The sequence below is a fragment of the Mobula hypostoma genome, chromosome 29, assembly GCF_963921235.1.
Source record: "Mobula hypostoma chromosome 29, sMobHyp1.1, whole genome shotgun sequence".
Classification (NCBI taxonomy): domain Eukaryota; kingdom Metazoa; phylum Chordata; class Chondrichthyes; order Myliobatiformes; family Myliobatidae; genus Mobula; species Mobula hypostoma.
In genome coordinates this window covers 23,222,239-23,294,327 of record NC_086125.1, presented here as the reverse complement: position 1 = coordinate 23,294,327, position 72,089 = coordinate 23,222,239, and the positions used below count along the sequence as shown (strand labels likewise).

At 45.8% G+C, this 72,089-nt stretch overlaps 1 protein-coding gene across 1 annotated transcript; it reads left to right on the top strand.

Annotated features, from left to right (window-relative positions):
* Window positions 1-20,616: 20,616 nt before the first annotated feature.
* LOC134339347 (keratin, type I cytoskeletal 50 kDa-like) lies at window positions 20,617-44,615 on the top strand. Its single transcript, XM_063035763.1, has 10 exons — window positions 20,617-21,131; window positions 22,122-22,204; window positions 29,870-30,026; window positions 31,166-31,327; window positions 33,620-33,745; window positions 35,255-35,475; window positions 40,983-41,028; window positions 41,925-41,952; window positions 42,978-42,994; window positions 43,792-44,615. Exons 1-10 carry the CDS (start codon window positions 20,700-20,702, stop codon window positions 43,798-43,800), a joined length of 1,281 nt encoding a protein of 426 aa, XP_062891833.1. The 5' UTR covers window positions 20,617-20,699; the 3' UTR covers window positions 43,801-44,615.
* Window positions 44,616-72,089: the final 27,474 nt, after the last annotated feature.

The window sequence follows — 72,089 nt, the reverse complement described above, 5'->3', positions numbered from 1 at the left end:
TAGCATTACCAAACATTCCCGGCAGGATATTTGTCCCCCTCAGATTCAAGAGCAACCCGTCGTTTTTGTACAGGTCACACCTATCCCAGAAGAGATCCCAATGATCCAGAAAAATGAATCCCTGCCTCCTGCTCCAATCCTTCAGCCATGCATTTATTCTCCTCATTCTATTCCTATGCTCACTGTCCCATGGCACAGGAAGCAACCCCAAGATTACAACCTTGAAGGTTCTCCTTCTCAGCTTCCTTCCTAACTCTCTGTATTCTGCTTTCAGGACCTCCTCCCTTTTTCTACCTATGTCGTTGGTACCAATATGTATATAACCTCTGGCTGCTCACCCTCCCATTTCAGGATATTGTGGAAGAGGCGCAGTCGACGTTTCAGGCCGAGACCCTTCGTCAGGACTAACTGAAGGAAGAGTGAGTAAGGGATATGAAAGAGTAAGAGAAGGGGCTTCCCTTCCTCCACTATCAACTCTGCTCTTAAACGCATCTCCTCCATTTCACGTACATCTGCTCTCACTCCATCCTCCCACCACCCCACTAGGAATAGGGTTCCCCTGGTCCTCACCTACCACCCCACCAGCCTCCGGGTCCAACATATTATTCTCCGTAACTTCCGCCACCTCCAACGGGATCCCACCACTAAGCACATCTTTCCCTCCCCCCCTCTCTCTGCATTCCGCAGGGATCGCTCCCTACACAACTCCCTTGTCCATTCGTCCCCCCCATCCCTCCCCACTGATCTCCCTCCTGGCACTTATCCGTGTAAGCGGAACAAGTGCTACACATGCCCTTACACTTCCTCCCTTGCCACCATTCAGGGCCCCAAACAGTCCTTCCAGGTGAGGCATCACTTCACCTGTGAGTCGACTGGGGTGATATACTGCGTCCGGTGCTCCCGATGTGGCCTTTTATATATTGGTGAGACCCGACGCAGACTGGGAGACCGCTTTGCTGAACATCTACGCTCTGTCCGCCAGAGAAAGCAGGATCTCCCAGTGGCCACACATTTTAATTCCACATCCCATTCCCATTCTGACATGTCTATCCACGGCCTCCTCTACTGTAAAGATGAGGCCACACTCAGGTTGGAGGAACAACACCTTATATTCCGTCTGGGTAGCCTCCAACCTGATGGCATGAACATTGACTTCTCTAACTTCCGCTAGGCCCCACCTCCCCCTCGTACCCCAGCTGTTACTCATTTTTATGCACACATTCTTTCTCTCACTCTCCTTTTTCTCCCTCTGTCCCTCTGAATATACCTCTTGCCCATCCTCTGGGTCACCCCCCCCCCGTCTTTCTCCCTAGGCCTCCTGTCCCATGATCCTCTCGTATCCCCTTTTGCCTATCACCTGTCCAGCTCTCGGCTCTATCCCTCCCCCTCCTGTCTTCTCCTATCATTTTGCATCTCCCCCTCCCCCTCCAGCTTTCAAATCCCTTACTCACTCTTCCTTCAGTTAGTCTTGACGAAGGGTCTCGGCCTGAAACGTCGACTGCGCCTCTTCCTATAGATGCTGATTGGCCTGCTGTGTTCACCAGCAACTTTGATGTATGTTGCTTGAATTTCCAGCATCTGCAGAATTCCTGTTGTTCAGGATATTGTGGATGCTTTCAGAAATATCACGAACCCTGGCACCTGGGAGACAAACTCCCATCTGTGCTTCCTTTTCGCGTCCACAGAATTGCCTATCTGTCCCGCTAACTATAGAGTTCCCGATTACTGCAGCCATCCTCTTTCGTTCCCTACCTTTCTGAGTCACGGGGCCAGATTCAGTGCCAGAGGCATGGCCACTGTTGTTTCCCCCAGGTAGGTCCCCTCTCCCCGACCAACAGCACTCAAAATGGAGTACTTATTACTAAGCGGGATGGCCACAGGGGTGCTCTCTACTACCTGACATTCTTCCTTCCCTCTCCGGGTCGTCACCCACCGATCATTCTCCCGTGGCCCTGGTATGCCTACCCGCCTATAGCTCCTATCTATCATTTCCTCACTTTCCTTAACAAGCTGAAAGCCATCGAGCTGCGGTCCAGTTCCCTTAAGAGCTGCAGCTCAAAGCACCTGGCGTAGATGTGGCCATCAGGGAGGCTGGAATTCTCCCAGATATCCCACATCTAACACCCAGAGCAGAAAACTGGTCTCCTGGTCATATCCACTATTCTTAAGCTAGAGGCAAAAAGAGAAATGAAAGTAACTTATCTTCTTACCTCACCTAGGCCCGTCCTTGCCAAAGCCCCGATGAGCCAAAGCCCTGATGTTACTCCGACAACTGCTCTTTCGATGATCGCTCTGCTAAGCAGTGTCTCTCTTTTATCTCGGAACCTCCTCAGCGGCCTTGCACAATGATGATCTACTGCATCTGCACACTTCTCCCAATCGAATCTCCCGCTGAAAGATACTCCTCGCTTTTTAAATCTTCTCAACAGCCTTGCGCGATGATGAGCTACCGCGTCCGCGTATTTCTCCCAATCGAATCTCCCGCAGGGACTAACCATTTATCTAAGTTCTGGTAATTTGTCCCTCCTTTCCCTTCTCGCTTTTTCCATTCCCCATTCTGTCCTCCCCCCCCTTACCCCTTCTCTTCTCCACACCTGCACATCATCTTCTCTGTCTTCTCTATCTCCCGTGGTGCCCTCCTATCAGATTCAGACTTCTTCAACACTTTACCGATTTCACTTATTACGTCCCAGCTTCTCAGCTTATACCCCCCCTTCCCCACCCTCCTTCCTTACCCTCCTTCCTTCTCCCTCACCTGGCTTCACCCATCTCCTGCCAGCTTGTGCTCGTGTCCCTCCCCCCAGCATTTTATTCTGGCTTCTGTTCCCTTCCTTCCCTGCCCTGATGAAGGGTTTTAGCCCAAAGCGACAACTGTTTATTCCACACCCCCCCATAGATGCTGCCTAACCTGCTGAGTTCCTCCAGCATTTTGTCTGTCTTGCTAGAGATGGGCAATAAATGCTCCCTTTCTCTACAATATATCACTGGTCACCTCCATTGTCACTCAAACTCCCAGATCATCCAAACGCAGATCATGAAAATAAAGAATGAGTAAAGAAATTAGTCCTTTATGAAAGGCCTTTTAATAATCAAATGGGATTCAGATGTGGGATGGCCCCCTGAGTAAACTGTCAAAGCCATTGCATTTCCAGATCTCATCAACAAGCACCAAGACGTTACTTGGCTGGTAGTGAGAGGGCTACTCCCCATCAGACCCTTCCTGTACGGCCAGAGTCCCACTCACTACACACACTGCCCGTGGGACAACCGTGACCAGGGTGAGACAGTCACCCACCACTTTGTAGACCGTGTATTTGCAGAGGTCTGGAAAAGGTTGCAAGTGTCCTTAAAACATAGAACAGTACAGCATAGGACAGGCCCTTTGGCTCTCAATGGTGTGCTGACTCTTTAATCTATTCTGAGATCAATCTAACCCTTCCCTCCTACATAGCCCTTCATTTCGCCATCATCCATTTGCCTCTGAGAGTATCTTAAATGCCCCTAATATATCTGCTGCTACCACTACCCCTGGCAGGGGGTTGAGGTCCTTTATTAAAAAATCAAATAGAGATAAAACATGGTAACAGGTCCTTACGGCCCACTGAGCCTGTGATGTCCAGTTACACCCATGTGACCAATTAACCTACTGATCCATGCTCCTTCAGACTATAGGAGGAAAACGGAGAATCCGGAGGAAACCCATGTGGTCACAGGGAAAACATACAAACTCTTTACAGGTCGTGGCAGTGTAGTAGTGTTACAATAACTTCTATGCTACCATGCTGCCCAAAAGGTTTTCGACTCTGCCGAGACTCAAACCCAAACCCTTTGAATCACCCTAGCCGCCAGACATCCAATGAACTGTCCATTGTGCCACGGAGCCAGCTTGCTGAGGGTCATTCTGAGCACTTGCTTAACAGAGTCTGTGGGCGGTTGCCAGGGATTCGGACCCAGAGGGACAGCAGATGCTGCTGGAAGATCACTAGTTCAGTGACATCAAGACAGCAGTGTACGTAGCTGTCGAAAGAAGACTCTCGAGTCGGGGGAACTTGAATAAGCATCACTGCAGATTGCAACATCTGAACAGTGAGCTGTTGGTCTGTTGCAGGAGTGATACCTCTCTCTCCCTTGTTCATGAGAGAAAGAGCCTGCTTGAGGTGTCAAAGTATTAGGATGGACAGTAATTTCTGATGGACTCTACATGGTCTCTGAGGGCTTTGGTATTGCTTCCATGATGGGTGGTGGGTGGGGTTGATACTTTTGCTGGAGCAAGAGGAGGGAGGGGGGAAGGTTGATGATTTTGCTATTGCTTGTGCATAGGAAGGGGGGTCTTTCTGGTTCTAATGTTTTCAGTCATTCATTCTTTGGGTTTTTTTCTTCTGTTTTGTGGATGTCTGTGAAGAGTAAGAATTTCAGATTGTATACTGTATACATTCTCTGATATTAAATTGAACATAGAGCCATTGAACACTTGAAGGATGTTGGCTCAAAAAGGTCACAGGAGGGGCACAGGTACTTTGTGCACAGAACATAGTAACTAGATGACATAATTAATGTATAAACTTGGCATCATGAATGTAAAGAAAACCCTGTAGCATTTTGTATTTCTTTCATATATATTGTATGCATAAAGTTTATTTCTGAAATATATCAAAAATGATAAGGCTGCTACCACTCCCTTTGGGATCAAAGGTATTAAATGTAGACAAAAAGGGTGTCCTCCCCAGTAACATTCAACATTGCTAATTATCAGCACCTTGCTCTGTCTGGGAGCTGGTGTCACTTCACAGAACCTGGAGAACCAGAAAAACCATTGGGGTGAGAAGAGAGACTTCTTGGTTCCACCTCTGACTGAGCGAGTGTTTAAAGAGTGGGGCCACTGCTTTGCATTTGGAATTCGCAGCCGCTCTCTGTTGTGTGATTCTGTCCCCCAGGATAAGGGTGTGAGGTGTCGGTGAGCACTAGAAGGAACTTAACCACAATGTGGTACTGAGTGCAGCAAAGTCCTGGGAAGATCTTCCATTGGATCAGTTTATAATGAGCTCAGATTACAGTGTGTCTGACTCAACCTGTGCCCTACACCCACCATTTATGCAATAACTTTAACAATTCAACGTATGGTGACAGAACAGCGTTGGAATGGGGTGTAAAATTGTTATTTTTCTTGTAGTTTAACTTTCCTCTGCTTGCTAGTATTTTTATACCATCATGTAATTGTTCAGTGAATTTTCCAGTAATTAAGGTAGAGTTGTTTCTGACCCCACTAAGGAGCACCAGGCCATTGTCTCCCAGACCATCACCAACATTATTAACTCTGGGGATCTTCCATCCACCGCCACCAACCTCATAGTTCCTGCAGCCCACACCTCCTGTTTCTACCTTCTACCCAAGGTCCACAAACCTGCTTGTCCAGGTAGACCCATTGTTTCAGTTTGTTCCTGCCCCACTGAACTCATATCTGCATACCTTGACTCTTTTTTACACCCCCCCCGCCCCGCCCAGTTCAGTCCCTTTCTACTTATATCCATGACACTTCACATGCTCTAGGTCCTTCCAAGAACTTCAAGTTTCCTGGCCCCCATCATCATCTCCTTTTTTACTATGGACTTATATACCTCCTTCCGCCATCAGGAAGACATCAAAGCTCTCTGTTTCACTCTGGACACCAAACCCAGCCAGTTCCCTTCCACCTCCACTCTCCTCCGTCTCGCGGATCTTGTCCTCACTCTTTATAATTTCTCCTTTGGCTCCTTCCTCTTCCTTCAAACAAAAGGAGTAGCCGTGGGCACTCACTTGGGTCCGAGCTATTCCTGACTGCTTGTCAGCCACATGGAAGAGTCTATGTTCCAAGCCTACACTGGTGGCTGTCCCACACTTTTCCTGAGCTGCATTGGTGACTGCATTGGTGCCTGCTTCCTGCACCCATGAGAAACTCGTCAACTTCATCCACTACCTCCTCCTAAACTGTTACTTGCAAAAATGCCATCTGTTTCTCTCAATTCTTCTGTCTCTGTTGCATCTGTTCTCAGGATGAAGCTTTCCATTCCAGAACGAAAGAGATGTGCTCCTTCTTCAAAGAAAGGGGCTTCCCTTACTCCATCATCAATACTGTTTTCAACCGCATCTCTTCCACTTCACACACGTCTGCTCTTACCCCATCCTCCCGCCACCCTACCAGGGATAGGGTTCCCCTTGTCCTCACCTACCACCTCACTAGCCTCTGCGTCCAGCATAGAATTCTCTGCAACATCCATCTCCAATAGGATCCCACCAACAAGCACATCTTTCCCTACTTCCCACTTTCTGCTTTCCGCAGGGATCGCTGCTTACATGACTCCCTTGTCCATTCATCCCTCCCCACTCACCTCCCTCCTGGCACTTATCCTTGCAAGCGGAACAAGCGCTACATTTGCTGCTACACCTCTTCCCTCACCACCATTCAAGGCCCTAAGCAGTCCTTCCAGGTGAGGCGATGCTTCACCTGTGAGTCTTTTGGGGGTCATGTACTGTATCCAGTGCTCCCGGTCTGGCCTCCTGTATATCAGTGAGACCTGACGTAGATTGGAAGACCGCTTCACCGAGCACCTATGCTCTGTCTGCCAAAAAAAGTGATATCTCCCAGTGGCCAGCCATTTTAATTCCACTTCCCATTCCCATTCTGATACCTCTACTGTCATGATGAGGACACACTCAGGTTGGAGGAACAACACCTTATATTCCCGTCTGGGTGGCTTCCAACCTGTTGGCATTAACATCGCTTTTTCGAACTTCCAGTAATAGCAACCCCCCTCCCCATCCCCTCCACCATTCCCCATCCTCTTTTCCCACTCTCACCTTATCTCATTGCCTGCCCATCACCTCCTTCTGGTGCTCCCCCCCCCTTTTCTTTCTTCCACAGTCTTCTGTCCTCTCCTGTCTGACTCCCCCTTCCCAGCTCTTTACTTCATCCCTTCCCCCTCTCTTCCCGATTTCACCTATCATCCTGTGTTTCTCCCTCGCCTTTTAACTCATACCCTCATCCTTTTCTTTTCTCCAGCCCTGCTGAAGGGTCTTGGGCCGAAACGCCAACTGTACTCTTTTCCATAGATGCTGCCTGGCCTGCTGAGTTCCTCCAGCATTTTTTGTGTGTGTTGCTTAGATTTCCTATATCTGCAGATTTTCTCCTGTTTGTGACAGCTGTTTCTGTGTTTTTTTTTTTAGAAACTTCTTGGTTTTCAGTAGCAAGTATTCCACCACATGAATCTGACTATTTTAAGACCATAAGACCATTAGGCAAAGAAGCAGAATTCGGCCACTTGGCTGATCCAGTCTGCTCCACCATTCGTTCTTGGCTGATTTATCAATGCTGTCAACCCCACTCTCCTGCCTTCTGCCTTTTGTGGGTAGATTGTTATCACTGAAATTTTGCTGTGTCTAGTCTCAGTGTAGAAGACCATAGCTGCCTCTTAGTCTGGTCTTCCCTTGACACTTCTTATTTTTCTTTGCTCTTGTGACCCTTAATCAAATGATCGTAAGCAAGTTTTACGCCTCATTCTGGAGATCCCAAGAACCTTTGGATTGCAAAAGCATCAGTATCCAACAACAGTCACCAGAGTGAACAACTTGTGTGGAATATAATGCCCAGGCACCTCCCAGGGCCGGCAGCTCTTTCCCTTAGTCCAGATCTTGGTGCAAGTTATTCAAATTCCCTGAATTAAAAATCGACAGATTGGTGGCAAACCTTCCCATGTTTAAGCAAATAGACTGCTGGAGGGAATCAATGGGTCGAGCAGCATTTATGGGGGGAAAGGGATTGCCAACACTTTGGTGGGAAACCCAGCATCGTTTCTTAGACCTGACGCAGGATTTCAACCCGATATGTTGACCATTTCTTCCTTTCACAGATGCTACACAGTTTGCTGAGCTCCTTCAGCAGCTTGTGTGTTGCTGCAGATTCCAGCATCTGCAGTCTCCTGTGTCATCACCCTCAAACAGGTAACCTCTGGGCCTGTGTTCTGAGCCTGTTGCTATGGACACTGCTCACAGACAATCGCACGGCAATGACACAGTAGTGGTGGGGCCCATCACCAACAAGGATGACACAATAGTGGGGGTGCTCGTCTCCAACAAGGATGAGACAGCCTACAGAGAGGAGGGGGAAGAGTTTAGGGTCTAGTGCCAGACAAATAGCCACTTCCTTAATATCAACAACTCAAAAGGAATACTTACCGACTTCAGGAAAACTTGCACCATTCACACGCCCCCTTCAGGTTGGTGGCATGGCAGTGGAAACTGCGAGTGGTTTCAGCTTCTGGGGGTGCACATCACACACAACCTCTCGTGGTCCCAGAACACCTCATACACAGTTAAGAAAGCTTGACTGTCTCTAGTTTCTTTTCCTCTACTTTCTGAGGAGGCTAAAGAGAGAGCTGGACTTTGCACATCCACAATATCGTCATAATAATTCTACAGACGTGCAGTGGAGAGCATCTTGACAAGTTGCATCACTGCTTGGTGCAGAAACTGCACTGCAGCAGGCAGGAATGCTCGGCAACGGGTAATAGAAACTGCCCAGTGCATCTCTGGCACCAGCCTACCCACCACCAAGGGCATAGATACAGAAAGGTGCAGGAAAAGGGCCAGTGACACCATGAATAACATCACCCACCCTGATCATGGCCTGTTGGTCCGACTCACACCGCTGAGGAGGCTACGTAGTATCTACAGTTGTGTATTTAATATATCATTAATATTGTAGTGATACTGTAAACACATTGTTTGATTAAGCATTCCTTGTTGTTTAAATAATTATGGTTACGTGTACAAAGTACGTGAATGGTGTACATTATCATACCATAACGTCATATGTATGTGCCTTACTTAAAGTAAAAATAAAACTAAGACATGTTCTCCTGGGATCCTGTCTTTTTCCCTGCAATTAGGTTTATGTTTTTGGGAGTTACAAAACATAACATGCATGCCAGGGTCACCAGGCACAGAGTTACTTTCTCCAAGCAGTGAGACTGATCAACACCTCCGCCCACTAACTTTATATTCCACCAACTTTATTGTTCCCCATCAGTCACCTTATGTACAACCTAATGTCACTTTGTGAACATACAATCAATGTATATCAGCTATCTTATGCGTTTATATTTATTTGTGTATTATTATTATTATTATTGTGTTCTTTATCTTCTGTGATTTTTTGTGCTATATTGGATCCAGAGTCACTATGATTTCATTCTCCTTACATTTGTGTACAGGAAATGCATTTAAACAATCTTGAATCTTGAATCTTCTTCCATGGCTAACTCACCATCCACTCTATGTAACCGACTCACCCTCCCCTCCCTCCACAAACCTGGCCAGCCCTTGCACCCATTCCTTTCTTATTGCTGGGTGGAAATGCTACAACTTGCCGAGACAGCAGTTCTAAAGGGTAGCTCTCTCTCTCTCTCTCTCTCACACACACACACACACACACACACACACACACACCCACAAGCCCCTTCCCTGAGGCAACCAGGGATGGGCAATAAATGCTACTCTCAATAATGATACATCCTGAAAAATGAATGAAAGAATAATTAAATTTCTATTTATGTATACATGTGTATTTATCTTTAATAAATAATCCTGAATCAGTCCTGAAGCAGTTACCATAACCATATAACAGTTACAGCACGGAAACAGGCCATCTCGGCCCTTCTAGTCCGTGCTGAACGTTACTCTCACCTAGTCCCACCGACCTGCACTCAGCCCATAACCCTCCATTCCTTTCCTGTCTATATACCTATCCAATTTTTCTTTATATGATAATATCGAACCTGCCTCTACCACTTCTACTGGAAGTTCGTTCAACATTTACTTCAAGCTCCCCTGTCTTCCCCTGATAATTGACTTATCACTATATTCATGCGAGGAAAATATGCGCTGTGTGTTTAATATTAAATTCGTTAGATAAACCCTTTTAGAAACAAAATTGAGTGTATTAGCCACTTATCACCTATATTCCGGTCGAGATTAACACCTCCCCCCCAACAGAATCGCCAGAAACGATTCGTAGAAAAAAATCGGCACGTACACACATGCCCAAATCACGTATGCGCACACAGGTGCCCATGCAAGGCTTCACGGTCATGGTAATCTTTCTCGGGGTAAACACAACGTATTTGACTGCTCCTCTTGTCCGTTGGCAACCCTACCCGCCCCCCCCGCCCAACCGGGTCGGCCGTTCCACAAGAATATTGTCAATAATAAACCGGTCTGTGGTGCAAAAAAAGTTGGGGACCCCTGCTGTAGTAGTATTGGTAGTGTTTAATTTGTTCTGTATTTCATTTACATAAATAATTTGTTACTCAGTTAAATGGCAGTTTGTGTTTTTTATGCCTTTTTTAACCATTTCTATGAAACACTGGCTAACTGGGCCAGCTGCTTAATTGTGCTGAAATGAACTGTTCCCAACGTGTCCCAATTAACCAGAATTCACTGTATCCGATATTACTGTCAATGAAATTTTACTCCTTTGTAGGACTAGTCAAGCTGCATGGAACAATTGAGTTCCTACTCTAAAATAATCCAAGAAATACGACCTTGCTTAAAATGAGGTTTTGATTAGTTGCTCATTAAATACTAGGTGGGAGTTAAGGAAGATTAAAAGATGAATTTCACTTATCTTTATAAAAACAAAATGCCCTGATTGGATCCAGATTAAAGTGAAGCTTCAGACCCAAAGTCGAACCAATTACCGGCAACTGTAGTGCCAAATACATTGTCCTGGACCTTAGACTGCTCTGAATAAGTACTAGAACAGGTGGTGACTCAGCCTGACCCTCCCCTAGCCATAGTTTTCAGTCAAAGGGGCACATTTTCACTATCTGATCCAGACTCAATTCCTGAGAATAATCAGGCTGCACCTCTCTTTACTCCCCTTCTCAGTCTCTTGCTCTCGCCCATTCTGTTTCACAAGTTTCACTTTTTCGAAACTCATTTGCCCATTACCATCTCATGAGTGCTACTCAACTTTAAGTAGTATGGAATTTGACATAATTCTCATTATGTCCAATAGTTATGCATTCTCTGCACAGAAATATCACAACGTAACCATGGCAAAGCAGACTCAGCTTCTAGGAGTATAAAGAGAGAAAAGTTCTGTGTCACCATATCATATTTCATGTGGGTAATGGAACACGGTATCGGAATGAATACTCAGAACTGATGTGTCATCACAGAGGTTTCAATCCTTGTGGAGTGCAATTCTCAAACTATTCTTCTCAGTGACCGGCCAGGAACCAAATGCCAGTGACAGTTCAGCCTTACTGTTGGTGGCACTGTGTCACAACAGTTCACATTACTGCCTCACAAAGCCAGAGTCCTGGATTCAGTCCCGACCTCAGGCGTAGTATGTGCGGGATTCCTCTGCTCTCAATGTGACAGCATCAGTTTCTGCTGATGCTTCAGCCCACCTCCTCTACCCAAAGACAGGGCGGAGGGTTCATTCGCTACTGTCGGATCTTGGTAATTTTCAATCTCCAGCTTCTTCCAGGAGTTCAAGCATGAGTGAGAAACTTTGATTCTTCATGATTTTCAAGTTTAAGCAAAGGAAAGGTACGAAGCAAACAGAAGAACGGTGATAAAAAAGCAGGTGAAACACACGATGGTGTTTTTGGAAAAATCTATGACCTTTACAGTTCAGATAACAGAAATTCCTTAGGTAAGAAAATCCAATCAAAAAGTTACACAATTTTAACACATGATAATTTGCTAACACTTAGCATAATAAAAATGAAAAGGTGATATTCAAGAATTTTATCTGAAACAGTGACAGTTCCTTTCTCCTGCACAAATGCTTCCTGACCCAATTTTTCCAGCTGGTTGTTTATTGCTCCAGATTCCAGGATCTGATGTCTTGTATTTTGCTTTCTCTGTAACCACTTCCAGCCTCTACACTGCTCCCTTTTTATAACCCCTTTCAGCTCCCATATCCTTCCTTTTGCTGTAACTGCTTCCAGTCCCTTCATTCACCATCTTACTGTAATTTCCTCCAACCCCTAGAGACTCATTCTCTCTGCAGGCTCTTCTACCCTGACACTTCTCAATCTCTGCAATTTTTCCAGCCTCTGCACAGCTGTCTCATTTCAATCTCTTCCACTCCCTCTACCCGTCTTTCTCTCTAATCTATCCTATTCCTTATACTCTCTCTCTTTTCAGTCTTTCCTACTCCCTACATTTATCTCTCTGCAAGTCGTTCCAGTCCTCACACCCTTCCGTACTCACCTGAAACTCTTCCAGCCCTTGCACCCCTCCCTCTCTCTATAATCACTTCCACCCCCAACACCCCCTCCCTCTCTCTATAATCACTTCCACCCCCAACACCCCCTCCCTCTCTCTATAATCACTTCCACCCCCAACACCCCCTCCCTCTCTCTATAATCACTTCCACCCCCAACACCCCCTCCCTCTCTCTATAATCACTTCGACCCCCAACACCCCCTCCCTCTCTCTATAATCACTTCCACCCCCAACACCCCCTCCCTCTCTCTATAATCACTTCCACCCCCAACACCCCCTCCCTCTCTCTATAATCACTTCCACCCCCAACACCCCCTCCCTCTCTCTATAATCACTTCCACCCCCAACACCCCCTCCCTCTCTCTATAATCACTTCCACCCCCAACACCCCCTCCCTCTCTCTATAATCACTTCTATCCCCAACACCCCCTCCCTCTCTCTATAATCACTTCTACCCCCAACACCCCCTCCCTCTCTCTATAATCACTTCCACCCCCAACACCCCCTCCCTCTCTCTATAATCACTTCCACCCCCAACACCCCCTCCCTCTCTCTATAATCAATCACTTCCACCCCCAACACCCCCTCCCTCTCTCTATAATCACTTCCACCCCCAACACCCCCTCCCTCTCTCTATAATCACTTCCACCCCCAACACCCCCTCCCTCTCTCTATAATCACTTCCACCCCCAACACCCCCTCCCTCTCTCTATAATCACTTCCACCCCCAACACCCCCTCCCTCTCTCTATAATCACTTCCACCCCCAACACCCCCTCCCTCTCTCTCTATAATCACTTCCACCCCCAACACCCCCTCCCTCTCTCTATAATCACTTCCACCCCCAACACCCCCTCCCTCTCCTCTCTATAATCACTTCCACCCCCAACACCCCCTCCCTCTCTCTATAATCACTTCCACCCCCAACACCCCCTCCCTCTCTCTATAATCACTTCCACCCCCAACACCCCCTCCCTCTCTCTATAATCACTTCCACCCCCAACACCCCCTCCCTCTCTCTATAATCACTTCCACCCCCAACACCCCCTCCCTCTCTCTATAATCACTTCCACCCCCAACACCCCCTCCCTCTCTCTATAATCACTTCCACCCCCAACACCCCCTCCCTCTCTCTATAATCACTTCCACCCCCAACACCCCCTCCCTCTCTCTATAATCACTTCCACCCCCAACACCCCCTCCCTCTCTCTATAATCACTTCCACCCCCAACACCCCCTCCCTCTCTCTATAATCACTTCCACCCCCAACACCCCCTCCCTCTCTCTATAATCACTTCCACCCCCAACACCCCCTCCCTCTCTCTATAATCACTTCCACCCCCAACACCCCCTCCCTCTCTCTATAATCACTTCCACCCCCAACACCCCCTCCCTCTCTCTATAATCACTTCCACCCCCAACACCCCCTCCCTCTCTCTATAATCACTTCCACCCCCAACACCCCCTCCCTCTCTCTATAATCACTTCCACCCCCAACACCCCCTCCATCTCTCTCTATAATCACTTCTATCCCCAACACCCCCTCCCTCTCTCTATAATCACTTCCACCCCCAACACCCCCTCCCTCTCTCTATAATCACTTCTTTCCCCAACACCCCCTCCATCTCTCTCTATAATCACTTCTACCCCCAACACCCCCTCCCTCTCTCTATAATCACTTCTATCCCCCAACACCCCCTCCCTCTCTCTCTATAATCGCTTCTACCCCCAACACCCCCTCCCTCTCTCTATAATCACTTCTACCCCAACACCCCCTCCCTCTCTCTATAATCACTTCCACCCCCAACACCCCCTCCCTCTCTCTCTATAATCACTTCTACCCCCAACACCCCCTCCCTCTCTCTCTATAATCACTTCTTTCCCCAACACCCCCTCCATCTCTCTCTATAATCACTTCTTTCCCCAACACCCCCTCCCTCTCTCTCTATAATCGCTTCTAACCCCAACACCCCCTCCCTCTCTCTCTATAATCACTTCTATCCCCAACACTCCTTCCCTCTCTCTCTATAATCACTTCTAACCCCAACACCCCCTCCCTCTCTCTCTATAATCACTTCTATCCCCAACACTCCTTCCCTCTCTCTCTATAATCACTTCTTTCCCCAACACCCCCTCCCTCTCTCTCTATAATCGCTTCTAACCCCAACACCCCCTCCCTCTCTCTCTATAATCACTTCTATCCCCAACACCCCCTCCCTCTCTCTATAATCACTTCTTTCCCCAACACCCCCTCCCTCTCTCTATAATCACTTCTACCCCCAACACCCCCTCCCTCTCTCTCTATAATCACTTCTTTCCCCAACACCCCCTCCCTCTCTCTATAATCACTTCTTTCCCCAACACCCCCTCCCTCTCTCTCTATAATCACTTCTTTCCCCAACACCCCCTCCCTCTCTCTCGATAATCACTTCTTTCCCCAACACCCCCTCCCTCTCTCTATAATCACTTCTACCCGCAACACCCCCTCCCTCTCTCTCTATAATCACTTCTACCCCCAACACCCCCTCCCTCTATCTCTATAATCACTTCAATACCCAACACCGCCACCCTCTCTCTATAATCACTTCTATCCCCAACACCCCCTCCCTCTCTCTATAATCACTTCTACCCCCAACACCCCCCCTCTATAATCACTTCCACCCCCACCACCCCCTCCCTCTCTCTATAGTCACATCTATCCCCAACACCCCCTCCATCTCTCTCTATAATCACTTCTACCCCCAACAAACCCTTCTCTCTCAATAATCACTTCTACCCCCAAAACCCCCTCCCTCTCTCTATAATCACTTCTACCCCAACACCCCTCCCTCTCTCTATAATCACTTCTACCCCAACACCCCTCCCTCTATCTCTATAATCACTTCTATCCCCAATACCCCCTCCCTCTCTCTATAATCACTTCTATTCCCAACACCCCCTCCCTCTCTCTATAATCACTTCCACCCCCAACACCCCCTCCCTCTCTCTCTATAATCACTTCTACCCCCAACACCCCTCTCTCTCTCTCTATAATCACTTCTACCCCCAACACCCCCTCCCTCTCTCTATAATCACTTCTACCCCCAACACACCCTCCCTCTATCTCTATAATCACTTCTTTCCCCAACACCCCCTCCCTCTCTCTATAATCACTTCTACCCCCAACACCCTCCCTCTCTCTCTATAATCACTTGTACACCCAACACCCCCTCCCTCTCTATAATCACTTCTATCCTCAACACCCCCTCCCTCTCTCTATAATCACTTCTACCTCCAACACCCCCTCCCTCTCTCTCTATAATCGCTTCTACCCCCAAAACTCGGTCCCTCTCTCTCTATAATAACTTCTAACCCCAACACCCCCTCCCTCTCTCTCTATAATCACTTCTATCCCCAACACCCCCTCAATCTCTGTATAATCACTTCTACCAACAACACCCCCCTCTCTCTATAATCACTTCAATACCAACACCATCTCCCTCTCTCTCTATAATCACCGCTACCCCAACACCCCCTCCCTCTCTCTATAATCACTTCTACCCCCAACACCCCCTCCCTCTCTCTCTATAATCACTCTTACCCCCAACACACCTCCCTCTCTCTATAATCACTTCTACCCCCAACACCCCCTCCCTCTATCTCTATAATCACTTCTATCCCCAATACCCCCTCCCTCTCTCTATAATCACTTCTTCCCCAACACCCCCTCCCTCTCGCTCTATAATCACTTCTATCCCCAACACCCCCTCCCTCTCTCTATAATCACTTCTATTCCCAACAACCCCCCTTTCTCTATAATCACTTCCACCCCCAACACCCCCTCCCTCTCTCTCTATAATCACTTCTACCCCCAACACCCTCCCTCTCTCTCTATAATCACTTCTACACCCAACACCCCCTCCCTCTCTCTCTATAATCACTTCTACACCCAACACCCCCTCCCTCTCTATAATCACTTCTATCCTCAACACCGCCTCCCTCTCTCTATAATCACTTCTACCTCCAACACTCCCTCCCTCTCTCTCTATAATCACTTCTACCTCCAACACCCCCTCCCTCTCTCTCTATAATCGCTTCTACCCCCAAAACTCGGTCCCTCTCTCTCTATAATAACTTCTAACCCCAACACCCCCTCCCTCTCTCTCTATAATCACTTCTATCCCCAACACCCCTCCTTCTCTCTCTATAATCACTTCTACCAACAACACCCCCCCCTCTCTCTATAATCACTTCAATACCAACACCATCTCCCTCTCTCTCTATAATCACCGCTACCCCCAACACCCCCTCCCTCTCTCTATAATCACTTCTACCCCCAACACCCCCTCCCTCTCTCTCTATAATCACTTCTACCCACAACACCCCCTCGCTCTCTCTCTATAATCACTTCTACCCCCAACACCCCCTCCCTCTCTCTATAATCATTTCTATCCCCAACACCCCCTCCCTCTCTCTCTATAATCACTTCTACCCACAACACCCCCTCCCTCTCTCTCTATAATCACTTCTACCCCCAACACCCCCTCCCTCTCTCTATAATCATTTCTATCCCCAACACCCCCTCCCTCTCTCTATAATCACTTCTACCCCCAACACCCCCTCCCTCTCTCTCTATAATCACTTCTACCCACAACACCCCCTCGCTCTCTCTCTATAATCACTTCTACCCCCAACACCCCCTCCCTCTCTCTATAATCATTTCTATCCCCAACACCCCCTCCCTCTCTCTCTATAATCACTTCTATCCCCAATACCCCTCCCTCTCTCTCTATAATCACTTCTATCCCCAATACCCCTCCCTCTCTCTCTATAATCACTTCTATCCGCAACAACCCCTCCCTCTCTCTATAATCACTTCTACCCCCAACTCCCCCTCCCTCTCTCTCTATAATCACTTCAATACCAACACCCCCTCCCTCTCTCTATAATCACTTATACCCCCAACACCCCCTCCCGCTCTCTATAATCACCTCTACCCCCAACACCCCCTCCCTCTCTCTATAATCACTTCTACCCCCAACACCCCCTCCCTCTCTGTATAATCACTTCTATCCCCAACACCCCCTCCCTCTCTCTCTATAATCACTTCTATCCCCAACACCCCCTCCCTCTCTCTCTATAATCACTTCTATCCCCAACACCCCCTCCCTCTCTCTCTATAATCACTTCTATCCCCAACACCCCCTCCCTCTCTCTCTATAATCACTTCTACCCCCAACACCCCCTCCCTCTCTCTATAATCACTTCTATCCCCAACACCCCCTCCCTCGCTCTCTATAATCACTTCTACCCCCAACACCCCCTCCCTCTCTATAATCACTTCTATCCCCAACACCCCTCCTTTATAATCACTTCTATCCCCAACAACCCCTCTCTGTCTATGATCACTTCTACCCCCAACTCCCCCTCCCTCTCTCTCTATAATCACTTCAATACCAACACCCCTCCCTCTCTCTATAATCACTTATACCCCCAACACCCCCTCCCTCTCTCTATAATCACTTCTACCCCCAACACCCCCTCCCTCTCTGTATAATCACTTCTATCCCCAACACCCCCTCCCTCTCTCTCTATAATCACTTCTATCCCCAACACCCCCTCCCTCTCTCTATAATCACTTCTATCCCCAACACCCCCCTCACTCGATAATCACTTCTACCTCCAACACACCCTCCCTCTCTCTGTATAATCACTTCTATCCCCAACACCCCCCCCTCTCTATAATCACTTCTCCCTCCAACACCCCCTCCCCCCCTCTCTATAATCACTTCTCCCTCCAACACCCCCTCCCTCTTTCTCTATAATCACTTGTATACCCAACACCCCCTCCCTCTCTCTATAATCACTTCTACCCCCAACACCCCCTCCCTCTCTCTATAATCACTTTTACCCCCAACACCCCCTCCCTCTCTCTATAATCACTTCTACCCCCAACACCCCCTCCCTCTCTCTATAATCACTTCTATCCCCAACAACCCCTCTCTGTCTATGATCACTTCTACCCCCAACTCCCCCCCACTATAATCACTTCCACCCCCAACAACCCCTCCCTCTCTCTCTATAATCACTTCCACCCCCAACAACCCCTCCCTCTCTCTCTATAATCACTTCTACCCCCAACACCCCCTCCCTCTCTCTCTATAATCACTTCTATCCTCAGCACCCCCTCCCTCTCTCTATAATCACTTCTACCCCCAACACCCCCTCCCTCTCTCTATAATCACTTCTACCCCCAACACCCCCTCCCTCTCTCTATAATCACTTCTCCCTCCAACACCCCCTCCCTCTCTCTATAATCACTTCTACCCCCAACACCCCCTCCCTCTTTCTCTATAATCACTTCTACCCCCAACACCCCCTCCCTCTCTCTATAATCACTTCTACCCCCAACACCCCCTCCCTCTCTCTCTGTAATCACTTCTACACCCAACACCCCCTCCTTTCTCTCTTCATAATTACCTCTATCTCCAACACCCCCCTCTCTTTATAATCACTTGTATCTCCAACACTCCCCTCTCTTTATAATCACTTGTATCTCCAACACCCCTCTCTCTTTATAATCACTTCTGGCCCCTATATCCCCCCTTCTCTCCACATCCCTGTCCAGCCCCTACATGATTCCCTCTGCAGTCTGTCCGAGTCCCTATATCCTTCTTCTTCTGGCCTCCATACTCCTCCATCTTTTATAAACTTTCAACCCCTGCAAACTCTCCTGGCCCTAAACTAATTCCTGTCACTATAACCTCCCCCAGACACTGCACCTTTCACTTTCTGTAAACTCTTCCAGCCCTTACACCCTTCTAAACCATATGCAGCCTTATAGGAACCCTTGTCTGTGTTGAAAGACCATCTGCACTCTCCCTCCCCAATGCGTTTGTGACAGTGCTGTTATTTTGACACCAGACTCTGGAATTCACTCATAAACCGTCTCTCTCCAGAGACACAGCTCTACAAAGTTCAAAGTCCAAAGTAAATTTATTATCAAAGTGCATTTATATCACTACTTACAACTCTGAGATTCATTTTCTTGTGTGCATACTCAGTAAATTTATAATAGAATAATAACCACAAGAGTGAATAAAAGACCACACCAACTGGATGGATACATGGAGCTTAGAAAAATAGAGGGCTATGGGTAAGGACATGTTCGGTACAGCTTTGTGGGCCGAAGGGCCTGTATTGTGCTGTAGGTTTTCTATGTTTCTAACTTAAGAGCAATGTGCAAAAGACAACAAGTGCAAGTACAAGAGAAATTATAATAGTAAATAAACAACCAATATGTATCAATAACATGCTATGAAGAGCCCTTAAAAGTGAATCTATTGTTGTGGGATCAAGTCAATAATGGAACAAGTGAAGTTATCCCCTTTGGTTCAGGAGCCCGATGGTTGAAGGGTAATAGCTGTTCCTGAACCTGGTTGCGGGAGTCCTGAGGCTTCTGTACCTCCTTCCTTTTGCGGCAGCAAGAAGCGACCGTGTCCTGGTGGTGGGGGCCCCTGATATTGGATGCTGCTTTCCTGCAACAATGTTTTGTGCAGATATGCTCAATGGTATGGGGGCGGGGGGGGGGTTGCCTTACCCATGGTGGACTGGGCTGTATCCACAAATGTTTGTAGGATTTTCTGTTCAAGGACATTAGCGTGATGCAGCCAGTCAACATACTCTCGCCTACACATCTATAGAAGTTTCAGATATCAAGTCGGATCTGCGCAAACTAAGGAAGCAGTTTTACTGCAGTGCTGTCTTTGGAGTTGCCCAGGAAAGATCCCCTGCAGTAATAACACCGAGGAATGTAAAGGTGCTGACCCTGTCTACCTCTGATTCCCCGAAGAGGACTGGCTGATGGATCTCTGGTTTCCCCCTCCTGTTGTCAATAATCAGCTCCTTGGTCTTGCTGACACTGAGTGAGAGGTTGTTGCTGTGGCCATCACTCAGCCAGATTTTCAATCTCCCTTCTGATGTGAAGGATCTCAGTTTGAAACGTCGACGGCTTATTCCTCTCCATAGATGCTTGAAATTTTGAGCACTGTAACACACACAAAACACTGGATAGGAATAAACAATTGAGACCCAGCCCGAAACGTCGAATGTTTCCTGTATTCGGTTTCACAGATCTTGCCTGACCTGCGGGGTTCCTCCAGTATTTTGTGTGTGCTACAGTGTGTCCGTGTCGTGCAGAGTTAACACATCCCAGTATGAGTTTGAGAAAACTAGGCACAAGAAACATGCCGAGCAGGTCGCACACTGAAGGACGTTCCGCTGAAACTGTAGGTGTGTCAGATGCCGGTGCCGATTCCACACCACCCCCTCCCTCCCTGCCCTATATAAACGGAGGCGATCCGCTGGCGCCGGCTACTGTGCTCCCTGGGCGAAGCTTAGATCTCGCACCGCTGTCTTCTTGACAATCAGCCGACGACCGATAGCGCCATGGCCTCACGAAGCTCTCGAGATTTCGCCTACAGCAACAGGAGCAGAAGTTTGTACGGTGTTCTGCGAAGCCCGGCCGTCACGAGTTTCTCGGCGCAGAGCTACGGCTCCAGGCCACAAGCCAGCATCTCCTCGCTGGGGTATGGGCGAGGGGCTTCAGTCCTGCTGGGCCCCAGAGCCGGAGTTGGAATTGGCTCAGCTCTCGGCTCCAGCTCCTTCTCCATCATGTCCGGCGGCTGTGTCACCAGCAACGAGAAGGATGTCATGCAGAACCTGAACGACCGGCTCAGCAAGTATCTGGATAAGGTCCAGATGCTGGAGTCGTGCAACGAGGACCTCGAGAAACAGATCAGTGAGTTGTCTTCAACTAATACCGTCCAAGGATTCGACTGGTCCGTTTACAACAGCACAATCAAGCCTCTACAGCAACAGGTAGCTCCGTAATTTTACAGAGTGTTGGTTGACAAGGGTGTCAGGAGGAATTTCTTTAGCCAGAAGGTAGTGTATCTGTTGGGGCCAATTCACTGGGTATATTTAAAGCGGACGTTGATAGGTTCTGGATTAGTAAAAATTTCTGGGAGGAGGCAGGAGAATGGGATTGAGAAGGTCAATAAACAGCAAAAATGGAATGGCCGAATTCTGCATCTCTGTCTTGTGGTCATATTGGCAATGTTGGACAGGGCGAATTGGAATTGGAGCTCGCTTCTTATTGGCACATGTGCTGAGATAGAGTGGGAAGCTTGCTATCGGGACAGTGATCTCAGTGCATCGAGATGGTTAGAAATACAGTGTTGCAGAGAAAGTGCAGCGCAGGCAGACAGATTCAGTGCAAGGGTCACAACGGGGTAGATCGGGAGATCAAAAGTTCATCTCTCAGCGTATATGTGAGGTCAGTTCAAAAGTCTGATAACAGCAGGATAGATGCTGTCCTTCAGCCTGGTAATACATGTTGTCAGACATTTGTATCTTCGGCCAGGCTGGAAGAGGTGCTTAATTGTGTTGGCCGATTTCCCGAGGGTAGTGTGAAGTTGCGATGCGCAGAAAATGCTAGAGGGACCCAGCAGTTCAGGTAGTATCTATCGGGCCCCCGAAACTTCGACTGTCTACTCCCCTGACTTGCTGAGTCCTCCCCTATTTTGAGCGAGTTGCTCAAGATTTCCAGCATCCGCACAATCTCTTGCGTGCGCGAAGCTGTGGGTTTAATTTTCGTGCGCGCACGGCTCCATTGAAAGGAGACGGGATCTGGACTGCTGGTGGAGTCGCACTCCCACCCATGCAGCCTGTAGATCTCCTCGGGCAGGGAGTCACACCCCAAGGAGGCCACAGTCTCAAAGATTTCCACGGGGGAATTGTGGATTTCCTCCTGCGATGCTTCCCTCCACCACGCAACCCTCTTGACGCCATTCCTTTTGCTTTTCCCAGATCGCCAGTGCCATTATGGACAACGCTCGCATTGCCCTGGAGACTGACAATGCCAAGCTGGCTGCTGAAGACTTCAGGAACAAGTAAGTGATCTGGTTCTATTTTTTAAACCCCTAGCTGTGGCATTTCATGCGTTGGGAATCCTAAAGCGTGTAAACCATAACTCTCTGCAACTTTGCCTCATTTTCGCAATGATAGAGCGGAAAAAAAACGCTAGAGGAACAACAACCCCTCATTCCACATCAGGAAAACTAACAACAGCTGATTGTTGACTTCAGGAAGGGGAAGCAGGGTGAATATGTACCAGTGGTGCAAACGGTCAGCAGCGTTAAGTTCCTGGGTGTTAAATTATTGGACAACTTGTCCTGGGCCCAGCACATACACCCAGTGGCCACTTTATTAGGTCGTCCTGTAGCTAATAAAATGGTCACTTAACATACATTGGTGGTCTTCTGCTGCTGTATCCCATCCACTTCAAGGTTTGACATGTTGTGCGTTCGGAGATGCTCTTCTGCACACCATTGTTGTAACGTGTGGTTATTTGAGTCACTGTCACCTTCCTGCCAGCTTCAGCCAGTCTGCCCATTCTCCTCTGACCTCTCACCTCTCAGATTAACAAAGTTTTTTCTCATATATCTGCCGCTCACTCGATTTTCCTTCTGTTTTTTGCACCATTTTCTGTAAATTCTACAAACTGCCGTGCATGAAAATCCTAGGAGATCAGCAGTTTCTGAGATACTCAAACCACCCCATCTGTCACCAACAATCATGCCATGACCAATCATTTATGTCACATTTCTTCCCCATTCTGATGTTGGTCTGAACAACAATTGAACTTCTTGAACATGTCAAGAAGTTTTAGGCATTGAGCTTCTGCCACATGATTGGCTGGTTAGAAATTTGCATTAATGATCAGGTGTACACGTGTAGCTAATGAAACGGTGGTTACTGAGTGTAGATACAATCACAAGGAAACTTCACGAGTGTCTTTACTTTCTTCTGGAAGTTAAGGAGGTTTGGCTTATCACTGAACACTCCTAACAAACTTCTATAGATGTACTGTTGAAAGGTCTTGACTGGAAATTTATTTGCTCAGAGGGTTCTGGCAGTGTGGAACGAAGTGGCAGCTGAAGTGTTGGGTGCAGGTTCAATTTCAATATTTAATAGAAATTTCGATAAGTACATGGATGGGAGAGGTATGCAGGGATATGCTCCAGATGCAGGTTGATGGAACTAGGCAGAATAACAGTGTAGGAAAAACTAGCTGTTTGAAATGTTTCTCTGCTGCAGTGCCCTATGCCTCTAAAACTGGTTCATCAAGATTAGATTAGATTAGATTAGATTCAACTTTATTGTCATTGTGCCGAGTACAGATACGAAGCCAATGAAATGCATTTAGCATCTGATCAGAAATGCAAAGAATAGTGTTATTTACAAAATAACTGTGAATAAAAAAAGTGCTTCAGCACACCAATATAAAAGTACTGAGACAGTACAATATAGATGCAATGCTGCTTAGCGCTGTTATGACAGGTTCAGCAGTGTCACAGCCTCAGGGAAGAAGCTCTTCCTGAGCCTGCTGGTACGGGAGTGGAGGCTCCTGTAGCGCCTACCGGATGGGAGGAGAGTAAAAAGTCCATGGTTAGGGTGAGATGCATCCCTGATAATGCTTTTCACCCTGCCCAGGCAGTGTTTATGGTAGATATTCTCAGTGGTGGGCAATTGGGGTTTGTGGTCCGATACGGGACAATTGCCATACCACATTGAGATGCAGTTGGTGAGTATGCTCTCAATGGTACAGCGGTAAAAGTCCGTCAGTATCCTGGGACAGAGGTGAGCTTTCTTCATGCTCTGCAGGAAATAAAGACGCTGTTGCGCCTTTTTGATCAGGATGGAGGAGTTCAGGGACCAGGTGAGATCCTCGGAAATGTGGACACCAAGGTATTTGAAACTTGATACATGCTCCACTACAGTTCCGTTGATGTAGGTGGGAACGTGAGTGTGTCTCCTAGCTTTACTGAAGTCCATAATGATCTCCTTGTTCTTCTGGGTGTTAAGAGCCAGATCGTTGTCGGTACACCACGCAGCCAGGTGCTGAACCTTGTCCCTGTAGGCCATCTTGTCATCCCTTCTGATCAAGGCAACTTGATTTAAGGTGGAGGGCAGTGGACTTCGCCGGATACATCACAGGCACATACCTCCCTGCAAGAGGTAGTATCAACAAGAGGTACTGACTCAAGAAGGCAACATATATCATCAAAGATCTCTATCATCCAAGCCAGTCAAGGGTGCTGTCGGGCAGGAGGCACAGAAACCTGAAATCACACACCACCAGGTTCAGGAACAATTACTTCACTTCAACCATTTGGTTCTTGAGCTGACTGGCACGACCCTACTCACTACAGTTTAGCAAAACTAGGCCCAGTTTGATCACTTTCTACTCAAGTTTATTTTTGTTCTAATTGTGCTTTTTTTTCTTAGAAAGGCATTTATTGTTTATATTTTTCTAGTACATAAAGCACTCCAGCGTGTGGTGAAAACTGCCCAGCGGGTTATCGGCATCAATTACCCACCATTGAGAGCATCTACCATAAACGCTGCCTGGGCAGGGCGAAAAGCATTATCAAGGATACATCTCACCCTAACCATGGACTTTTTACTCTCCTCCCATCCGGTAGACGCTACAGGAGCCTCCGCTCCCGCCCCAGCTGGCACAGGAAGAGCTTCTTCCCTGAGGCCGTGACCCTGTTGAACCTCACATCACAGCGCTAAGCAGTATTGCACTCATATTGTACTGTCTCAGTACTTTTATATTGGTGTGCTGAAGCACTTACTTTTTATTCACAGTTATTTTGTAAATAACACTATTCTTTGCATTTCTGGTCAGATGCTAACTGCATTTCACTGACTTTGTATCTATACTCGGAACAAGGACAATAATGTTGAATCTAATCTAATCTAATGTCCTAACTCCTACACCTGTGACACCTACTTATGCTCCTAAGTCCCTCTTGTCCATGACACTCCTATACTATCCTATACTGGTGTGAATTTCCAAACTATCATGTTAAACTTCAGAATCAGTTATCGTCACTGACATGTTGTGAAATTTGTTGTGTTGCGGCAGCAGTACAGTGCAATGCATAAATAGACTTATAGGCATCCGTTAGTCTGATGAGACCATGGATTTGCGCCTTGGAAAGTTTCCAGGGCGCAGGCCTGGGCAAGGTTGTATAGAAGACTGGCAGTTGCCCATGCTGCAAGTCTCCCCTCTCCACGCCACCGATGTTGTCCAAGGGAAGGGCATTAGGACCCATACAGCTTGGCACCAGTGTCGTTGCAGAGCAATGTGTGGTTAAGTGCCTTGTTCAAGGCCACACACAGTGCCTCAGACTGGGCTCGAACTAGCGACCTTCAAATCACTAGACGAACACCTTAACCACTTGGCCACGCCAAATAGACTACAAATTATAATAAGAAGAAAATTATATAAATATAAGTAGTGTAGAAAAGGGAGCAAAAAATTGTACTGAAATGTGCTGAACTCCATTTGCCACTCCAGCAATTTTACCTTTAACGTTTTTTTACAGCTGTGCAAACCAACTATTGCTCTGAGCAGGAATTTTTACATGGCCCGAAACATGTGCGGCCTTTTAAATATAGGTTTGGTAATATGCTTACTATGAATATTTAGAATGGAAACTGTAAAATCACATACTTTTGGTTTTACTTAATTGAAGAGTATGATGAAATACAGGACAACAAAGGAAATCTTTCACGTTTTGTAACCCTTTTCTTGTCAGTCTTTATTAATATATGTTCTCGACATGTCAGTGCATGGTCTCTTCTACTGTCGCAATGAGGCCATTCTCAGTCTGGAGGAGCAGCAGCTAATATTCCGTCTGGGTAGCCTCCAACCTGATGGTGTGAACATCAATTTCTCAAACTTCTAGTAATGCCCCCCTCCCCAATCTCTCCTACACCATCCCCCTTTCCCATTTCCCTCTCTCACTTCATCTCCTTACTTGTATCACCTCCCTCTGGTGCTCCTCCCACCTTTCCTTTCTTCCATGGCCTTCTGTCCCCTCCTATCAGATTCCCCCTTCTTCAGCCCTGTATCTATTTCACCTATCAACTTCCCAGCTCTTTACTTCACCCCTCCCACCCCCCCCAGTTTAAACTATCACTTCATGTTTCTTCCTCCCCTCCCCCCCACCTTCTAAATCTGACTTCTCACCTTTTTTTCTCAAATCCTGATGAAGGGTCTCTGCCTGAAACGTCGGCTGTACTCTTTGTATTGCTGCCTGGCCTGCTGAGTTCCTCCAGCATTTTGTGTGTGTTGCTTGGATTTCCAGTATCTGCAGATTTTCTCTTGTCTATTAGCACTATCCAGATTAACTTTGCATCTAGATGAAGGATGTGTCTTAATCCCCATTAGATCATCCAAATGTCTGATTCTGGATTTACATTTGATTGAATTCATAGGACTGAATGCACGTTCACAGTCAGCACTAGAAGCTTGAAATGTTCCAATGATGTCAACAAGAATTGACAGTTCTTCAAATTCTTTGTTTCTAAGCATGTAGTTCAACATATCAGAGAACATCTTCAAATTGAACCAGTCTTAACTTTCTTAGAAATGACAAATTTGAAATTACTGTATTGCTATGATATTTTTAAAGCATTATAGTTCATAATGATAGCTGAGTAATTTTTTCATTAGTAATACAACATTCTCCCTTTGAAATTCAAAATAGTTTGCATTTGCAATAGGAACAGAATCAAAAGCCTGCCATTTTCTTAACTCATCGTCAAGGAATCTATTATCCAAGCGACTTTACACAGGTTGAATGAAGCAAATAGTAGGCTCAGTATTGACATCAGAACTTACAAATGCAAGCAGATCTTCCACTGCGTAACTCCAATACTGGTACTGTATCAACAATGTACGGTGAACATCATTTATTAATTTTTGTTTTTGTACACTGCAGTGTTCCAATTGTATTCAAACACCTTTTCTGAAGGAATTTACAAAGAGATGCAGATCTTCTAAAATATCGTTAAGGACAGTTAATGATAGTCAATAATGTGGATAGGTCAAAATCTTCAGGCAGTAGTTTCTGATTGGATTGTTATATTTGTGAACTTGCTCTTTGTAATGCTGGATCAAAACTTCATAATTCCTCGTTAAAGCAATTAACAGCAGAAAGTCTTTAACGACCATCTTGCCTTGTTTAGTGGACTAAATGAGACAACATCACATTATGTGACATTCACTAGTTCTACATTTCCTTTTTAAACTGACGACCTGGTAACCATTGTATACACTGTTCACAAGAGTGTTTCTATATCCTACATAATTAATACTTCTTTCCATGCGTCTACTAATCCCTGCATTCCTGGTCTTCTCTGTGTGCAATGCAATGTTGCTCAGACAGCTGCTTTATTTGTTGTTGAAGAATTGCTGCCACACCATTATTCTTTCCAAGCATAATACTTGCCCCATCTGACATAAGCATCATCATCTTTTGAATATCCAGGTTTTTTTATTGCTTCATCAATACTGATAGTGCCACATGCAGTTAGATTCAAAGTAGCCACAAACATGGTCTTGTAGGAATTTTCCCATCGCAACTTAATATACAAAATTATTATATTCTGTACAGAAATGTCTGTACTTTTGTCTGTACTTAGTGTATGGAAGGCAGATTTCTGCAATTCTTCCTTTAATCTGTTTCTGAAGCACAATGCTGATGCACAAAGCACAAATTCAAGTGTATTGTTCTTACTGTGCCAGCTCTCTGGTATATTTACATATTTGCCCACATTTGCATGAACTTCTTACATAGAATACAGAGAAGTATGAATTTTAAATGCGAAGATCATATTATCAATGTCCACTTTGATTATATCAGAGTAAGACTACTTTTGCGCACCATGTTTCACTCTTGCTTCATGCTCTTTGGGAGTTTCAGTTAACCTGCCCAAAATTCCACATTTCTTCTTGTTGGATAATTACATACTGCATCTTTATGAATTCTCTGGTTAAGATGTCCTCTTAAGAAATGTAACTTCCATTCTTCACAATTTTTTCCACGACTGAGCATTCCCCCAACTTTTGCTTCTGCACAAATGATGCGTATATGTCACCAGGATATTGATATCTTGCTGACATGTATCGCCAATTTTTATTTTTTTCTTTTTGATGTGAAGACAGTAGTTCAGTGTCTATGATTTGCAAAAGCTGTTCTACCTTAAACTTTGTACAAGCTTTTATCTTCAAACTATTTAATTCTTCTGTTTTTCTTTTTCTCATCCTTTTGATACTAAAAATAATAATAATTATTTTTTGAGAATATGAAAATAATCATTATTTGAATACTTTAACATGATAAGCAATAATCTTTACAATTTTAATAAAATAACCACAGTCATGTAAATAGTTTTATAGAAACAAATTTTTGCCTTGATATAACATTTTTTATTAAAAGTTCTTATTAGGTTTTGATTTTTTGAAAGATTACTTGTCAAAATAGTCAGAGTATAGAATTTTTCACATCAAAAAACACAAAACACAAATCACAACCAAGTACACTGAGTCAGGCAGTCAGAGCAACTGATAGGCACAATAGCAAAAGTATAGGCTAGGTGGCATCGGCATTCAGTGGCAGGTGGTTTATTAACAATGAGCTGCCAACTTCCATTCTGTGTTTATTTTTACAATTTGTAACAGTGTTGTAACTTGAAACGCTGACAATGTAAATATGTTGATACCCTAAAATATTTAAAAGTAAAGGCTGTGGTATGTTTAGTATTTAGACAATTTATGTATTATATTCATGAACACAACTAATTACAGGGTGTTTCATAGTTACATTACCATAGATTTGAAAATTATATTAGAATAATTTGGAAATTATATTAACATTATATAAAAGAAAATTCCAGCTGTACGGCAACAAAGGCTATGTGCGTGGGAACATTTCTGTTACTGCCTGGCCATGCTCCCATGCAGCTTAGAGGGAACAGTGCACTCTAGCCAATGACCCTAATTGATCAACATCCTCCTGTAATCTACAATAGCATACACTTTGCACAAACCGCACATGAGGAATTCTGCAGATGCTGGAAATTCAAGCAACACACATCAAAGTTGCTGGTGAACCAGCAACTTTGATGTGTGTTACTTTGCACAAACCATCTACTGTTATGTCATAGCTAAAATGGTCAATCTATTGTTTCAAAGTTTATATATTTCAAATGATAACTATCATATGGGGAGCTTTTCTTTCTGTGTTCTTCTTGTATCAATTATGTAAAACCAACAAATATGTGAAATGTTCTCTATGGATTGGTACATTTTTGTCTGTCGATGAGAAGGAGGCATGACGCTTGTTTCATTCTTTTTGTTTTGTTGCTTGTTGTGCTGTGTTTTTTTGTATTCTCTGTGTCGTTTTGTCAAGCCTGATGGGCATCCTACTGTATGTTTACACTTGCGGGCTGCCCCCAGCACATCCTTAGGTTGTGTTGGTTGTTAATGCAAATGATGCATTTCACTGTACAGTATGTCTCCATGGACATGAGATAATGAACCTGAATCTGAGTGGGATTTCAGGATGAGGCATTTGATCTGTAATGAACTCAGGTCTTTCAGCTATGAGCTGGGAATTGGTTTACAGGATAGGAAGGGTTTCAACTTTGGTCCCTGGTCCTGTGGTGGCATTGTTACCCTGCCCTCTCTGTTACAGGTGGCAGGCAGAACAGATGCTGAGGCAGTCTGTGGAGGGTGATATCGGTGGCCTGCACCATCTGAAGGAGACCTACCTGCAGCTACGGGACAGCCTGAGCTATGACATCGCTGGGCTGGAGGACGAGATTGCTTTCCTGAAGAAGAATCACGCTGAGGTGAGTGGCTCCAGTGCCCTGTTGCAACACTGTGGGATTTAGAGTAACAGAAGGAGGGGTCTATCTGCTGGGAAAGCCCTTGCCCTCAGCCAGTGAGTGTCTTCCAGCCTTCAGCAAGCAGAGATACAATTTAGGACCCACCCTGGCCAATGGGGAACTGGAGCCAGCTGATAGGCTACCTGATTTTAGCCCAGTGAGGGATCAAATGAAATAAGAAGTGATCTGAACCGTTTACCTCCTCCTCCGATCATGTCCCATCTTCTCACTCCATTTCCCCCTTCCCCCCATCAGGTCTCACCTATCACCAGCCAGCTTGTACTCCTTCCCCACCCCAGCCCCTCCTTCTTCCCTTCTTCCTTCTTCCTTTCCAGTCCTGATGAAGGGTCCTGGCCCGAAACGTTGACTGTTTATTCCCCTCCATAGATGCTGTGTTACAAATGATAGAATGCCGCTCCCTGGTTTTAATTAATTGGGGTAAGGTCAGGGGCACTCTATGTCAACCTGTCAATCTTCAGGCCATGCCAGTCAGGGACTTGTGCTAATATAATTTGGGACTGTATGTGCTGGGTCATAACTACCTGTGCTGTGTGTGACTGTATGTGCTGGGTCATAACTACCTGTGCTGTTTGTGACTGTATGTGCTGGGTCATAACTACCTGTGCTGTGTGTGACTGGATGTGCTGGGTCATAACTACCTGTGCTGTGTGTGACTGTATGTGCTGGGTCATAACTACCTGTGCTGTTTGTGACTGTATGTGCTGGGTCATAACTACCTGTGCTGTGTGTGACTGGATGTGCTGGGTCATAACTACCTGTGCTGTGTGTGACTGGATGTACTGTATTTTGTACCTTGACCCTAGACAATCAATGTTTTTGTCTAGCTGTACACATATGCTTGATTGAATGGTGACAGCCTTCAACTTGTGTTTCAGGAGGTGATTCTGTGAGAGCAGATTCTACAAGATTGATCTGGTCTCAGTTCCATCCATTTATTCGACTTGACTTTAATGTAACTCATAGATCCTAATCCCCTGCAGAATTTATCACAGGCAGCAGTGTAGCACCAGGGAGATCTACAGTGCATTGTCAGTCGTAAGTGGGCTGTGCTGATCCAGCCTCGTTGTTGTCTTGTTTCTCAGGAGCTGAAACTGCTGCAGCAACAGAGGACCCAAGAGGTTCATGTTGAGGTGGACTCTGCTCCGGCCGTTGACCTGAATGTAGCCCTGGCAGAGCTCCGGGAGAAGTACACCACCCTCGCTGACAATAACCAGGCAGAGCTGGATAAGTGGTACCGTGAGCAGGTAAGGATTGGAGCAGCCACTCACATCGGCTCCGACTGCAGGACAATAAACGACTGCTTAGTCTGCACATCACTGTGGCATAGTCCTAGAGTGAGTACAGCGGGCTGTGGAGTGATTAATTTCTGAATGCATTTAAACTCTGGAAGGATGGCATGAGCTACTGATCAGTGTGGGATATCATGAGCTCATGAAACATACCAGATAAAAGCAAGTTATTGCCCCTCACGGGCTTGGCTTGCATAATGAAGTGATGCCAAGCACAACTTGGGCCCCACTTATTGTACACTGACCCAACAGTCTGCCTCCAGTCTGTCTGTGTTACCTCTGACTTTTGGGAATTGAATGATTTGCTGTTTGACTTGTGAGTGTTTCGACAAAGCTTTCTGGCTACGTCCACACTAGACCGGATAATTTTGAAAATGCTGGTTTCGCGTAAAAACAATAGGCGTCCACACCAGGCATTTTTGAAAATACCTCCGTCCTCATTAAAACGGGTATTTGGGCGAATCTCCTCCTATTGGGCAAGCGCAGGACACATCTACAGAAAACAAGCGAAGAGGAAACGGTATACTATTTCCGTTTCTGCGGCGGTGTTATGCTGTTTCCATTGGTCAAAAACTAGAGTACAACAACAGCGAAAGATAAGTTTTCAACAATGTCTTTGAGGAACACAAAGAAAACCTCTGCTGGAAAAAGCAGCTATTAACGTAGACAATAAAGAAAACAACACACGCATGAAGCCGTCCGCCATTGTTGTTGTGGTGTTGGAGGCTGAGTGCAAGGAAGCAATGAAATACCGCGCTGCCGCCACCATCTGTTCCGGCGCGTCATGACAGCGTTTTTAAAAAGCTCCGGTTACCCCATACGTACTACACTGCCCAACCAGCGTTTTCAGATTTACACCACTCTGGAGAGCGTTTTGGAAAAGCTCCGTTTTCGGGGGTGGAAGACACCGTTTCAGTGTGGACGGAGGGTCAAAACGAAGAGAAAACGCTTCGGTCACGGATTTGTCCGGTCTAGTGTGGACGTAACCTCAGCGAGATACTTTTGTTTCACAGCTCTGAGTAAAGTCATTGCGAGCAGCCCCATTGTGATGGGTTGTGCTCTTGGTCACCATCTGAAAGTCCAAGTGAATTTATTAGCAAAGTAAATATACATTACCATATACTACCCTGAAATTAATTTTCATGCACACATTCACAGCAGGGCAAAGAAATGAAATAGAATCAGTGAAAATCCACACAGAAACTGACAAACAGCCAATGTACAAAAAAAGACAAACTGTGCAAATACAAAAAAAACAAGTAATAAATAAGTAAATAGACCACTCACCATTGTCGAACAGTTGCAGCAGTGTGTTCTATCTACAAGATACACTGCAACGACACACCAAAGTTTCTAAGGCAGCACCTTCCAGACCCATAACCACTAGAAGGACGAGAACAGCAGATACCTGGGAACACCACCACTTGGAAATCCCCCTCCAAGTCACTCACCACCCTGACTTGGAAACATACTGCCATCCTTTCATTGTCACTGGGTCAAAATCATGGTATTCCCTCCATAACAGCACAGTGGGTGTCCCTACACCTCAGGGACGGCAGCGGTTCGAGAAGGCAGCTCAGCACCACCTTCTCAAGGGCAACTAGGGATGGGCAATAAATGCTGACTTAGCTGGTGATGCTCACATCCCGTAAATGAATAAATAAAAGAGAAAGGAAGAATACCAAGAACACGAGTTCTCGAGTCCTTAAAAGTGAGTCTGTGGGTTACGTTTAGTGATCGGTTCAGTGTTGTGAGTGAAGTTGTCCATGCTGGTTCTGGAGTTCAGTGGTTGAAGGGTAATGACTTGTGCCATGGGACCTCAGGTTCCTGTCTTGCCAGTGATAGCAGCGAGAATAGAGAATGGCCTGGATGGGGGGGGAGAGTCCTGGATAGTGGATGCTGCTTTCCCGTGGCAGTACTCTTTGCAGAGTATGTACGTGTCACCATATGCCACCTTGGGCTTCATTTTCCTGCAGGCATTTACGGGAAAATAAAGAAATCCAATGAAATTATGAGAATCTGTACATAACCAAGAGCAGACATGCAACCAATATGCAAAAGAAGACATATTGTTAAAATAAAACTTAAATAGTTAATACTATGTTCATAAGTCGTACAGTCCTTGAATGCAAGTCTGTATGTTGTGAAATCAGTTTAGAGTTGACAATGTTTGGACAGCTCTTACCAATCCCAGCTCGGTTGTCTCCCATCTCTCCCCAATAATCTGCCACTCATTTTCTTTCTCAGCTCTCGGTTAAAGAAGTACAGGTGACTCAGAATGACCGGGCTCTCACCAGTATTAAAACTGAGCAGTCTCAACTGCGAAGTAATTTGCAAGCTCTCGAAGCTGAATACAGTGGCTTACTCGGAAACGTAAGTGACCTTTGCCAATACACAATCTGCTTGTTTGAGTAGAATGGTTATCTGAAGTTCTTTTCTCTTCTGGGGTGGGGCAACACTGATTACCACTCTGATTACCTTGTTTTATTAAAAAACTATAAAGGTTTATTTACATCACATTAGATTATGAGGAAGCTCAGTCCTCATTTATTGTCATTTAGAAATGCATGCATTAAGAAATGATACAATGTTCCTCCAGAGTGATATCACAAAAAAACAGGACAAACCAAAGACTAACACAGGCAAAACCACATAATTATAACATATAGTTACAGCAGGGCCTGCAGCTTCTCACGTTCTGTGTAAGCATGGTACTCTGAGTCCTCCCAGGCCACAGAATGGACAGCTGGACGGGGTGTCAGTGAACCTGCTCAGAGATCTGTTGTACGGTACTGCCCGATGCAACACCTACCACTCCCTGGTCCCCACTGTACAGGGGAAGCACCCCTGCGTAAAGGATGAGTGGCCATTTTAGGGGGCTGTTTGGGGTTAGTCTGTAGCCTGGTGGTTTGGGTGCTGCATAGTCCCAATCTCCATCCTGAAGGGAGTTGGGGAGGGAGGTTTCCCACAACCCAGTTACACTCTAAGTGATGTTTGGCCCAGATTTTATGTGGTAAACCATATATATATGTTGCAACTGGGTTACCTGTCTGGACACGCCCCTCTGCTGACTGCTCCTGTGGCTCCTCCCACAGAGCCCTGAATAAAGGCGATTGTGTCACTGCTCCTCCCTCAGTCCAGGGCAGATACTCAGCATGGACTTTGGTCCATTTACTGTTAATAAAAGCCTTTCAGTATTTACTCTATTTCCAGTTTTTTGAAGTAATTGATTGAGCATCATTTTATTAACTGGCTTTATTCAGCTGAGGTGATGGGATTTGAACTCTGATTTCAGGTTAAAAATCCAGTAACCTCTGTCCTATGAAAGTTAAGGCTTAAGATAATGTCCAGGCATGGATAATTAACAGATAGTGTCAACCCAGGGAAATAAGGCCTTGGAAAAATGAGTCCCTTTGCACAGCAGGGACCTGGGGCCATTTGGCATACCAAGACAAGATAAGAATACAAGTGAAGGATTCTAGGGGGGACACTTACTTTAAATTACTTTACTAAAATCAGTTACATTACTAATTCTGAAGTATTATCGGCATTTAACATGTAGATTCTATTGGCTATTAACACCTGTATTACTGAAATGATTGGTGATTGATCATTTTGAACATACACAGATTACCAAATGGTCAATATCTGTAACTGCTAGTCAATCTTGTATAAAAATATCACCTCTTTGTTAAAACTTAGAACAGTTGGTGATAGGGGCCACACAGTTCTCCTTATGCACAAGCAAATAAAAGTGTGACAGAGGAATGAGAGAGTTTTCAGAGTCCAATTAATGCACGTTGATGCTCCTAAAGTCTCTCCAGTCCCCTTCCTGTTGAAACCTGTTCAAAGCAGCTCATTCATGAGTTCTTGTGCTTTCAGGTGACTGCACTGGAGAACACGCTGGCTGACACTGAGGACTCATATGTCAATCAGCTTCAGAGTTTACAGTTCAGAATTCGGCAGCTAGAGGGTGAGCTGGCAAGTATCCGAAATGATCTGCTGAAGCAGAACAGTGAATATAACAGGCTCCTTGACATCAAGATGAAGCTGGAGGCCGAGATCAACCAGTATAAAATCCTGCTGGACGGCGGTCAACAAAGGTAAGCCCAGGTGGGAGGTGGTCACCAGTGGAGGCACAGGGGGAGACGATGAGAAATTTCTGCTCCATTCTCAAAGGCTATGCAAGGTGGAGGCATGCATCAGTGCTGGTCAGTTGATGCGCCCGGGGTTCGAGCCTGGAGTTCAGGGTCCTGTCATCATCTGGTCTGGGGATCAGAGCCCAAAGGTCGATTGGAAGTCTGGAAGTCAGAGCTTGATGCCCAAAGCTTAGAGACTGGATGTTAGAGGATTGTCCTAGAGATGGAAGACTGTCCAAGCATGCGGGTGGGAGGAAGGAGGCAAATAGGCCTGTTTGCTCTGGTTTTGGGTTCTGTGTTGTCCTGCCGAGCGTCGTGAGCTTTCTATCCGTACTTTTACCTCTAGATCTGTTTGTAGTCCATGCCTCAGTCTCCTCCTCATCCAGATGCATGGAGTCAGTTTCCACTTGCATTGGAGACACCCACTTCACCACCCTTCCCCCATCCCTCTGCCTCTGTGTTACCACCCTGGTGTCTTGAGTGCCGTCAAGAGTGAAATTCGGTTTTCTCCAAGCTTGAGAAGATCAAAACCATTAACTCCCAGAGGATTTCTCATTAACTGCTTTCTTCAGCCTCTCACTGTCTTCCTCTGTCACAGCTCCGCAAATCTCACAGGCACCTTCTCATCTCTCGCGTACATCAACAGGTGAACACACACACACACACTCATACATACTCTACCTGTGACCTCACTTTTAAGCAATGATGGATCTGTATTCCCAGATTGTTTTGTTCTGCCTCACTCCTCAGTGCCCTACCACTCACTGTGCAAGTCCTACCCTGGATTCTTCTCCCAAGTGCACCTCCTTATTCTTGTCTGCATTAAAATTCCAGTTGCCGTCTTCAACCCATTTTTCCAGCTGGTGAAGATCCCACTTCAAGCTTTGACAACCTTCCTTACTGTCCACTGCACTGCCGCCCAATCTTATGGTCTTTTAAACCTAACAAACCCTGCAGTCTGTTGAAGATTGAGTGGAGAAACACAATTGCCCATCTCACATACTGACATGCAAACATACTCATTACGTACACTACCAAAAACACTCTCTCTCTCACTCTCACACGTGGAGTGATGTCTTCACTTACACAGTGACTCACACTTACTGCAGTCATATACTGACACTGCCAGAAACACACACGCACATGTGCACTCCTTCTTGGAAGTCCATCGGGAACGACGATGACGTCAGTGAGGCCTCTGATGAGTGTGAAGTCTGGACTGGGAAGCGCAGATGCACCTGCAGGTCGGGCACGTCGTGGCCATTGAAGGGTCGGGTTGTCTCTCCTTGCGGTCCTGGCACTTCTGATCAAGGTCCTTCAGCTGCTGCTCTTCGTATGTACTGGTGCCTTCATAGACTGCCAGGCACCGGTCTTTGGCCACGGCCTGCCAACCAGTCACATGGATAGTGAACGCTTTCAAAGACGCTTTCACACAGTCTTTATGGTGCTTTGTGAGGCCTTCCTGCTTTCTGGCGCCATGTACCAGCTCAGAAAAGACTACCATCCTTGGAAGGTGGTTGCCTTCCATCGAGACCACATGCCCAACCCATCGAAGTTGAGCCTTCATGATCAGTGTCTCATGACCAGAGTTCTCGGCCCTTCATTAGCATTTTTTTTTGGTGGGGACTTTGTCTTGCCGCAAGATGCCCATGATCTTGGGAAGGCATCACAGGTGGAACTGGTCAAGCATTTTGATGTGCCTGAGATATGGGGTCGATGTTTCACAGCCGTACAGCAGAGAAATCAGGATGACTGCTCTGTAGACTGGCATCTTGGTCTTCAGCTGGATGCCACGTTCTCCCCACACACGTGCCCATAGCCTGCCAAAGGACACCTCAGCTTTTGCAAGTCTGTTTGATACCTCTCAACCTAGACTGCAGGAGGAGGTGAGGCAGCTTCCCAGGTAGGTGAAGGTGTCAACATTGCTGAGCTGTGTGCCTTCAATCTCAATTTGTGGTTCCGCAAGGTTGGTATGGGGTGCAGGCTGAAGTTGAACTTCTGTCTTCTGAAGGCTGATGCTTAGGGCAAACTTTCTTGCTGCCACAGTGAGGCAGTTAGCGAGTTCCTGCAGATCCCTTTCACAGTGCGCTACAAGAGAACAGTCGTCTACAAAGAGAAAGTCTTACTTTGGTCTTGGCTATGAGGCGTCGCAGATCAAAGAAGCGTCTTATCAATCCTGTAGCGTATTGTTATTCCCGCATGGGTCTGTGAGAGAGCAGAGAACAGCATCGTGGCAAACAGCAGGCTGAACAGATTAGGCGTGAGGACACAGCCCTGCTTGACACCGTTAGTTACTAGGAAGGGGTCAGAGGTGCTGCCGTTTTCGATTACCCTGCCATTGTGGAATGACCTGACAATGCTGACCAGCCTGGAGGCAGCCTAACCTGGTAAGGATGTGCCATAGGCCTGGTGAGACTGACTGTATCAAATGCCTTTGTCAGGTCCACAAAGAGGGATGTAGAGATTCGGGCTCTGTTCCTGGCACTTCTCCTGAATCTGTATGACAGCAAAGGTCATGTCCACTGTCCCTCTGAAACCACAATGGCTCTGTGAGATAACGTCATCAAAGAGGTGAGAGGTAATCCTGTTCAAAAGTATGATATGGGCCATGATCTTCCCGGTTGTGCTCAGCAGAGGTATGCCTATGTGGTTGTTATGGGATGACCTGTTCCTCTTGTAATTGTACAGGTGGATGGTGTCTAAAGTCCTGTAGTACACAGGCTTTCTCCCAGAACTGCTGCATGAACTCTTTCAGCCTCTGAAGAAGGGTTTTACCACCATCCTTGAAGACCTGGTGGGATCCCATCCAGGCTAGGGCCTTACCTACTAGCTGCAGCTGGTTGACTGCCCTCCTAGCTTCTATCAATGTGGGGGAATATCAAGAACCTCCAGGACTGGATGCTGGGGCATGTCTTCAATGGCCTGGTCGATGGCCTTTTCAGCAGCAGATTGAAGTTTGCAATGTTGCCCTTGTCAGTGAGGATCACTCCATCTAAGGAGCGGACTGGTGCCATGATGTGGAAGGAAGGTCTGTACACTGCCTTGAGACCATCAGAAAAACTTCTTTGTATTGTTCTGGTCAGTGTGGTGCTGAAGCTCTCTGCTTTGTCCTCCTACCACTGACCTTTCATCTTCCACAGCTCAGCCTGGACCTTGCTACGCTGGTGTTTCAAGCGGTCACGGAGGTTGACTGCTTGTCACTGAGCCAGTGTGCAAAGGCCTCCTACTTCTGCCTGAGGAGGGTGACAATATTAGAGTTGTTCTTATTGAACCAATCCTGATGCGTCCACTTGGAGTGCCCGAGAACGGCACTTGCGGTGCTGTACAGGGTGTCTCTGAAGGCAGCCCATGTTGTTTCTGGGTCTGCTTCCTCAGGCAATCGCTCAGGTTGTTCCTCCAGTTTGCTGATCAGCTCTTCTTTGAGGCTGGGGTCAGCGAGCCATTGAATGTTCAGCTTCTGCTCAATGTCAGCCTGCTGACGCCTGTGCGCCCTGGCGATCTGAAATGACAGCTTGTTTCTCAGCAGCATGTGGTCAGCCTGGCAGTCTGCACCCCTCATCACTCTGGTGACGACCACATCCCTGATGTCCCAGCACCTTGTGATCAGGTAATCAATCAGGTGCCAGTTCTTCGAGCACGGGTGCATCCAGGTTGCCTTGTGGATGTGTGGAAGCTGAAAGAGGATGTTGGTCATTGTCAGCCCATTTTCTGCACAGAACGTGAGCAGTAGCTGTCCATTTGAATTCTCCTTTCCAAGACCTGCTTGCCAATAACTTCCGGCCAAGACTGATGGTCACTGCCTACCCGGGCACTAAAGTCACCCAAGTAGCAGGATCTTGTCGTCTTTGGGGACAGAACGTAGTAGCTGGGCGAGTTCCTGGTAAAACAGTTCCTTCTGTTCAGGGGTGTAGGTCATGGTGGATGCACAGGCACTGGTCAGAGACAGATGAGCCTTGGCTTCCAGAGGCAGCCTCATTACCATGAGACGATCGTTGATGCCTCTGGGGAGGGACTCCAGGTTCCTGACTATTGTGATCCAGATGGCAAAGCCAACTGTGGCCTCTCTAGCCTCATCCTTTTCCCTCGCCACTACAGAAAAACATGTAGGCAGCCCCTCCTTCTGGGATTTCACCAGTCTTGGCCAGGCGTATCTCACTGAGCGCTGCAATGTCGACGTTGTACTTCTGAAGCACGTGTCCTACAAGTGCAGCTCACCTCTCTGGTCTGTTACTCGTATTGTTATCCATGAGTGTCCTGATGTTCCAGGCTCCAGCTCAGAGTTAGCTCAGCTTTCTGGTGGTTCTCCTTTCTTTTGTGGTCTTTGAGGTAGTTTGACCGCAAATTAGATGTCCAGTCATACCCTAATGCTGACAGAATAGGGTAAGCCAAGCTTTCTTTAGGTCACCTCTTCCAGACCCTTTCCCATGAGGGGGGAGCAGTGCGGTCACTGAAGAGGGCTGCTCTGTCGCCAAGGTGGCTGCCGAACTCTGCCCTCGCTTCGTGGGAAAAGACTGACAAACTGAGTGCCAGTCTGTGACTAGTGGCTCCCAGCGCCATCTTGTGCCTGCCAATGTTGCCACTGGCCCCTTGCCCCAGGTCTTGAGTTGGTTGTAGAGATTGGCATCACCAAATCCTGGGTATGAAGACCATGAGTTACCCAAGCATCATGATCCCCCTCTCTGTCCAGACACTGATGTCAAAAGGGATGCCAGGGATAATGTTTTGATGACGGCTGAACTGCAGAGGCTGTCAGAATGACGTTGAATGAATATCAGACTGCCTGAAGGGCTCCGACTGTGGATTCTTTCCTCAGTTTACTACCGAAGCCTTTCCCATGAGTGGGTATAGCCGCAAGGCTGCGGAGGTTTTATATCAGAGCTTTCCTTCTCCTAGGTGTGCTGTCTTCCCAGGCCAACAAGCCCCACTGCCCGAAGCAACTGGTTTTAAGGCACCAGTGACTCGTATTTGCCCCTTCTCCTGTCAGTGTAAATAGTTCTGCCATGTGAAGGCCAGGAGTTGGACTTGGTTATCAGAGGCTAATTTGAGACACACGCCATTGGGAGCACTTCATAGGTAGTGGGAGCTTATCCCCACTACCACCCCGGCTCTGACAACCACTTGGAACCTTTGTGCACTCACATACACACAGTATCACACACTGTCACAAAGATTCACACACAATCGTGAACAGTTGTGCACACAGTCACTTGTGAACACCCACTCAGTTATTCTCAGACTCAAACACACAAGTCCATGAGGCAACGGGATAGGAAATGGTTTGAGGTAAATCCTGACAGATTTGATGGGCAGATTGGCCTCCTTTGGCGCTGTAAGAGCCTTGTGATTCTGCCCAGAAAGGGTGAGGTGGAAGGAGACGATCTGAACATCTGCTGGGGGAGACGGTGGATGGGGGAAGGAGCATCACAATGCAAGAGACCCATTTTAATATTTTTTTTCTTTTCACCCTTTAGCTTCAATACTGCCGGAATCTCATCAAACATCTCCTACTCCATAACGGTAGTATATGGTCATATATATGTAACTTGATCAAAAAATAACTTTGAAATGAAGAGGAAGGGAGTGGGAATGCCATCAGAAGCTGGGAGGTGATAGGTGGAAGTGACAAAGGGCCGAAGATGATGGAATTCGATGAGAGAGGAAGTGAAGTGTGGAGTAAAGGGAGGGAGGTGGGGAGGGGTACCAATGGGAGGAGTGTGTGGGTGATGGGCATATTGGAGAGGGGAACTAGGGTGATGTAGGGCTAGTGGGTCAGCGTGAGAGAGGGAAGTGTAAAGGGACAGAGGAGGAGCACTTATTGGAAAATGAAGAACTTCATCCTCGTGCTGCCATGTTATATACAACCCAGGCAGAACTTGAGCTGCTGCATTGAGCCTCAGCTTGATAGTGGAGAAGCCTGAGGAGAAACATGTCCTGATGCAAGGCTTCAACCCAAAACATTAAAAATTCCTAATGCTGCTCGATGCACTGGACTCCTCCAGCAGTTAGTTGCTCCAGCTTGTCTGTGCCTTCAACTGCCCTGCCTGAGCTGAAACACAGTGTATGAGAGCTGGAGGCAGACACGGTTGGTCACAGCTGGCATTTAGTGTCCTTGCCTGCCCAGGATCTCTGAGAGGATGGCACAAATCTCTAGGGAGAGGAGTTGAGGGACAGTGTGTCCTAGGTCTTCAGCCTCAAGACTAATCCTTGGTCTTTAACCTCATGTGTGAGTCCTTGGCAGTTATGGCATTGCCAAGCATTATTGCCCCTCTGGGTTGGAGGGGGGAGAGAGAGAAGGTACCGTAATGTCTCCCTGGGTGAAAGGTCGGACTGACCCGGCTTCCTCGCCCTGAAGTTTGAGACACGGCATCTTTTTAGTACTTCGTTTAAGACTGGACTTTTGTTTTCTGTTGCAGCCACGGGTCCATCTTCCTCTATGCGCAAGTGAGTTGATCTGGTTTTACTCTGACTTTGACACTGTATTTTAGAAGACTGAGAAATCACCTTGTCATTGCCGTCTACATCTCGCCCAGAGAGAAACAGATAGACCAAGTTAATCCAATGGCCGTCTTATCAGTAAACACTCCCAGGGCAAAGAGAGCCTAGGGTTTGTTCAGAGAATCACGTTATCCCTCCACACAGCATGTTCCACAGGTGTGGAATCAATAGGTAAAAATGTAAAGGCATCCGTTAGTTTTGTGAGACGATGGATCTGTGCCTGGAACATCTTCACTCTCCAGGGCGCAGGCCTGGGCAAGGTTGTATGGAAGACCAGCAGTTGCCCATGCTGCAAGTCTCCCCTCTCCATGCCACCAATGTTGTCCAAGGGAAGGGCATTAGGACCCATACGGCTTGGTACCAGTGTTGTCACAGAGCAACGTGTGATTAAGTGCCTTGCTCAAGGACACAACACGTTGCCTCAGCTGGGGCGTGAACTCCCAACCTTCAGGTCGCTAGTCCAATGCCTTAACCACTTGGCCACGTGCTGACAATGGGTATGGAGAGGGAACAGGAAAGATAAAGATCAGCTCTGTCACATCTACATTGAAACATGCAGTGGAATGCTTTGTTGGTGTCAAATAAAATCACCGAACATTATGTTGGCCGTGTCCAAGAGCCAGCAGGCTTCCAGCCCTAACATAGCATGGCCACAACGAATTAACCCTGACCCCATGTCTTTAGAATATGGGAGGGAAAACGGGTCACCCGGAGGAAACCCATACACACTCCTTACAGGCAGTGGTGGGAATTGAACCCCAATCAATGACCATCGTAAAGCAAAGTGCTACACTACCATTGGAAAGAGAATGACTACAGGTTTAGCTCAGTGATTAATGGAGTGCCTTCAAGGGGTCGTACTGCCAACCAAGCATTACTTCTTAGCTTCTTGCAATGTACCATGGTGATTATATTTGACGTGGCTCTCTGTAGGTAAACTCTAACATTTTATCTTTTCTCTCATTTTTCAGAACCAGAATCACCACAGGTAATGCACTTTGCTTCCCACTGTTTGATAGCTTGGTGTGAAGGGATTCCTGGTGTGAGTGCAATGAAATTGAGCCCCAGTGGACCCTTGGTCTGTGCTGAGTGGGTCCCCAGGCAGGAGTGAGTGGGAGATACCACTCTGATTGTTCTCAAGTTGAAGGTCAATGGAGCTGATCAAGTTCCACTGCTGAAAAAGGAGAGAGAGAGTAACCTAAGCAATGAGGGTGAGGAGGACATATACCAGGATGCTGCTGGACTAGAGGGAATGTCTTATGAATAAAGTTGAGTGAGCTAAGGCCTCTCTATTTGGAGCAAAAGAAGATGAGAATCGACTTTATAGAAGTGTACAAGATGATGAGGCACAGATAGAGTGGGTAGAGACGTGGGTGAAATGGTTATTAGAAGAGGGTATAAATTTAAGCTGATTAGGGGATATCAGAGGCAAGCTCTTTACACAGAGAAGTGGGTCTGTGGAACACCCTGCCAGAGGTGGTGGTAGAGGCAGATAGAGGAATTTATGACACCCTTAGATAAGCACAAGGGTGATAGGAAAATGCAGGCCATGTAGGAGGGAAGGGTTAGATTAATCTTACAGTAGGTTAAAAGGTCGGCACAACATCATATCATGGTCCTAGGGCCAGTACTATGCAGTGGCGTTCCACCTTCAGTGTTCTGTGAGGATCATTAGGAACTGACGTGTCACTTATGAAACTTGCAAAAGTTTTATGTTTCACAGGATAATGGTAGAAAGAAGTAAGTGTGAAATTCAAAATTTCTCTTTATTTAATGTCTTCACAGAAAGCGTGACAACTCGTAATTAGGAGAAATACAGCCTCCGGGGTGCCACCTGATCAGTGCACTGAGACCCGAGACCTCCATGTTCTGCTGGGCCTTCTGCTGGAATCTCTATGGTGTGCAATCTCTGGCCATCAGCTCTCCGCTTCTGTCCTCTACCCTCTGCTCATCGTGTCCTGATGCTGTAGCCACTCATCAGCCACTCGCTTTCAACCAAATCGTATCATTTCTGAATGCAACCCTCGGGTTGCCATGGAGACTCCCATCAGTGACTTCACCTTCACATGCTGCTGTGTAGTTAATGCCAGTAATCCACCAGCCCGACAACCACCAGAAAACCCCCACCAAGGCTACCCCGCCAACCCACAACCATCAGCCTTACACTCACCAGAACCACACCCTTAACCCTACACCCACCAATACAACATCAACCAACACAACACACAAAATCCAACACTCATCAAGACTACTCAGAACAACGTGACACATACCAATACAGCACCCACCAGTCCTGTGCCAGCAACCCTATATCCACCAACTCTACACACATACACCATCCCATCTATCAAGCATGCTGGTTGCCACTTCCTGCACTCAGACAGTCAGACCCTCATCACCCTTGGGATCCCAACCATGACACGGGTGGTTGGCATTAACCTATCCCATCCACCACCTGGTCTGATAGTGTCACTGTTTGTGGGGATGGGCTTCATGTGAATTCTCTCTGAGTGGGTCCGGCCCTGAAGCCCTGGTGGGAGCCTCAGGCAGCTCAAGTACTAAACATCTTTGTGCACAGTTGCTGTAAATCCATCCAATAAATGCTCTCCATCTCAGCCCTCTGCGTGGTGTGACTCAATTAATCGTCGGAAGGAAATGGATCAAATACATCAACTTTCAGACATCTCACAGTGAGATCCAAGCCAGTGTTTATGCCCAATTCCACATTAGTATTACAGAAGAAGAGATCAAGACTTTGCTTGCTGAATTGTTTTTCTTGCTAATACATCCATTGATGTGGCCTCCAGAATCCTCCATGGTAATGAATTCCAGAGCTTTATCGCTCTCTGATGAAAAAATCTATCTTTAACTCAGTTTCAAAGGGATGTTCCTTTATTCTAAGTCAATGGCCTTAGATCTTAGACTCTCCTGCTAATTGAAATGTCCTCCCATATCTACTCTATCCAAGCCTTCCAGTATTTGGCAAGTTTCAATGCAGTCCCCTCTCATCCTTCTAAATTCCATCAAGTATAGGCCCAGAGATATCAAACGCTCCTCGTGTTAAGCTTTTTCCCCTAGGATCTTTCTTCCAAACCTTCTCCATGGTAGGCACATCTTTCCTTAGGTGCGGGATAAAAAAAAACTGCAGACACAGAGTCTGCGAAGGATGTAGAGGACATTGGCAAGGGTCTCATTGCAGGCTCAGAGTCAAGTGAATGGACAGAGTCTGACAGGAGAGGTTTGGTGAGGAAAATGTGGAAGTGTAGGGTTAAATGGAAGGAGGATATAGAGGGTTTCTTGTAAATAAGAACAGAAAAAAAAAAACTAGGGAATTAGGATGGGAACGGGGAAGTTCTTTATTGTTAAGTGGAGCAGGCCGGTTGAAGAACCTGAGGGCTGTGGGAAAGTAAATGTTCCTGAAACCGCTGGTGTGGATCTTCAGATTTCTGTAGGTCTCGCCTGACAGTAGCAGCAGTGAAAGCCTTGACCTGGATGCAAGGGATCTTCAATGATCAATGGTTCTTTGTTGAGGCAACACTTCATTTTGGTGGGGAGGTCTATGCTTGGGATGAACCAGGCTATGTCCACAGCTCTCTGAAGTCCCTTGTGCTCATGTGCTTCACAAATCTCATACCAGACCATAACGCAACCAGTCAGGGTACTTTCAACAGTGACTGAATGTTACGAGTTTTGGCTACATGCCAAATCTTCTTAAGCTTCCAAGAAAGGATAGGAGCTGGAATACTCCTCCATGATTGCATCTACGTGCTGGGCCCAGGACAAGTCATCTGAGTTATTAATGTCCAGGAATTTGAAGCTGCTAGCTTTCTTCACATCTGATCCACCACACTGTCTCCCTACTTCCTCTTTCTGAAGTCAACAAGTAGTTCCTTGGTCCCAGGAGCCCATTAAATAGAGAGAAAGCGCTGCATTTCTGTAGCACCTACCAGAACATACAAAGGACCACAGCTAATGAAATGACTGTAAACTGACAGTGTGACCCATAGCAATGTTGTGATGAAGATATCACAGAAGCCGATCTGTATACAGGCAGCTCACAATACAGAATGCATCCAGCGACACTAAAATCTCTAACTCAATTGCGGATTGAAGTTCAAATAATTGCAGCTAAGTTAGAACAAACTGCAGAACAGTACGACATGGGAGCAGGCAAATTAAATTCATAATTAAATTGATGACTAATTGAATTAATTTAATTAATAAGTAAACTAATTATGCTGGTAATCAGTTGCCCAAATAAACAAATAGCTTCTGTCTACACAATGTCCATATCCTTCCATTTCCTGTACATTCACGTGCCTATCTAAAAGCCTTTTAAAAGCCTATGTTATATTTGCCTCCAGGACCATCCCAGTTGTGGGTAAGACAGACCAAATTCCAGGTTTTGAGAGTAATTTTCAGAAGTCTGCAAGTATAAATCACTGAGGGGGAAATTTGATTTAAACTGCATAAACACATTCTTAAGTAAAGCTTTGATATCATGATTCACACCAGGAGCCACTGTTTTGCATCTCATTTCCCTTGGTGAATTGCTGCTTGTTAGTCTAAACTTAGATCATGGGGTCTTCAGCAGCAAGGGGCTGGATTGGATGGGCAGATGGCAAGCCCCAGGAGAGGACAAATAGGAGATCAGAGATACCGGGAGTAGCCAAGAGGAGGCCGGAGACATCAGAAGCAGAGGCAAGTCAGTATAGTACAGGGGTTCCCACGGACCCCTTGTTTAATGGTATTTGTCCATGGCATAAGAAAGGTTGGGAACCCCTGGTTTAGCAGCATGCTGTCAATATCTTGGTTGGTAATATCAACATTTCAGAAGAGAAAGTGTTTTGAAAGGAATAGGACGGGAGGTAGAAGGGGGGGGGAGTAGCATTAATGGTCAGGGATAGTATCATGGCTATTGAAAGGGAGGACGCTGCAGAGGGAGTGTCCACTGAGTCGTTGTGGGTGGAAGTCAGAAATAGGAAGGGATCAATCACTGTGCTGGGAGTAGTCTATAGGTCCCCAAATAGCCCTCGGGACACCGAGGAGCAGATAAGCAGGCAGATTTTAGAATGGTGCAGGAAATACAGGGTTGTAGTTATTGGTGATTTCAACTTCCCTCATATTGACTGGCACCTCCTGACTGCAAGGGGGATAGATGGGGCTGAATTTGTAAGGTGTGTTCAAGAAGGATTCCTCCCTCCGTATATGGACCGGCCAACAAGAGGAGAGGCCATACCGGATCTAGTTCTGGGTAATGAACCTGGTCAGGTGGCAGACCTCTTGGTGGGGGAGCATTTTGGTGAGAATAACCACAACTCTCTTAGCTTCAGCATAGCTATGGAAAAGGATAAAAACAGACAAAATGGGAAGGAGCTTAACTGGGGAAGGGCTAACTACCAAGGGATGAGGCGGGAACTAGCGAGAGTAAATTGGAAACAGATGTTCAAGGGTGAAAGCACAGAAGTAATGTGGAGGAACTTTAGGGTCCGCTTGTGCTGGGTTCAGGATAGGTTTGTCCCACTGAGACAAGGAAAAAGTGGTCAGAAAAGGGAACCGTGGCTGACAAAACACGTGAGGAAACTTGTCAGAAGGAAGAAGGAAGCATATGTTAGATATAGGAAGCAGGAAGAAGGAGGGGCTCATGAGAAATATAGGGTAGCCAGGAAGGAGCTTAAGAAAGGACTTAGGAGAGCTCAAAGGGGGCATGAGAAGGCCTTGGCATGTAGGATTAAGGAGAACCCCAAGGCGTTCTTTGCTTATGTGAAGAACAGAAGGATGACAAGAATGAAGGTGGGGCCGCTAAAGGATAAAGAAGGCAACATGTGCCTGGAGGCAGAGGAGGTTGGGAAGGTCCTAAATGAATACTTTGCTTCAGTATTCACAAGTGAAAAGGACCTCGATCAGGGTGAGGTCAAAATAGAACAGGCCTGTGTGCTGGACAATGTGGAGATTAAGGAAGAAGAAGTGTTGGATCTTCTTAAAAACATCAAGATTGATAAGTCCCCAGGGCCAGACGTGATATACCCCAGTTTGTTGTGGGAAGTGAGCGAAGAGATCGCTGGAGCAGTAGCTATGATCTTTGAATCCTCTTTGACTGCAGGGGAGGTGTCAGAGGATTGGAGAATGGCAAATGTAGTTCCCTTGTTTAAAAAAGTTAATAAGGAGAATCCTGGGAACTATAGACCGGTGAGTCTTACACCGGTGGTCTACAAACTATTGGAAAGGATTCTTAAGAATAGGATCTACGAGCACTTGGAGAAGTACAGTCTACTCAAGGATAGTCAACATGGCTTTGTGAAGGGAAGGTCGTGCCTCACGACACTAATTGAGTTTTTTGAAGAGGTAACAAAAGAAGTTGATGAGAGTAGGCCGGTAGATGTGGTGTACATGGATCTTAGCAAGGCATTTGACAATGTCCCCCACGAGAGACTCATCCAGAAAGTCATAAGGCATGGGATCAGTGGAACCTTGGCTGTTTGGATAAAAAAATTGGCTTACAGGAAGAAAGCAGAGGGTAGTAGTGGAAGGAAAGTATTCTGCCTGGAGGTTGGTGACTAGTGGAGTGCCGCAAGGATCTGTCCTGGGACCCCTGCTCTTTGTGATTTTTATAAATGACCTGGATGAAGAGGCAGAAAGATGGGTGAGTAAGTTTGTGGATGACATGAAGATTGGAGGAGTTGTGGATGGAGCTGTAGGTTGTCGAAGGTTACAAGAGGATATAGGCAGGATGCAGAGTTGGGCAGAAAAGTGGCAGATGGAGTTCAATCTGGATAAGTGTGAGAGGATGCATTTTGGAAGGACAAACCAGAAGGCTGAGTACAGGGTTAATAGTCAGTTACTTAAGAGTGTAGATGAACAGAGGGACCTTGGGGTTCAAATCCATACATCCCTCAAGGTCGCTGCACAGGTTGATAGGATAGTTAAGAAGGCCTGTGGGATGCTAGGCTTCATTAATAGGGGGATTGAGTTCAAGAGTAGAGAGGTCATGTTGCAACTCTACAAATCTCTGGTGAGACCACACTTAGAGTATTGTGTTCAGTTCTGGTCACCTCATTATAGGAAGGATGTGGAAGCTATGGAGAGGGTGCAGAGGAGATTTACCAGGATGTTGCCTGGATTGGAAAACAAGTCTTATGAGGCAAGGTTAGCAGAGCTGGGACTTTTCTCTTTGAAGGATGAGAGGGAACTTGATAGAGGTCTATAAGATTATGAGAAGCATAGATAGGGTGGACAGCCAGCACCTGTATCCCAAGGCACAGATAGCAAACACCAGAGGATATATGTACAAAGTCAAGGGAGCAAAGTTTAGGGGAGACATCAGGGTTAAGTTTTTTTACACAGGGTGTTGTGGGTGCTTGGAATGACTTGCTGGGGATGGTGGTGGAGGCTAAAACATTAGGGGTATTTAAGAGCCTCTTGGACAGGCACATGGATGAAAGCAAAATAGAGGGTTACAGGGCAGTGTGGTTTCAGTATGTTTTTTTAAGGGATATATGGGTCGGCACAACATCGAGGGCTGAAGGGCCTGTACTGTGCTGTAGTATTCTAGTGTTTACTGAGATGGTTGTTAGAGACCTTAATCCGGCCATCGTCTTCTCAAAAGAATGTCACTGTACTTGGGCCATCTGAGACAGAATTTTGCAAACGATGTCACCCAGTGAAACAAGCAATAGGTGACTGACACTGCAACATACTCAGCCTGCAATTCCCCTTTTCAGCCTGTAGGTGGTGCTCCCAGCGCAAAGGATTGAGACCTTGAATATCAGTCTTAGAGCAGTACAACAAGCTCTTCGGCACACCTCATCCATGGAGGGGAGGGCCTCGTCTACGACTCAGTTCAGTATATCTAAGGTCACTCCATCAGGTCCTATCCTACCCAAACTGTGCTTATAATTCAGGCCTTAAGTCCTGGCAACATTCTCTTTGTACTCGTTCCACATTAATGTTGTCTTCACTGTAGCAGGGTGACCAAAACCGTGCACAATACTCCAGGTGCAGCCTCACCAACTTTTTGTAACAACTGCAACATAATGCCCCAACTACCCTGAATAAGCTTTGATGGAAGCTCGGTGATACCCTCTCTTACTGCTCCTCCGTTCTCTGTTGCTCTCCGACTGTTCGCTAGCTAGCCTCCTTCTCCTCCCCAACCTTTTTAACCTGTCATCTTTCCCCCTCGTTTCCAGTCCTGAAGCGTGGTCTCGGCCCAAGACGTTGATTGTTTATTCACTTCCAGAGATGCTGCCTAACCTGCTGTTTCTCCAGCATTTGTGTGTGTTTCTATACTCAGTGCCCAGAGTGAGAAAGGCCAGTGTGCTAAACACATTCATCACCCTGTCTGTGGATTCCACAGGCACAAGACTATGTATCTGAAATCCTGATCCACTTTTCTCCAACACTCCCCAAAGCCCGACTGTTCATTATGCAAGTCCTACCAAGGTGTCTTCTCAAATTTGCAAGACCTCACCCTTACTTGGATTCTTTTTAAATATTAGCTTTGTTTGTCACATGTACATTAAAAAATACAGTGAAATGCATCAAATGAAATCAGCGGGGATTATGCTGGCCATCCCACAGTGCCACCATGCTTTTGGTGCCAACGTAGCAAGCCCACAATTTATTAACGCGAACTATATGTCTTTGGAATGTGGGAGGAAACCAGAGCATCCCGGGGATACACGTTGTGGTCACGGGGAGAATGTACAAACTCCTTACAGACAGCGGGAAGAATTGAACGCTGATTGGTGATCGCTGGCACCGATCACTGCTCTTCAGCCCACTTAATTCATGGATCAAGCTTCCTGTTACGTTTTGTAACTTCTCCTCCCACCTCTTTACTTTATACTTGTGCGTCGGTGTGGCTGCGTCGCTCTGCAATTCGGGCACATCACGCGTGCGCACACACCTGCCCGCGCAAGGCTTCACGGTCATGGTAGTCTTTCTCGGGGTAAACAAGTTTAAAGCGAGCCTCTTTTGTCGTAAGAGCGAAATGTGTCCTCCGTAATTTCGGAGGTCTGTAAAGCTTTATGGAAAACATTGCAGCCAGAGTTCCTTCCCTACCCTGCAGTCACCCAATGGGAAGCTATTACCGTGTAGGGGGAAATATGATGCTCCCAGGCAGCCCAATCACAGTTGTTGCGTTCTGCGTTGCCACGACACGTAGTTACATTTTGGGAGAGGTGCACATCAGGCTCTGGCGTAGGCTCTGCTTAGGGTTTGTGGCGACACCGTACTTACGGTGTCGCATTGACGCGGAAGTATAAATCAGGCTTTAGCCTTAGCAATACGGCTAGCCGCTAAGTACGATGCTCTCAGAGCAGCAGCATTTGTGGAGGTGTTAGCTCTCAGCACTTGCTTCTGTCTCGTTTGCTCACGTTTTTTCCGCTCAAAAAACTTCTGTCTTTAGTGCAGGGTGCTTGGAATCAAGGTGCCGAAGCAGATTTGAGGGCCTCATTACCTCATTAGACAGCTTGTCTCCACATATCACACACAGGGGGCTTGGAGCATGCGAGTCACCAGTCGCAATAAAGCCATATTTTATGTACGACTCAACGTATTTTCTGTTGAAGGAAGTTTTCTTTTTTTTGCAGTCTCGGCCTCAGCTGCCTCTGCGTTATCATTGTCGTTAGGCCTTTTATGTCCCCTACCATCTCTTCCAAAGAAACTCTCAAGCGATGTTTGTTTTTTACACTCATCGAGTAGTTGTAGGTTAATGACCGACTGATGTCCTCGCGTGAGTAATGACCTTGCGTGCGTTCAAGTTCAACAGTGCGTGACAGGGAATGAGAAAAGGTGCAGTTGACTCATATTGTTTCCTCGTGGCCCGGTAGCACATGCTTTGAGGCCCGGTGGTTGGGGACCACTGTACTAGTTCAGTATATATAAGCCAATTACCCATCAATCTTTCCGATGTAGCCAACTATTTCTGATTTTTAAAAAATGATTATTATCACCCAGTATTCACTCTTTATGAACCCTGAATTTCTCAAATTCTTCCATTTTTGGACTTTAAAAAAAACTTGATCATGTCTTCCCTCCTGAAGAACAAGTGCTTTTTGTAACAGAACCATTCCTCGCTGCCTCTTATTTGATTTCGAACATTTCGCTGCATTTTAACAGGTCAGTAACCATGTCAGGTTTGTTTTAAAAATACCTCGTCCCCAATGTTATGTTTTGCACTTCAAAATATTAAACTAATTCAAAGGAAGACATGGAGTCTGAAGTGTGGGTGTAACTTCATCTTTACTTTTCGCGAGGCACGCATATATCACATGGTAGCATGATGGTGTATGCAATTAACGTATTATACAGATAACTCACAATTAACTATTTAAACAAAAAAGAATGCCTAATCAACCAATATATGCACAAGATTACTCAAATACTATTAAAATATTAAATACACAACAATTCCCTTGTAATTTTCCCCACAACCTTCAGCCTGCAGCATCTATTTAGGAGTCATGCATTGGTTCAATGGAATTATTGCTCATTTCAAACACCCACACAACAGCATTATGGTTCAGGAAGTTTATTGAAAGCAACCATGACAAGTGTGGATCGTGAGAGTATTCCAGGCCTCCTGCCCTGTCCTGGGCCCAGACAGGGTACAGGCACCCAGTCACATGCTGTACCCCCAGGACTAGTCACATCGCAACTGGGCGAGTCTCTGCAGCTGTCAGACGCTAGTACAGCTGCGCGATGGCGGACTGTAGGCAGTCCACTTGTGCTGACTGAATGGATGACAGGGTAAGCTGTCCCCATAGCAACCATATTGGAAGGCCTCTCGACCATTACTTGGACAATTCCACCATAGCACCAGCATAATCCTTACAGCTCTGTAGGAACAAAACTGACCGATTCTTGACGAACAATTGAGATGGGGACAAAATGTGATGTATGGATGCTTGAAACGAGGTGTGCTTATCCTGTTGTTCTCTGTTCTATTTCAGGACCACTAAAGCCAGAGATAAGCCTCTTCTTCAATCTGATGTCAGTGCCTGCTGTGTCCCTCACAGTACAGTCAGGTCCTAGGTTTGACCTTTATTCGTTTTGGATATTTTATTATTGTGATGTTATATCTGCAGGATGATGGACTCTGTTCAGTTGGCCACAGCTTGGATCGAAACAAGAAATTGGCTGTTGGTGAGGTGTTTTGCAGAGGGCAGGAGAAGGAAGGAGTCATGGTGGTTTTGTGTGGAGCATCTGACGCTCCGATCTGGTGTTTGCTTCAGTTCTCCTTGGTGGGCCAGGCCAGGGAGCAGGAGCTGGCCATTGAGCACCTCAATCCAGTTCCGCTTTTCTGCCAAGTCTGAGCTGTTGCCCCATCGCAGAGACGAGCACAAACACCTGGATGATGCTCCACTCATCCGAGGGAGTCACCAGAGGAAGGCACAGACTTAGATCCTAATCACAGTTATGTCAACTTGCTACTTTCAGCAATCAGTTCTTGGGGCACTGTGTACTAAAGACGACTGAGAGCATTAACTTTAATCCAAAATGAAGGACAATTAAATTTATCCTACTTGTTTTCCTGAAATCTTCGAACAGAAATTTCATCTTTCTTTCCCAGTCTGTCCTATGTGACTCCAGACCCACCTCAGATGGTTGACACCTGTCCCAGCTCAGTTTGGGGGCATGTGGGGAGAGGCAATAAATACTGGTCTCAAAATGGAGAACCTCCAATTTAAAGGGAAGTATGTGAATCCCAGGAGCAGCGAGCTATGGCGGGTTGGGGGGGGGGGTAGATCGAGGGACCTGGGCTATAAAATTCTGGTCTGCAAAGTTCACCTGGACTGTTTGGTTTGTTTAGGAAGGATTATGATGTGAAGACTCCACCATGGAGGGGATACCTCGGAGCCTGTAACCCCCCACATCTCCCGTTGCTGCTGGGGCTTCTGCTGGGACCTAGTCTATAACTAGTTGGTTAACTGGCAGCTTCCTGTTCCATAAAAACAACTTCACAATTCTGAATTCCCCATCACACCACCATTATTTGAGAACTCAAAGGCAATGTCAGCATTGAGAGGAATGACAGTAATGTGATGTTTCTTTAACTCTGTCTCACATCCTAAAGAGCAGGAAAACATTGATAATCTGGCATCAAAGGTCAACTTTATTCAGCACGTAATTTTAAACGTATTAGGATTTTGCTGTGGCGCGTTGGCGCAACATGCAATGATAAAAACATTTAACGCTGATTATGAATCAAGAATTATATAAAAGTCAAGTCAGAGGTTAGTGTTGTGTATTTAATATTTCAGTAATATTGTAAATAAATTGTTTAAGTAGGCATTCTTTATTTGTTTAAATAATTTATTATGGGTTATATGTAAAATTATGTGAGTTGCTTAGGTCATGACGTTACCAGGTGATACGTGCACAGCTCGCTTAAAGTAAACACGGAGCTAGATAGATTATACTTGATTTTGTTTTGATTTGTTTTTATGTTTTGTTGTTATATTTTTATGTTATATTTGGAGTTACAAAACATATCAGTGATGGCGAGGAAGTTTAAAACAAACCTGAGGCAACTACCTACCTGTGCGGCGAGATGTTCAAGTAAAAAAAATGCATCAAGAAATGGTCAAGAAAAAAAAGGCAATACAGCACGTGCTCTTCACAACGGAAGACACGGGTGAGTTATAAAAAGGCAGAAAATGGAAGCATTCACAGGTTCATTAACAGTGAATAGCAGGTAATAATCATAAAAAAGGCAGAAATGGAAAGATAGACACATTCCTTTGCACAACAGGTAAATGGATCATGTATACTGAGCTAACTGAGCAGTATTTTGAAGCAAATGAAATATTCAATGAGAAGTGAGTGCCAATTTTGCTGAATGCATTGGGTGGTAAAGCCATACAGTTTGCTTGGGAGTTAGACAGTTTCAATCAAACCAGCTGAAATGAGCTTTGCTTCTATCGTGAAAGTAATGCAGAAATATTTAGAACTGAAACCACTGATAATTACAGAATGCTTTAGGTTTCATAAATGGAATCAAAAGGAAGCAGAGTTAATTTCAGCATATGTGGCTGAATTGAAGAAATTTGTCTGAGCATTCTCAGTTCAGTAATGGACTTAATGATAGATAAAGTGATTGTTTAGTTTCTGGAGTATTACAAGAAAGCATTCAAACACGGCTCCTAACTGAAGCAAAACTTATATTTAAAAGAGCAGCTGAAATAGGTGTGACAATGGAGGCAGCAGGCAGAGGCACAATTGAACTGCAGTCAGGAGTAAAAGTGAGCATGAACAAAATTGCAATGTCTAAACAAAAATTAGGCCATTTGGCCCATTTTATCATTACTGATCCAATTTTCCTCTCAGTTCCAATCTCCTGCCTTCTCCCCATGTCCCTTTGTGCCCTGATAAGAATCTATCAACCTATACATTAAGACTTGGCCTCCACAGCTGCCTGTGGTAAAGAATTCCATACATTCAACCCTCTCTGGCTAAAGAAATTCCTCCTCATCTCTAGTCTAAAAGGACATCCCTCTGTTCTGAGGCTGTCCCCTCTGGTCTTTGACTTTCCCTCCATAATAAACATCCTCTTCACATTACTCTATCAAGTTCTTTCACCATTTGATAGGTTTCAATTAGGTCACCCCTCATTCTTCTGAATTACAGTGAATACAGGACCAGAGCCTTCAAATGCTCTTCACATGACAAGCTGTTCAATGCTGGAATCATTTTCGTGATCTCCTTTGTACCCTCTACAGCTTCAGTACATCCATTCTGAGATAAGCGCCCCAAAACCGGTCACAATACTCCAAGTGAGGCCTCACCAGTATAAAGTCTCAACATTACTCCTTGCTTTTATATCCTAGTCCTCTTGAAATTAATGCTAACTTCAGATTTGCCTTCCTCACCACATACTCAACCTGCAAATTAACCTTTAGGGAATCCTGCACAAGGACTCCCAAGTCTCTTTGTGCCTCAGTTTTTTGTATTTTTCTAAGTCCTTCTGTAGCCTCTCTACTTCCTCAAAAGTACCTGACTCTCCACCTGTCTTCCTATCGTCTGCAAACATTGCAACAAAGCCATAAATTGCATCGACCAAATCATTGACAAATAATGTAAAAAGAATCGGTCCCAACACAGACCCCTGTGGAACACCACTAGTCACTAGTAGCCAACCAGAAAAGGCTTCTTTTATTCCCACTCTTTGCCTGCTAATAGCCACCATTTTATCCATGCTAGAATCTTCCCTGTAATACCATGGGCTCATAGCTTGTTAGACAGCCTCATGTTTTGCACCTCGTCAAAGACTTTCTGAAAATCCAAGTACACATCAACCGATTTTTCTTTGTCTATCCTGCTTGGTATTTCTTCAAGGAATTCCTACAGATTTGTCAGGCAGGATTTTCCCTGAGGAAACCATGCTGACTACAACTTATTTTATCATCTGCCTCCAAGTACCCTGAGACCTCATCCTTAATAATCAGCTCCAACATCTTCCCAATCAATGGTGTCAGACTAACGAGTCTACAGTTTCCTTTCTACTGCCTCTCTACCTTCTTGAAAAGTGGAGTGACATTTGCAATTTTCCAGTCTTCCAGAACCATTCCAGAATCATTAACATTAATAATGCCTCCAAAATCTCTTCAGCCACCTCTTTCAGAACCCAGTGGTGTCCACCATCTGGTCCAGCTGACTTATCTACCTTCAGACCTTTCAATTTCCAAAGAACCTTCTCCTCGTAATGATAACTTCACACACTTCATGACCCCTGACACCTGGAACATCCACCATACTGCGAGTGTCTTCCTCAGTGAAGACTGATGCAAAATACTCATTCAGTTCTTCCACCATTTCATTGTCCCCCATTATTACCTCTCTAGCATAGTTTTCCAATGGTCCAATATCCACTCTCACTCCTCTTTTACATGTTATGTATCTGAAGAAACTTTTGGTATTAATTTTATTGATGTGGTTACTTTCCTATTCCATCTTTACCTTCATAATAACTTTTTAGTTACCTTCTGTTGGTTTTTAAAAGCTTCCTAATCTTCTAACTTTCCACTAATTTTTGCTCTATTATATGCCCCCTGTTTGGCTTTTCTGTTGGCTTTGATTTCTCATTAGCCATGGTTGTGTTGTCTTGCCTTCAGTATACTTCTTCCTCTTTGGGATGTTTATATCCTATGCCTTTCAAATTACTTCCAGAAGTTCCAGCCATTGCTGCTCTGCCATCATCCCTGCCAGTGTTCTTTTCCAATCAAGTCTGGCCAACTCCTCTCTCATGCCTCTGTAATTCCCTTTATTCCTTTGTAATACTGATACATCTAACTTCAGCTTCTCCTTCTCAAATGTCAGGGTGAGTTCAGTTCTGGTCACCTACTGCACTCGATCATATTCTGATCACTTTCCCTGAAGGGTTCTTCTACCTTAAGCTCTCTAATCAATTCTGGTTATTTAAAAGCGAAACTTGTAGAGAATGCAACAAAGTAGATCACATACCAAGAGCATGTCAGGCAGACAAAAATAAATGGACTGCACAGGGTAGAGAGAAGAATAGAAGTCCAAGCTGAGTTTGAAAAAGAGCACTAAACTACACACTGTTGATGAAAAATCTGATAATAATGAGACTGACACAAGAATGCGCAGCCTTGAGGTTTACCATGTGAAAACTAACAATCGACAAGCAATATGGCCTACAGCAGGAATGAACGGCAAACTAATTGAAATGGAATTTAACACTGGCTCAGCTGTTTCGGACATTTTACAAAATGAGTGAACTGCATTTCAAAGATACTAAACTGAAGCCTATAGAATTCCAGCTAAGAACTTATACTGGAGAAAAGATCATTCTTGTGAGAATGACATTTGGAAGAGTGAAGTTCAACAACCAAGCTACGTTTTGTTTGTATGTGGTAAAAACAGGAGGGTTGGCACTGTGGGGTCCTGAGTGGCTGAGACAACTACAATTTGATTGTCTTCCATGCCCCCTGCAAAAGAGTCAGCTGAAAGTGAATTAAGAAAGGTTCTGGGTGATACCACAACTGTCTCCATGCTGTACACCATGAACCGGTCCCTAACAAAGGGGAAGCAGTTGCTGGTGCCAACCTCTGTGCTCTTGTCGGAAAGCATGTTGGACCAAGGAAGGATCATACTGTACAGAGGAAACATGAAAGTGACAGAAGCAGTGATCCAACTATCTGAGAAAAGATCTGATATGTTAATCGTGAAGTTACTTGCAAAATATGGGTAGGTTTTAAGCTGGAAGAGAGTTCAGGGAGCTGTTGCAAGCATCTGGCTTTTGTGAGAATAAAGAACCAGAATCTACTCTGCGTTCATTAAGTTTATTGCATGAACTTGAAGCGGGAAACAAAAAGCTGCTTGTAAAAGTAGATGCAAATCCCAAAGCCCAGGTGGATGAGTGGAAGGCCAAAATGAAAGGAATCAATCGAGATACGAAAACAGAGGATTTGTCAGATGATATTGTGGATTAGAAATCCAAGAGGAGGGATCAGAATGTAAAGGGAGCAATTGAAGGATTACTAAGATTACTCTGGTGAAATAAATGCACCACCTTGAGATCAAGATGCACATCCTCGAAAGAAGAAATAAGAAGGTGATAAAAAGAAAGACAAGAAGTTGAAACGGAGGGAAGTGATAAAGAGAACGAATGTGGGCAAGAAAAAAAAAGACGTGAACGAGAGAAGAAACATGTGAAAAAGAGAAGCAAGGATCGAAGTAGATGCAGAGAGAAAATCTGAGAAAAGGAGAAGAAAGATGTCCAGAGCTGTCAGAGCAACATCCTGAAGATTCAGTCAACTCCTACAATCACCACAGAAGAGGTTCCAGGACCTGAGAGTGTTTCACAGCCGCAAGTCATAAGAACATAAGAAATAGGAGCAGGAGTAGGCCATCCGGCCCATCGAGCCTGCCCCGCCATTCAATAAGATCATGGTTGATCTGTCCGTAAACTCAGCTCCATCTACCTGCCTTTTCCCCATAACCCTTAATTCTCCTACTATGTAAAAATCTATCTAACTGTATCTTAAATATATTTAGTGAAGAAGCCTCAACTGCTTCCCTGGGCAGAGAATTCCACAGATTCACCACTGTCTGGGAAAAACAATTTCTCCTCATCTCCATCCTAATTCTTCTCCTCTGAATCTTGAGGCAATGTCCCCTAGTTCTAGTCTCACCTACCAATGGAAACAACTTTCCTACTTCTATCTTATCTATCCCTTTCAAAATTTTGTATGTTTCTATAAGATCCCCTCTCATCCTTCTGAACTCCAGAGAGTATAGTCCCAGGCGACTCAATCTGTCCCTCATAAATTAACCCCTTCATCTCTGGAATCAACCTGGTGAACCTCCTCTGCACTGCCTCCAAAGCCAGTATATCCTTCCTCAAGTATGGAGACCAGAACTGCACACAGTACTCCAGCTGCAGCCTCATCAGTACCCTGTATAGTTGCAGTATGACTTCCCTGCTCTTGAATTTAATCCCTCTAGCAACGAAGGTCAATATTCTTAATAACCTGTTGCATCTGTGAGCCAACTTTTTGCGATTCATGCACAAGCACTCCCAAGTCCCTCTGCACGACAGCATGCTGCAATCTTTCATCATTTAAATAATAATCTGCTCTTCTACTATTAAGTGGATGATCTCATATTTACCAACATTGTATTCCATCTGCCAGACCTTGGCCCCCTCACTTAACCTATCTGAATCCCTCCCCATCCTCTGTACAATTTGCTTTTCCACTCAGTTTAGTGTTATCAGCGAATTTTGCTACGCTACACTCAGTCCCCTCTTCCAAATCATCAATGTAAATGGTAAACAGCTGCGGGCCCAACACCGACCCCTGCGGCACCCCACTTACCACTGACTGCCAACCAGAGAAACACTGCTTTTATACCAACTCTTTGCCTTCTATTGGTTAACAAATACCAGCACTGTACTTACCATGTAAGTAGCATTATAAAAAGTGGTTTAAAGTGTTTGCAGTGAATGAGGTGATGGAGGTGCTCAGGTGGAGCTAAAAATAGTTGGCCTGCTTAATTGCCTGTTGGAACAAACTTCCAAGATGCTGTGATCAGAAACAATTTTCTGGAGGATCTTAGCAGGCCAAGCACTATCTATTGGTGGGAAGAAATTGTTGACATTTTATACTGAAACACTCCATTACGGGAGAGAGGAGATGGCCAGTATGTTGGAAGGTGAGGCAGTGTGAAAGGAGTTGATGGGTTGATGGACTGGTGTGTGATAGATGGGCAGGTTGTGTCAGCTAGCAGAGGGCAGAGGGAAGTGGAATTGTGAGACAGTGAGTGGTGGAGGTAGAGGAAGAAAAGGAAATGAACGAGGTGGATGGAATGAGGGGGTATGAAGTTGGAGACAGCTGTTGGAGGGAGATAAGCAGGAACACAAAGGGCTGTGGGTAGACAGAACCAAGAGGGGCTAGGGATCAGTGACGGGGGCTGAGGAAGGTTGGGGGAGGGGAATATTCGGAAGATGATGGTCCCATATCTGACGCACTCATTGGTCCAAAATTAGAGTCAGCAATTGAAGCAGGATATGAACCAGAATTGGTGGGGAGGGGGGTTGGGGGGTGAAATTCAGACTGTGGGCCGAGTGTATGGCTGGGCATCCAGAATGTGTGTGGGGTCATCAAATGAGATGGATCCAGAGAGCTTGTACGTTTATCACTCCCTTTAAACTGCAGGTCCGCAAGATTAGTGTAACATGTGCACCACGCACGCACAGCCATTTTCACATCCTCACACAGCATCCAAGTCAGCGACAGCAGACTCAAAAACAGTTACTTCCACCAAGCTGTTAGGCTAATCAACACATCCACCTACTAACCCAGCCCTCCACAGCCCCAACCACCATTACTTTATCAGTTCCTGTCAGAGTATCCTGTACAATACTCTTGTACCTGGTGTCACTTTATCTACAGACGACCAGTCTATGTCAATAAGCTAATCTCGTGTATTTATATTTATTGTGTTATTTTCATTGTCTTCTCAATCCTTACTTTTTTTTAATGTTGTCTCAGATCCAGGGTAACGATCATTTCATCCTCCTTTGTTTTGGGGTGTCAGGGAGGGGTAGCATCTCTGGTGGGGGAACATGTCGCATCCTTTTCAGGGTGGTTTGTCCACCTTTGGTCCCCACCAGGCACTCAGCTCTCACCTGTGGCTCCCCGTAGCTGTTTGCATGCGACAGTGGCCATACCCCGGGCAACGGCTTCGACAAGCCCGCTAAACCAGGTGAGGGTAGCCGACGGGTCTCAAACCCTCAGTGTGATAGGGAGTTGTCTATCCCAGCATGTGGAGACAGACTCCGGTGGATTGAGCGGATGAGACCAATGGAAGGTCCAACGGTCAAGAAGGCGGTCTGTACAAGCGTCGTGGAACGTGTAGAGCAGGACAAGACACAGAAGACATCCTGGTCATCCACTGTGCCCAGTCCCATCTCCAGCCGTCTCAACTCTTGTCTTGCCACTGGATCCAGATGGGAATTGGGAAGAGAGAGTGAGGCTGACACTGCGCAACTCTCCCTCACTCAAATCCAAATCACGCGCTAGTCTCGACACCATCATAATGGTGTCGAGGTCCTCATCGATGTCAACGATGGACGAACAACATACAATATATGAGAATGGCAATACACAAACTTGCATCTTGAAAATAGCCTGGGCAAAATCACCCTGTCTTCAAGAGTGTCAGATTAGAGTTTCTGTCAATGACAAGGGTCAGTTTCACCCACCCTTCCCCAAATCCAAGGAGGGATTTAAAACAAGAAACATGCGGATCACAAAGCAGCAACACAACAGAGAACTGAACAAAAGTGAGACCTGACCTCAAAGTCATTGACACTTGGGCAAAAACGTTCAAAAGACTGGACAAAACAATATAGGAGGCAGAAGCATTCAGAACTTGAGAGGCGATCCATCGTGCAGTACAACTCAGTCCATGAAGAAGACATGCAAGGGTGGGGACAAATACCAGGACAGCCAGAGCCAAAGATCAAGGGGAGAGGCACAAGGGGGTCAGGTGAGAACTGAAGGAAGGTAAACAGTGGTACAGAAGGAACAAGGGCATAGCATTTTTCATCCACTGCTTGGTGTTTTTCAGAATTCATACCCCTCTCACCATGATCTTTGTGGTTCTGAATGATCTGTCCAGATGGTACGCAACAAGATATCGATTCTACCAAGTAAGAAGAATAAGGGCAGCACGTAGTGTAGCAGTTTACAGCACCAGTGTTTTCTATGTTTTCCACTATCCTGTCCATGCCTTACTCTTGGTTACCGCTGCCCAGTGGATTTTGTACGGATTAGTTTCAGCTTCCAGTTACATCTTGAAGTTACAGCCCTACCCACTCCGGAGATTCCCCAGCTCACCCTCAGTGTGTCTGATTTGGAGCTGCAGACTCCGAAGCTGCTTGTCAAACGAGGCCTCTGCTTGAGTCAGAGTGTTCCCCAGTGCACTTACCTAAAAGCACAAGGCCATCTCGGTCAGAACAGGTTTCAATGGCAGGGACATTGGAGGGGCTTAAACAGAGGTCACAATGTTGCACTATTTTAACCCGGAGACCAGTGTTCAAATCCCACCACAACAGCAGAGGATTTTGAACTCAGGGCCAAGTACTTCCAAGTTATAGGAAACACGCTCTTCCACACATAGACCTCCCTCCCAACAACACTTCAACATTTTTTGGACCCTTATCTAAGGAAGGATTTGCTGGCATCGGAATGGTTGCTGAGGAGCTCACAAGAATGATCCCAGGTACGAAAGGAGCATTTGATGGTTCTGGGCCTGTACTCGCTGGAGCTTAAAAGAATAAGCGGGAGGGATCTCAGTGAAACTTATCGAATATTGAAAGGTCAAGATAGAGTGGACGTGGAGAGCATGTTTTCAATGGTGGGAGAGTTGTGGGCTAGAGGACACAGTCACAAAGTACAAGGACATCCTCTCAGAACAGAGAATTACTTTAGCTGGACAGAGATGAAGCGGTAGAATTTATCGCCACAGATGACTGTAGAGGCCGTCATTGGGTATATTTGGAGTGGGGGTTCTAGGTTAGGAAGGGCGCCAAAGGTTACAGGGAGAAGGCAAGAGATTGGGGTTGTGAGGGAAGATAAATCAGCCATGATGGAATGCTGGATTAGGCTCAATGAGCTGATTGGTCTAATTTTGCTCCTGTGTTGTGGTCTTATGGAATAGAGATCAGCTCATCCGGATGAACATCACTCCCAATGCCACAGTCAGTGGACTGACCCCATACAAGCTCGTCAGCCCAGGTACGGTCAGTGTAGCTCATACCTTGTGAGAGAAAAAATACATCCTTACCTCTCTACTCAGAAGCAAAGACCACTTACGTAACCAAGTAAGCCACTGTATTCCGTCTCGAAAGACAGCTCGGTCACAACACTGGTGAGAGCCTAATCATTCGGAGTCATCTGTACTTCTTTAATTGCAAGCTGGAAGAAAATATTAGAGGGGATGGATGTGAGACAACTGACCTCAGTTTGATGAGATGCCGTCCAAATGGTAACTAGGAACAGAACACAACGGGACTGCTGGCACTGACCACCCCCAGAGTAGTGAGTCAAAGCATCCCTTGGACCCGCACTCCCGGGCTCCCAACTTTTTATTACAATTCGTTTTTATGTTTTGAAGTTACAAATCATAACAGTTAGGTCGGTTTCCAGAAAGTCTGAGATAACACCAATGGACTGGAGGGAGACTTTTAGGTCAGCGTACGAGTACTAGCTGTGCTCCATCATGGGCACTGGGCTCCCCTTTATCGAGGACTGGTTCTGATCTAAATCTGACTCTGAGAAGGCTGGGGTAGAATTTGTCACATGCCCTTTCTTTACGGGTCTTGGTTGTTTTCAGTGAGGGTGGTGTACCTCTCCCTGAGCTCTGACAGGGCTGCATTCAGGTCAGAGGTCAAAGCCAAGTCCACCTCAAGCGACTCCTCTTGGGTCTTTTGCTACCACAACATCTTCAGTTCCTGAGAAACAAAGCAACGGAAGGCTAGATCAGGACCGCTCATTTGTGACTGGCAATGCACAGCAGATCCCCCAGAACCCTTGTCGGTGTTACAGTGCTGCATGCCATGAACACTGCAAGGGGATTAGGAACAAGATGAAGAATTGGTTGGAATATTTTCCTGCAAAGAACTCTCTGCCTGACAGGGTAGTCAAAGCAGAAGCTTGAACTTCCAAACTTACACGCCAGATCTTAACAAAATATGTCATTAAACTGAAGTGCACGCAAAAAAGATTGATGAGGTTGTTTCCAGGACTGGAGGTCTCGATTATAAAGAAAGGCTGGAACATTCTATCCCTTGGCCATAGGAGAATGAGGGGTGATCTTGCAGAGGTGGATAAAACCATGAGGAACAGAGGAAAGGTGACTAGGTCTCTTCCCCAATCCCAAGGTTGAGGAGTCCAAACTAAAGCAAATAAGTTGAATTGAAAAGGGAAAATGGACCAAAAGGGCTGTTTCTTCTGCACAGCCTGGAGAGTATATGGAACAAGCTGCAAGAGGGAGTAGTGAGACAGATACCATTACATGTGCACAGTTATATACGTCAGAAAGGAGGGATCTGGGCCAAATGCAAGCAAATGGGACTGACTCAAATAGACAAACTGATCACATGGACATGTTGGGCTGAAAAAAAATCACTTCTGTGCTGTAGAGCACCATGACCATCTGATAATGCAACTGACCAAAAGCTGGGGAACAGAGAGAGAGGTTCACAGCTGGTGTACTAATTTATGAGGGGCATGGATAGGGTAAGTGCAAGCAAGCCTTTTCCATTGAGATTGGGTGAGATTAGAACTGGGGGGTCATGGGTTAACAATGAGAGGTACATATGTTTAAGGGGAAACATGAGAGGGAACCTCTTCACTCAGAGGGTGGTATGAGTGTAGAACAAGCTGCCAGCGTAAGTGGTAGATATGTGTTTGATTTCAACATTTGAGAGAAGTTTGAATAAGTACATGGATATGGAGGGGTATGGAGAACCATAGTCCATCTATAGGTCGAGGGGACTTGATAGAATAATAGTTTTCCATGAACTAGATGGGCCAAAGAGCCTGTTTCTGTGCTGTAGTGTTCTATGACTCTATAACCAATACTTACCACTGTGAAAAAGAAACAGCGAAGCAAATGGGAGGGCATCCACCTCATTATGGGTCATCTTCAGGAAGGCAATCTTGTCCTCCAGCCCAGCGATGTCATTGGCCATCCTGCCCTGAAATTGCAGGTAGGTCTCCTTCAGATGGTGGAGGCCATCAATATCACTCTCCACAGACTGCCGTAGCATCTGCTCGGTCTGCCACCTGCAACAGAGAGGACAGGAGGACAAGACATAACTGAGCACCAAGCATGGACGATGATGGAGGTGTGTAGGACACACTGGGCAAGATCCAGCAGTGGAAAGAGGAAGAAAACTGAAGAATAACAAGTTACCCACTTGTGTTGGAAGTCCTCAGCCGCCAACTTGGCATGTCAATCTCCAGAGCGATCTGGGAGTTCTGCAGGGTGGCGTCCAGTATCTTGGATAGGTGAAAAGGATAAAGGTCAGAGGAAGGTGCAAGTCCACAGACGTGCACTTCTAATCTGCATTTAATATCGAAAACAGTAAAAAGAGTGGCACTGAGATAGACAGAGGATGACAAAGTTCAAAGTAAAGTAAATATATGTATGTCGCTATATACGATCCTGAGATTCATTTCCTTGTGAACGTGCTCAGTAAATCCAATAACCATAATAGAATCAATGAAAGACTCCACCAACTGGGTGTACAACGTGTGTACAACAAACTGTGCAAATACAAAAAGAAAGAAATAATAATAAAATAATAAATAAATAAGCAATTAATATCGAGAAAATGAAATGAAGAGTCCTTGAAATTGAGCCCATTGCATGTTGGAACATTTCACTGATGGGGCAAATGACATTGAGTGAGGTTATCCCCTTTGATTCAAGAGCCTGATGTCTGAGGGATGATAACTGTTCCTGAGCCCGGTGGTGCGAATCCTGAGGCTCCTGTCCCTCCTTCCAGATGGCAGCAATGAGAAGGGAGCATTATCTGCTGATCTGGGTGGTGGGAGTCAAACCTAGATATTCAATTCCTTCACACCAAATTCCTGGGCACTGCCCTTTCTCACTGGTGCAGGTCCCCTCCCACCAGATGCCAGGTGACACCCCTTGGCACAGATACATAAACAATACCCTTCTTAATAAAGAGCAACTCAACCCGGTCTGTCTCCTCCACATCAAAAGTGCAACTTTGAAAACCCATATTCAAATTCTGTCCCCGCGGTGTAAAGCTGGACTTTCTCAGTCCTACTCAGGCTTTTTTCCTCACCCCTTCACTTCAGAACATCAATTCTGTTGAGTAGTTACCTCACCCCGCCATCCCAAATGGAAAGCTTGCAAGTGAAACTGTGATTTCCTTGCATTCCTGCCAACACAGTATTTGAATCTGTGCTCATTTCTACACTGGAGAAGCCAACCGTAAAAGGGCAATCGCTTTGTCAATCACCGCCCTCGCCTTCTGCATAGGCAAGTGATCAGCATGCCGTGAGCTCTCCTGGCCACTGATCCGTTTCTGACTTCTCATGTGACAGCACTTCAGCTTCCAAATGGACACAGAACCCACGTGACTCAAACTTCAGGTAGTGTTCATTGTTCAAACTCAGAATCAGGTTTAATATCACTGGCAGGTGTCGCGAAATTTGTTAACTTTACGGCAGCAGTACGTGATAAATAAATATAGAGTCCAGTCCATAAATTTCATAATTTAGATTCTGAGGGCATCGGGACCCAGCAGCGACTCGAACGAATGGCCTCTCCAAGGGGTTCTCGGAGAACCACTCACTCTCCTCCATATTTGCCTCAATACTACAGTCTTCCTCGACGCTTTAGTCAGTGAGAAATGTAGTCAATCTTGGCCCCTCATCTTGTCTCTGAGCTTCTCTTCATCTTCATCTTCATCTTCATCTTCATCGTAGCTCGTGCTCACATTCCTCTCCCGGAGTTTTCTTGGAGACAGCTAGCTCACTCGATCGAACTACAGGCTGTAAGTCACAGGCTCCAACAGTTTTAAAAACAAAATTAAGACACAGAAAAGCTGAAATCATTGATTAATTGGAATACGTTGTCCAAGGAATCATTGTTTGCCTCCGTCGTCTTGACTCTATTAAATAGTTAAGTTAAAGTTGGTGCAAAAAAACAGAAATAGAAAAGTAGTGAAGTAGTGTCCATGGGTTCAATGTCCAGTTAGAAATCGAATGGCAGAGGGGAAGAAGCTGTTCCTGAACCATTAAGTGTGTGCCTTCAGGCTTCTGCACAACCTTCCCGACAGTAACCGTGTCCTGGGTGGTGGAGATCCTTAATGATGGACGCCGCCTTCCTAAAGCACTGCTCTTTGAAGATGTCTTGGATATTACGGAGGCTGGTACCCTCGATGGAGCTGACTAATTTTACAAGTTTCTGCAACTTACTTCGATCTTGTGCAGTAGCGCCCTCCCCCCCACCCCCCTTACCAGACAGTGCTGCAGCCAGTCAGAAAGCTCTCCGCAGTACATTTGTAGAAGTTTTCGAGTGTTTTAGTTGACAAATCAAATCTCCTCAAACTCCAAATGAAATACAGCTGCTGACTTACTTTCTTTCTAGCTGCATCAATATGTTGCGTCCAGGTTGGGTCCTCAGAGATATTGACACCCAGGAAATCTCTGCGCTTCTAATCCCTCTGTGAGGATTGGTTTGTGTTCCCTCATCTTATCCTTTCTGAGGTCTACAATCAGCTCTTCGGTCCTGCTGACGTTGATTGCACGATTGTTGCTGTGACACCACTCAGTTAACTGGTATATCTCACTCCCGTACGCCCTTTCATCACCATCTGAGATTCTGCCAAGCTGTTAAACTTGTTACTTGTTAAGCTGTAACTTTAACTTCGTTCTCTTCATCATGCTCCACCATGGGCACCAGTCTCCCCTCACCGAGGACATCTTCAAAAGTAGTTATCTCAAGAAGCTGGCATCCTTCATCAAAGACCATTGCCACTAAAGACAAGCCCTCTTCTCCTTACTACCATCAGAGAGTAGGTACAGCAATCTGAACAGATTCTTCCCATCCACCATCAGATTTCTGAACATACTATAAACTCATGAACACTATTTCACTATTTTTGCTTTTCCTTTTGCATTTTATGCTAACTTATATTGTATTTTATGTACTATATTAATATGTCAGCGATATTAAACCTGATTCTGATTCTACAGTTGCTGCCAGGGATCTCCATAACACCATAAGATATAGGAGCAGAATTATGCCTGTCGAGTCTGCTCCACCATTTCCAATATTCTCCCATTTGATCTTCAGAAACCTCGGGTTTTTTCATTTAGTCATAACCCCCTCCTCATGCTTTCCTCTCACTCCAAAGTCATCCACCGGAAAGCCATTAGCACCTCCCCCAGATGGAACCAATGTCACCAGTCCTATCACACCTAATCTGTCCACTTCTGGAAAGTAATAATATTTCAATCAGAATCAGAAAGAAGGCAGAGCTTAGGAGGGATAATGACACCTAACGGCGACTCCTTTGCTTGCGTCTTAGGAAGCAGCTCTATTTCCACCTTCAATATATATATTTTTCCCTTTCAGGGTTCTTTTGAAGACCCTGGCCTGGAGTTACACGCAGGATCTCTCAGTGGGTGAGCATCTGGGAGACAGACCACCGCTCCCTGGCCCTTAATATTATCATGGAAAAGGATAGAATCAGAGCGGACAGGAAAATTTTGAATTGGGGAAGGGCAAATTATGAGGCTATAAGGCTAGAACTTGCGGGTGTGAATTGGGATGATGTTTTAGCAGGAAAATGTACCATGGACATGTGGTTGATGTTTAGGGATCTCTTGCGGGATGTAAGGGATAAATTTGTCCCGGTGAGGAAGATAAAGAATGGTAGGGTGAAGGAACGATGGGTGACAAGTGAGGTGGAGAAGCTAGTTAGGTGGAAGAAGGCAGCATACATGAGGTTTAGGAAGCAAGGATCAGATGGGTCTATTGAGGAATATCGGGTAGCAAGAAAGGAGCTTAAGAAGGGGCTGACAAGAGCAAGAAGGGGGCATGAGAAGGCCTTGGCGAGTAGGGTAAAGGAAAAACCCAAGGCATCCTTCAATTATGTGAAGAACAAAAAGATGACAGGAGTGAAGATAGGACCAATTAGAGATAAAAGAGGGAAGATGTGCCTGGAGGCTGTGGAAGTGAGTGAGATCCTCAATGAATACTTCTCTTCGGTATTCACCAAAGAGAGGGAACTTGATGACGGTGAGGACAATATGAGTGAGGTTGATATTCTGGAGCATGTTGATATTAAGGGAGAGGAGGTGTTGGAGTTGTTAAAATACATTAAGACGGATAAGTCCCCAGGGCCTGACGGAATATTCCCCAGGCTGCTCCACGAGGCGAGGGAAGAGATTGCTGAACCTCTGGTTATGATCTTTATGTCCTCCTTGCCCACGGGAATGGTACCGGAGGACAGGAGGGAGGCAAATGTTGTCCCCTTGTTCGAAAAAGGTAGTAGAGATAGTCCAGGTAATTATAGACCAGTAAACCTTATGTCTGTGGTGGGAAAACTGTTGGAAAAGATTCTTAGAGATAGGATCTATAGGCATTTAGAGAATCATGGTCTGGTCAGGGACAGTCAGCATGGCTTTGTGAAGGGCAGATCATGTCTAACAAGTCTGATAGAGTTCTTTGAGGAGGTGACCAGGCATATAGATGAGGGTAGTGTAGTGGATGTGATCTACATGGATTTCAGTTAGGCATTTGACAAGGTTCCACACAGTAGGCTTATTCAGAAAGTCAGAAGGCATGGGATCCAAGGAAGTTTGGCCAGGTGGATTAAGAATTGGTTCGCCTGCAGAAAGCAGAGGGTCATGGTGGACGGAGTACATTCAGATTGGAGGGTTGTGACTAGTGGTGTCCCACAAGGATCGGTTCTGGGACCTCTACTTTTTGTGATTTTTATTACCGACCTGGATGTTGGGGTAGAGGGTGGGTTGGAAAGTTTGCAGACGACACAAAGGTTGGTGGTGTTGTGGATAGTGTAGAGGATTGTCAAAGATTGCAGAGAGACATTGATAGGATGCAGAAGTGGGCTGAGAAGTGGCAGATGGAGTTCATCCCAGAGAAGTGTGAGGTGGTACACTTTCGAAGGACAAACTCCAAGGCAGAGTACAAAGTAAATGGCAGGATACTTGGTAGTGTGGAGGAGCAGAGGGATTTGGGGGTACATGTCCACAGATCCCTGAACGTTGCCTCACCGGTAGATAGGGTAGTTAAGAAAGCTTATGGACTGTTAGCTTTCATAAGTCGAGGGATAGAGTTTAAGAATCTCGAGGTAATGATGCAGTTCTATAAAACTCTGGTTAGGCCACACTTGGAGTACTGGTCTGGTCACACTTCTATAGTACTTCTCTAGGACTTCTGGTCACCTTACTATAGGAAGGATGTGGAAGCATTGGAAAGGGTACAGAGAAGATTTACCAGGATGCTGCCTGGTTTAGAGAGAATGCATTATGATCAGAGTTTAAGGGAGCTAGGACTTTACTCTTTGGAGAGAAGGAGGATGAGAGGAGACATGATAGAGAGATACAAGATATTAAGAGGAATAGATAGAGTGGACAGCTAGCGCCTCTTCCCCAGGGCACCACTGCTCAATACAAGAGGTCATGGCTTTAAGGCAAGGGGTGGGATGTTCAAAGGGGATATTATAGGAAGGTTCTCTACTCGGAGAGTGGTTGGTGCGTGGAATGCTCTGCCTGAGTCAGTGGTGGAGGCAGGTACACTGGTGAAATTTAAGAGACTACTAGACAGGTATATGGAGGAATTTATGGTGGGAGGTTATATGGGAGGCAGGGTTTAAGAGTCGGCACAACATTGTGGGCCGAAGAACCTGTACTGTGCTGTACTATTCTACGTTCTATGTTTATCTCTTCTCAATCACTACACCTTTCTCAATATGAATTTTTAAAGTGCCAGTCATTCCATCAGCCCATGTATCTCACACTCCCCGAAGTCCATTGCTATCCTCTCACTTCAGAAGGACTCCAAATTTGAAGCACCTGCAGATTTGGAAATTCTGCCTCATTCACTTGTGTCACATGAAGAATAGTAACAACCCTTTGGGAACTGTAGAACATACCTTTCTCCACGCAAAGCACCTCAGAAATAATTTATTCCACTGCCTTCAACCTTAATCACAAACACGTCAAAATTATTGGGAAGTAAACCAGTAGGCTCTGTTTTTCTCTCCACAGATACTGCCTGGCCTACTGAATGTGCTGTTTTTATCTCAGACTTGCAACATTTGCCAACACTGCCCCGTCACTTACCCCTTAGTTGCACAGGTACAGATGCAATTCCTCCATGACCCCTGGACACTGCAGCTCAGCAGTGATTGATCTGGAATGTGTGAAGTGGAAAATATGAAGCTACTCATTTAAATATTTTGGTTATCCATCAAAAATATTTAAATAGAGAGAAAACCCAGAAAGGCTTAGCGCCATGGTGTGCCTGCACAACATATACAGGAAGCTGTCACATGTGTGGTGGGTAAAGGGGAAGGCAAAAAGAGTAGTGGCCCTTGTTTCAAGAGGGTTGGAGAGTAAAGCTAGGCACGGTGGTGTAGTAGTTAGTGCAATTGCTTTATAGTGGAGGCAGTAAAGTTCGGTTTTGATTCCTGCCATTGCCTGTTAGGAGTTTGTACATTCTCCAAGTGACCTCACAGGATTCTTCTGGGTGCTCTGCTTTCCTCCTGCAATCCATAGACGTACTGATTAGAGTTAGTGAGCTGTGGGCAAGCTACGTTCGTGCTGGAAGCATCTGATCTGATGTAAAGACCAACGCATCCAGGGTGTCACAGTCCCAACCATTAATTCCTCATTTTCTCCCAATTCCCTTTGATGGCAACACACCTGGTTCTCATCAAGACCTGCAGCATAAAAACCCCGGCTTTGCATCCACTTGTTGCCAGATCGTTGTTTAGCCAGTGTGGTAATTAATGATCCTGACCGTTAGGATTGTGTATTCTG

Bases quoted from the DNA above. Each gene is read 5' to 3' on its own strand.
- LOC134339347 (XM_063035763.1), top strand. From the start codon at position 20,700: ATGGCCTCACGAAGCTCTCGAGATTTCGCCTACAGCAACAGGAGCAGA. The intron at 21,132-22,121 runs GTAGCTCCGTAA...TGCTTTTCCCAG, and splicing joins TCAAGCCTCTACAGCAACAG to ATCGCCAGTGCCATTATGGA. The intron at 22,205-29,869 runs GTAAGTGATCTG...TCTCTGTTACAG, and splicing joins GCTGAAGACTTCAGGAACAA to GTGGCAGGCAGAACAGATGC.